The sequence below is a fragment of the Neofelis nebulosa genome, chromosome 9, assembly GCF_028018385.1.
Source record: "Neofelis nebulosa isolate mNeoNeb1 chromosome 9, mNeoNeb1.pri, whole genome shotgun sequence".
NCBI classification, from domain to species: Eukaryota; Metazoa; Chordata; class Mammalia; order Carnivora; family Felidae; genus Neofelis; species Neofelis nebulosa.
This window is the reverse complement of record NC_080790.1, coordinates 132879281-132950578: the sequence shown is the minus strand read 5'-3', so window position 1 is coordinate 132950578 and position 71298 is coordinate 132879281. Positions and strand designations below refer to the sequence as shown.

Sequence of the window (71298 nt, the reverse complement as noted above, 5' to 3'; positions counted from 1 at the left end):
CAGAGCCCCACGCGGGGCTTGAACCCACGAACTACAAGATCATGACCTGAGCCGAAGTCGGACGCTTAACCGACGGAGCCACCCAGGCGCCCCTCTGCCTGTTTCTATTCATTCCGCGTGTGTTTGTTTGCCAAGTGCTTCGCGCTGGTGCTGGGCGCGGGGGGAATCTGTGTCCCATGAACCAAAGTTGGTCTTCTACCTTCCTAGAGCTAACGTCCTCCAGGCGGGTGCCGAAGACGGGCTGAAAACCGGTAAACCCAATTGTGACCAGTTGCAATAATGGAAGGAAACCAGCAGGAGACAGAAGAATGTGGAGCACAGAACTGGGGGTGAGGCCAGCTTCTGAACAGATAACTAAAGGATAAAGGCTGCTGGCCTTTTATTCTTTGTTGCGGCTCTTCTGTGCCACCCACGGAGGGTGCTTGGCCATCGCTCTGGCCCCCGCCCACCGGGGGGCCAGTAGCACCCCTCCCCGCTGTGGTTTTGTAACCACCCAAAGTGTCTTCAGGCAATCCAAAATGTCCCTGGGGTGCCCAGTGTTCCCACTGGAGCACCGTGGCTCCTGGGACGAATTTGGAGTTCGGGCAAGAGTCCGAGGTATTGAATCTCGAGGATTTGGGGCCATGATGGAAGTGCAGGGAAGGCCTTTGAAGGTATCCGGGCCCATGGTGGCATCAGATTTACGTTTTAGGATAACTCTGGAAAAAACCAGAGAAGCAGGATGACAAGATGTCCACTCTTCACGTTTGTACAAAGTCTTACCAAAGAAGAAAAAAAAAAAGTCACAACTTTTTTCCTGCCCTTTTTACCCTTAGTCACCCAGGGAGATTTCATCATCACTTTGGCCCACACATCAGACTCCCGAATTCCTGTGGCTGTTCCGGCCTCCGCCTCAGAATCCCACTCCCAAGCCCTGACCTCCCCCGGATCCTGACCGACACACCAGGGATTCTTTACTGTAGAGTGAGAAGTTACCTAAACTTCCTAGATTTTCCGGCATCTGTAATCTCATTAGAACGATAATTAAAATGTCCTCGAGCTAAGTGCCTGACAGGCATCATCTTTGTTGGTCTAGGGACTGATTGCCACCCTCAACCCCGGGGGATTTTCCCTTTAACCCCCAGCAGCCCTGGGTTGGGATTTTAGGAACAGATGAATCCTTTCCAGTCCTCACCTCTGACGACACAGGACCCTGGGGTTCAGAGGTCTGAGCGCATCTGTCTGCATCGGGACCGCCTCCGGCCCTGCCCCTGAGGCCGGCTGTGTCCCTCGCGGCCGCTGCCTCCACGCAGCCACCCAGGCCTCACTGGCATCTGAACTCGACATGCGGACGATTAAAGCACCAGCCACAGCTTTCCCCCAGCTCCACGGAAGGCTCCAGACCCTTCAGCCGCCTGGGAGAACTCATTTCCTCATCCAAGCGGAGAGCAAGCCTGCAGCCTCTTTTCCTGCAAAACCTCTGGGCACACACACAGATTGCCTCCTGTCTCCTCCGTTGCTATCAACCTCGGCCAAGCCACTCTTTCCCCGGAGGGCAGCCATCGCCTCCCGTCCCCCTTCCTCCCTGTTCAACCTCCTCTCCCCCTGCCGAATCTCTACGTGGGTGTTGGAACTCTTTTTTAATATATAGATAATTTTACCCAAGTCCCTGTTCAAACCCTCCACGGACTTTCAGTCGTAGGATAAAACCCCAAATCCTTGGCCTGACCCCTGGCCTTGCTTAGCCTTCTTCCCTCATTTATTACGGCAGCGACAGAGGCCTTGGTTCTCCTTCTGGAAACTTCTGGGCACCTTCCTCTTTCAGCAGTGGTATCCTTGCTATTTCGAGGCCTGGCAACACTTTTATCTCGGGTAGCCTGCCCCGCTCCCTGACTTCACCCGATTGTGCTCGTAAGTCACCTGCCCCGAAGCCTTTCCAGCCTCCTTACGTCTGTATCTGGTGTTATTTTTCCTCGTAGCACTGACTTGACTACCACCCGCCGTTAGGGTGTGCACTTGAAAGTGGGCTCCCCAGGGGAAGGAATGTATTGATGTTTCCCCTGGGCATAGCACAAAGCTCCTCTCTCCTTCAATATGTGCGGGGAGGATGGAGGGATGGATGGATGATGCATGGATGAATACGATTTGTTCCAGCCCAGCAATCCTTTAATGGCAGAGAGGTGGTCTCCTAGAATTATCTCCGAATAACCTCCTACCTGTGAGATTATCCGCTGAGTCACTGCAGGTAAGCATTTCCATCTACCTGTGGCAAAAACGTAAAGCACACTCAAGGCTTGTTAGTTTCTTATCCCTTATACATCATCGTACCAAGTGGAAGGAGTTTCACAGGCTATGCATGGGTGGGGAGGTACTTAAGAAGACTAAAAGGTAATTGGGATCAGGAGAGTTTTGGTCTGGAGTATTTGAAAGGCTTTTTTTGAGGGCGTGGGTGGGTAGAGGGAGCGGTGAAGACGGCTGGTGGGCAGAATTTGATAATCGCATCAGGGGACATTGGAGACACTGCCCGGAGACAAGTGTTCCTCACATCTGAGACGTTTACACTTTGACAGGTAATCTAAACAGAGAAAAGCTTCTCGTGGTCCACGCCAATGCAAGCACCGTTCATCATAAGAAAGGTTAACATCGTGTGACCATTCTTTTTTTTTTTTTTTTTCAATGTTTATTTATTTTTGAGAGACAGAGACAGAGTGTGAGCGGGGGAGGGGCAGACAGAGAGGGAGACACAGAATCAGAAGCAGGCTCCAGGCTCCGAGCTGTCAGCCCAGAGCCCTGATGCAGGGTTTGAACTCACAGACCGTGAGATCACGACCTGAGCGGAAGTTGGACCCTGAACCTACTAAGCCACCCAGGTGCCCCTCTTTTAGTTTTTAAAATGTTTGTTTCTTTATTTTGAGAGAGAGAGCTTGAGCAAGCATGACTAGGAGAGGGGCAGAGAGAGGGAGAGAGAGAATCTTGCACAGTCAATGCAGAGTCTGACACGAGGCTCCATCCCACGAACCGTGAGATCATGACTTGAGCTGAAATCAAGAGTCAGATGCTTAACTGACTGAGCCACCCAGGTGCCCCAATGTGGCCATTCTTAGAACTTCTGGCTTCAGAATCATTTGTAAAACGATACAAATTATTCAGGGTCCTCAAAAGTTTTTGTTTACGTGGGTTATGCCTATTGATATTTGCCATAGTAGAGTTTAAAACAATTAAGACATCTATTAATTCAAGAGGAAAAATAATTAACCCCCTCCATGTTAATATGAATAACATATTTTTTTCATGGTAAATAAAATTCCCAAAGCGAAAGAAATTTTCCAAGAAGTGTGGCAATGTTTCACTTCTTTGTTAACTCTTTAGCGCCTTAGTAAAAGAGTGGGATGGTCGTCTTTGCCACTCTTCCTGTCTTTCTTGACGTCCCACTTCACGTGGCCCATGGAAAGCAAGTAACTTCATAATACGTCTTTCTGACCTGTGGACCCCCTGAGGGGCTTGGGACCCGGTGCTTCTGGAATAGGACCGTGATCAAGGGCTTTGCACGGGACAGAGATAGTGCTTTAACCTCTATTTTCTCCATTAAGAACCCACATTTTGGGTGCCTGGGTGGCTCAGTCGGTTAAGCATCTGACTTTTGGCTCAGGTCATAATCTCCCGGTTCAAGAGTTCAAGCCCCACGTTGGGCTGCCTGCTGTCAGCACGGAGTCTGCTGCTTCAGATCCTCTGTTCCCCTCTCTCTCTGCTCCTCCCCTGCTTACGTGAGCTCTCTCTCTCTCTCAAAAATAAATAAACATTAAAAAAAACCAAACAGATTTTGGGGGTGCCCAGGTGGCTTAGTGGGTTAAACATCCGACTTCGGCTCAGGTCATGATCTCGTGGTTCGTGAGTTTGAGCCCTGCGTCAGGCTCTGTGCTGACAGCTCAGAGCCTGGGGCCTGTTTCAGATTCTGTGTCCCCCTCTCTCTCTGACCCTCCCCTGCTCACGCTCTGTCTCTCGGTCTCTCTCAAAAAGTAAACATTATAAAATAAACGCATTAAAAAATCTCCCACAGTTTGCACAAAAGCACAGGTAGCATATGATTCCACTTATGTGAGGTTCCCAGAATAGTCCAATCTACAGAGACAGAAATTGGAATGGCTGTTGCCTGGAGTGGGGGTGGGGGTAGGGAGGAGGATGGAGAGTTTGATGGGGACAGAATTTCAGTTTGGGAAGATAAAAACATTCTGGTGATGGCTTCATAGCAAAGTGAATGTATTTAACGCCACTGAGCTGCACACTTAAAAATGGTTAAAATGGGAAATTTTATGTTACGCGTATCTTACCAGAATATAAAAAAACCTCCTGATTTTAAAATTACAAGCACAATACGTCTTTACAAAAAGGCAAGCCTTGTGTAAATCTAGAGTAAAGAGAGTGAAACTCCATCCTCTAAAGGGAAACACCTTTAATAATTCAGAATCTGTGTCTTCTGATTTTCCTCTATGCCCATACTGTTACTTATTACTGTTATCAGAAATGGGATTATTCTATAGCTTTCCTTTTGTTTTTTTTAAAGTTCACTTATTTATTTTGAGAGAGAGAGAGAGAGAGAGCATGAGGAGGGGAGGGGCAGAGGGATAGAGAGAGAGAGAGAGAGAGAGGGAGAGAGAGAGAATTCCAAGCAGGCTCTGTGCTGTCAGCACAGAGCCCGGTGCTGGGCTTGATCCCACAAACTGAGATCGTGATCCAGGCCAAAATCAAGAGTCACTTAACCGACTGAGCCCCCCAGATCCCTCCCTGTAGCCTTCTGAATATTGTTCCTTTCCCCCCTCAACTTAATATATAAATACTGAGCATTTACTATGTGCCAAAGACAGCACTAAGGGACTTCACGAGAATTATCTTAGGTGGCCAGTTTATCCTCCCCATTTGACAGATAAGGAAACTGAGGCCCAAAGAAGTTGAGTAAGTTGCCTGTGGCTGGTAAAGGGGTTGAACTATGTCTGTGCTTTTAATGGATAAGTAGCTGGCTACAGTTTATACATGAGTTTTGAAATAATTTTTATTTTATTTTATGTTTTATTTTATGTATGTATGTATTTATGTATTTATTTTTGAGAGAGAGAGAGAGAGAGAGAGAGAGAGAGAGTAAGCGGGGGAGGGGTAGAGAGGAGGGAGAGAGAATCCCAAGCAGGCTTCGTGCCATAAGCACAGAGTCCAATGTGGGGCTTGAACTCACAAACCAGGGGATCATGACCTGAGCCGAAGTTAAGAGTCAGATGCTCAGCCGACTGAGCCACCCAGGCGCCCCACATGAGTTTTGTAAAAGGTGGATATTTCTGTGAATTTAGCTGAAGCCATCACTGGGATTTGATTACATTTGGAACCAGGTACATTTGGAACCTGGTCTCCAATTATGATGAAGGTGATGAGCACAATATCCTCCTGCCAAGTTGTATGTGAGAAGTGCGTTCTTAAAGGCGATCAATACTGGAAAAGTTTGAATAAATCAAGACTATTTTTTCCGTAGAACTAACTAAAGGGAGGACCCCAGGCATTTTAGCTCACGCTGGAACGTGTTCAATAAACTGCACCACCAGGTGGCGCTGTTGCAAACAAACTTCCTCTCCCGGTCCCACCGGCTTTGACATTCAACTATTTGGGACAATTTTTCAAAGACAGAATATCTGTGATATTTTATTATTTTATTTTATTTTATTTTATTTTATTTTATTTTATCTCATTTTATTTTATTTTATTTTATCTGTGTTATTTTAAATGTTGCAGGGCGGGGGGTGGGTGGAACCTGGATGGCTCAGTCAGCTAAGACTACTCTCGGTTTCAGCTCAGGTCATGTTCCCAGGGTTGTGGGATTGAGCCCCACATCAGACCCTGCTGAGTGTGGAGCCTGCTTGGGATTGTCTTTCTCTCTCCTTCTGCCTCTCTCCCCTCCTCGCTTTCTCTCTCTCTCTGAAATTAAAAAAAAAAAAAATTAAAATTAAATGCTGCAGGAAATATGAGACTCTATCGTGGTTTTATTGAAATATTTATAATTTTTATAGTTCAACATTCCATGAGCTAGCCTTTACCTTCATTAACCAGTTTATTCCTCGTACATAGTGATTGTAACCCTGAAGCAGAACGACAACATTCCTGTTTGGGTATTCGATTTCCAGTAATGTCCAAAATTCAGTTTAACTATTTTATTTTATTTTTTTAAAGAAAGAAACTCTGGGGGCGCCTGGGTGGCTCAGTCGGTTAAGCGACCGACTTCAGCTCAGGTCATGATCTCATGGTCCGTGAGTTCGAGCCCCACGTTGTGCTCTGTGCTGACAGCTCAGAGCCTGGAGCCTGTTTCAGATTCTGTGTCTCCCTCTCTCTGACCCTCCCCCATTCATGCTCTCTCTCTGTCTCAAAAATAAATAAACATTAAAAAAAATTAAAAAAAAAAAAAAAAGAAACTCTGGTTGTCATTGTCATCCTCACTGTGTCCTCAGATGCCGGCTTCTCAGAGAGAGCCCAGGCAGGAAGGAGGCATCTGTGGCTTTTGGCTTGCAGGGAGGATGTAAGGCGAATAGGTGCCTGACGAGGGGTGGAGTCCTAAAAGAAAAGGAAATCTGGAGGGGCGCCTGGGTGGCTCAGTCGGTTAAGCACCTGACTTCGGCCCAGGTCATGATCTCATAGCTTGCGGGTTCGAGCCCCACGTCGGGCTCTGTGCTGACAGCTCAGAACCTGGAGCCTGCTTGGGATTCTGTGTCTCCCTTTTTCTCTGCCCCCTCCCTGCTTGGACTCTCTCTCTCTCTCAAAAATAAATAAAACATTAAAAAAAATTAAAAAACAAAAGACTATGAGGTCCATGGGGGCAGGTCAGGCTCAGCCATGCACTCATTATTTATTTATTGAGGGCCTATCATGTGACAAGACAAAACTCTTTGGCGTTATGGAGTAATCAATAAGTATATTATATAGTATGTCAGAGCTTCTAAGAACTAGTAGAAAATTAATTGGTAAAGAGGGGTCAGAACTCAGGTTGGGTTTGGGGATTTAATTTCAAATAGGATAGCAGAAAAGTCCTCACCCAGGAAATGAGATTTAGACAAAGACTTGAAGGAGGTGAGGGTGTGAGCCACGTGGTTATGTGGAGAGAAACACTGCAGGCAAAGGAAACAGCAGGTGCAAAGGCCCTGCATTAGTCAAGGACAGTGAGAAGGTGCAGGTGGCTGGCTCGCCCAGTGGCTGAGGAGAGGTGAGAGGAGGGGAGGGGAGGAGAGGAGAGGGGAGGGGAGGGGAGGATAGTGGAGCAGAGGGGAGGGGAGGGGAGGGGAAGAGAGGAGAAGGGAGGGGAGGATAGGGGAGGGGAGGGGAGGAGAGGAGAAGGGAGGGGAGGGGAGGAGAAGGGAGGAGAGGATAGGAGAGGGGAGGAGAAGGGAGGAGAGGATAGGGGAGGGGAGGGGAGGGGAGGGGAGGAGAAGGGAGGGGAGGATCGGGGAGGGGAGGGGAGGAGAGGAGAAGGGAGGGGAGGGGAGGAGAAGGGAGGAGAGGATAGGGGAGGGGAGGGGAGGGGAGGGGAGGGAGTCTTGCTGACCGGATGGAAGAATTTTGGCTCTTACTCCCAGCCACTAGGGGGCTTGCGCAGAGGATTAACATGATTAATCACATTAGTGTGAGTCGCAGCGGCATCCCCAGCAACTAGCCCAGGGTCTCCCCGTGATGGGACACGGTCACTGAATCATTGATCCAATGAGCCCACCTTCGAATGGGGTTGGACGTCCGTGCCGCAGAGACAGGTGACAGGCTGCTCACGTCAAACTTGATTTCCATTTCTGGAAGACCCCATCTGTTGGTGAACCTGACCCCCACGGGGAGGGTCTGGAGGGCTTCCTCCAGAGGGCATCTGGAGGGCATCTAATCTGACACCCGCACGAGGAGCGGTTTGCACCTGCCGCTCCCTCTGAACCTCCCCCCTGGGAGCCTGAGGGGAGCGAGGCTCACTTCAGGGATCGTCGGCAGGTGGAAACCACTTGAGCAGAGAGTTTTCTGCCAGGGAAGGATTAGGGGTGCCAGCCGGGGAGGCTCCCGTCATCTTGTGGCCAGTGGGAGGGACCACGCGGGGGCTGCAACACTGCAGAACAAGATCCATGGTTCTATCGACCAGAAGCGGCAAGGCGATGTCAAAGAATCGACAGCAGTACTTGAACTTTTGGTTGAACTTGTATTAACTCTCCCTCATTATTATCGATTCGGTTTTGAAGGTGAGCAGGCAAGTGTAGCGAATTGGAAAATGGAATCCTCTAATGACTCCTTTTACTGCTTTTTGTTGATCCTTAATATAAAACAAATAACCATAGATCACAGCCAGCCCGACTTCCACTCAGGTCATGATCTCGCAGTCTGAGTCCGAGCCCCGCGTCGGGCTCTGTGCTGACGGCTCAGAGCCTGGAGCCTGCTTCAAATTCTGTGTCTCCCTCTCTCTGACCCTCCCCTGTTCATGCTCTGTCTCTCTCTGTCTCAAAGATAAATAAAAGTTAAAAAAAATTAAAAAAAAAAAGAATAGTAATGAATGCTTTTTGAGCTCTTACTCATGCCAAGGAACACAGCCTGTGTTTTGTTTTCAATCTGTCTGTCTTGATTTCACAAATCACGTGTGGGGCCCACCATTCCATTTTATTGATTAGGAAACTGAGGCCTGAGGGAGCGTTCTCTCCGAAGTACAGCCTGGATTCACACTCCCATCCTAAAGCAGTCTCTATTTAACTGGGTTACGTTCTCCCTCTGGAAGACTCTAGAACCCTCAGAACCCAGACTCACGCAGAGACCCAACTGTAGTTTTATTCAAATCGCCTGTCATCACCTCCTTAAACCGTGGGCCGAAGGAAAGGTTTTCCCCCAGGCCATGGTAACGCAGCCTCTGTCCACACGGGGGCAGTCTTAGCTAAGAATAGCAATTACTGTGCTTTGGGAACAAAGGCCGGCCGCCCCAACGGAGAAGCTGGCTGCCGCGTTTCTAGGCCAACTTTAGGAAATTAATCAGCAACTGTAGAACTCTGGGTAAACAAATATAAAACAGATCAGGCACCAGCTCAGAAAATCACGGCAAGGATTCGCACCTATTTAAGGGGAGGGAAAGGTCTCCTGGCACGGTCTTCCGATCTTGCCCGGAGGTGACCCGGGGTTTACTCCCCCTGGGCTTATGTTGTCACAGACGGATGGTGACCCCCCCAGGAAAGGGCATCACTTAGCCGCGGAAGAACGTTCTCAGTCTTCCTTTCTGAGAGGGCAGGCAATTGCCTGGCACCCTTATTCCAAAAGCAGATAAAAGCAAGTGTACAGGATGACCTTTAATTTTGGTGGGGGGCAGAGGTTCTCAGATTTTCGGAATTCATTAACCAATAACAGTGAAAAAAAAAAACTGGTGTCATCAGAGGGATGGATATCAAGGCTCGATCTTGACAGTTAAGGGTATTCAGAAAAATACGGTTGGCATTTCCTATTGCCATCATTTTTATAGGCAAGACAGTTGGAAAAATGGAACCGAACATCTAAAGGAGGACAGTCCTTTAAATTGACCAAAAAAAAAAAAAAAAAATCCTCTTGAAAAACAAATGAAGATTGGAACAAAGATGGGGCGCCCAGGTGGCTCAGTCAGTTAAGCGTCTGACTTTGGCTCGGGTCATGATATCACGGTTTGTGGGTTCGAGGCCAGCATCAGGCAGGCTCTGTGCTGATGGTTCGGAGCCTGTTTCAGATTCTAGGTCTCCCTCTTCTCCCTGTCCCTCCTCGGTGCGTGTTCTCTCTCTCTCTCTCTGAAAACTAAATAAACATTAAAAAAAAAAAGACTGAAACACAGATCCACCTTGGGAGGCATTATTCTAGAGGTGTGAATTCCTTTGGTTGGAGAGAAATTTCAAGAAAACACAGGACAAGGAAGGTGTGACAATTTCCCTAGAGGCATTGGGCACTCCCACCAGATGGAAGAGCTCACCTTTCCTGGGCATATTCAATGGGCCCTGTTCCCCACCCTTCCTTCCCCCCATTGTCTCATTTGATTCTTAGAGCTCCCCTCTGAGATAGGAACTTTGCAAACTTCCCATTTGGAAACCAGTCCTGCAAGAGTTGATGTAACCTGCAGGCAGCTAGGGAGGCTTTGGCCCTGAGATTTGAACCCAGAACTTGGCAATATACCCTTCTGGGCACTCCCCACCCCCGACCATTGGGCTACACTGCTTTGCTCTTTGGTTGTTCAAGTTGCTTTAGAAAGAAAAGCTGTGGGTTTCCTGCTCATTAAAAAACAGCTGGCCGTCAACAAACAGAATCACTCATCATCTTTCAGTTCCAAGGTAACTAATGTGTGAGCATGTTCTTACTGTTATTAAAAACAAAAATGGGGGGAGGGCACCTGGGTGGCTCAGTCAGTTGAGTGTCTGACTTCGGCTCAGGTCATGATCGCACGACTCGTGGGTTCGAGCCCCGCGTCGGGCTCTGTGCGGACAGCTCGGAGCCTGGAGCCTGCTTCGGATTCTGGGTCTCCCTTTCTCTGCCCCTCCCCCACTCACGTTCTGTCTCTCTCTCTCTCTCTCTCAAAAATAAATAAACATTAAAAAAATTATAAAAAAACAACAAAATGGGGGAGGATTTGAGGTTGAACTCTGTAAGTAAACTTGTATCTTCCTTAGCTGGCTTAACAGAATGCGATAAAGCATTTTTCCCAGCTACTAATATCCTCCATAGCCATCATTTAAAAAAAAGGTTTTTTTCATTTCTGAAAGAGAAAGAGAGAGAAAGTGCACGAGCGGGGGAAGGGCAGAGAGAGAGGGGGACAGAGGCTCTGAAGCGGGCTCTGTGCCAGCAGCAGAGAGCCCCATGTGGGGGTCAAACCCGTGAACTGTGCGATCATGACCTGAGCCAAAGTGAGATGCTCAACTGACTGAGCCATCCGGGTGGACGCCCGGTAGACATGATTTTTGAAAGTTGTAACATTTTCCACTGATGAATGAAACATGTAGTTTGACAGTGCGATCCTCTGCTTCGTTTTCTTAGTCTGTAACCAAATGCCACAGATGCAGTGGCTTATAAACAAAAGAAAGTTATTCCTCACAGTTCTGGAAGCTGGAGGTCGGAGATCAGGCAGTGTTAGCACGGTAGGGTGGTCTTCCCTTTCCTGGGCAACAGACCTCACGTGGTGGCAGGGCAGGGGAGGGCTGAGGGCTTATGAGGCCGGTTCCTATGCAGAAAGGTACCCCCTCCTCCCCTAATCACCCCCAGAGGCCCCGCCTCCTAACGCTATCGCACTGGGCATTAGGTTCCAATCCAGGAATTTGGGGAACACACACACACACACACACACACACAGACCGCAGCACTTACCTTACGTTTCTAAGAGTTCGTCGTTTCTAGAAAATACTGCGTTGGGCACCTTATCCTTGTGCATTTAGTGTTTCTCACATTTCAAATTTCTTTATGGTTAGATTTTTCAGGGGTGGGGCTAATGGGTCAAAGGCTAGAATATTTAGCGACCCCTCAGAAAATATGCACAATGGACGCACGTTTTGATTTCATGGTGGCCCAGCAGAGACAGCCGTACTCGTTGGATGTATCACACCGTGGCCAAAGCACCAAATTTGTCCAAATCCGGTTAAAAGATCGCGTTTACTGTTTCCGCCAAAAAATGCGGCTCACATTCTGCTAGACTTTAGAGCGCCAGTTCTCAGATGTGGGCAATTTTGTCCCCCCAGGAGACATCTGGTAATGTCTGGAGACTTTGGGTAGTCGCAGGTGAGGGGAAGGAGTGCTGTCCCCAGCGAGTGGATGGAGGCCGGCAGGCTGTTACGCACCCCACATTGCACAGGCCAGCTGCCGGCAAGGAAGTATCTAGACCCCAGGCTCAAGCCCGCACCGGAATCCAGAGTTGTAGTTCTACACAGGGTAGCTCGGCTGCTTTTGCGTTATAACAGCCGAGCGTTTCTGCTGGTGATGTGGATGGTATAACCCACAGAGCCTAAAATATTTACTCTCTGGCCCTTCACAGAAAAGGTTTGCTGATCCCTGATCTAGCATCGTTTTATTTTATTATTATTTTTTCATGTTTATTTATTTATTTTTTCTTTTTTTTTTAAATTTTTTTTAACGTTTTATTTATTTTTGAGACAGGGAGAGACAGAGCATGAACAGGGGAGGGTCAGAGAGAGGGAGACACAGAATCTGAAACAGGCTCCAGACTCTGAGCTGGCAGCACAGAGCCCGACGCGGGGCTCGAACTCACGGACCGCGAGATCGTGACCTGAGCCGAAGTCGGCCGCTTAACCGACTGAGCCACCCAGGCGCCCCTATTTATTTTTGAAAAAGAGAGAGAGCATGACCGGGGGAGGGGCAGAGAGAGAGGGAGACACAGAATCCGAAGCAGGGTCCAGGCTCCGAGCTGTCGGCACAGAGCCCGACGCGGGGCCCGAACCCACAATCCGTGAGATCATGACCTGAGCCGAAATCAAGAGTCGGACGCTTAACCTACTGAGTCACCCAGGCACCGCAATCTAGCATCTCTTTAGAATGTCTGTGTGTTCCCCTGAAAATATAATTCTTGAAGAAACTCCTGGAATACTACGGTAACCAAGCATAGTCTCAGTTAAAATAGTCATTTCCATAAAATATGTTCAAATTTCTGTTTTAAGTCCTTTGTGAAATGAGGCAGGACATATATTTTAAAATGTCAAAATAAAAGGCCATATGACTTAATCTAATATATACGGAAATATCTATAGATTTTCTTATGGGAAAAGAAAAGTATCTCATTCTATTTGGTCATTTCTGGGACCGGTCTAATCAAGACATCTTGAAAAAATTACATTTTACTTTTGGGGAAAATAATCTGAACGTAGAGAGAAGGGGGCATGTTCCTCAAGGTCCTGCCATTCCAAGACCGGGATTAATTTAGTCAGCTCTGGCTGCTGTAAGAAATATACTGGGGACAGGAACTCAAACCACAAATGGATTTCTCACAGTTCCAGAGACTGGAGGTCCAAGATCAAGGTGCTGGCCGGTTGCGCATCTGCTGAGAATGGGCTTTCTGGCTTGTGTATGGCCATTTCCTTGCTGTGTCCTCGCAGGGTAGAGAACCGAGGGAGGAAACAAGTCCTCGTCTTTCTCTCTCTCTCCGTCTTTTAATATTTATTTATTTTTGAGAGAGCACGAGTGGGGGAGGGACAGAGAGAGGGGGACAGAGGAGCTGAAGTGGGCTCTGGGCTGACAGCAGAGAGCCCAACGTGGGGCTTGAACTCAGAAACCTCGAGATCGTGACCTGGGCTGAAGTCAGATGCTCAACCGACCGGGCCGCCCAGGCGCCCCTCGTGTCTCTTCTCACAAGGGAACTGGTTGCATTATGAAGGCTTCACTCTCGTGACCTAGTTACCTCCCTCCGAAAATCCTGTTGGGGAGCAGGGTTTCAACCTAAGAATCTTAGGGGGCCATATACACACACGCAGTCCATAATGGATTATTGCCGTTGTCTTCCAGATGGTCATTATTAGTATTTTTTTAATGAGCATCCTTTTAATACAATCCAGATCATTCCGAATATACAGTGCTGGGTCTTCTGTCTTCGTTTCCCACCCGTTGCCATCGGAAGCATTTTTGTCATGGGTTCTCCCAGTGGGGCTGAGCAAGGCTGAGAGTGCAGTGATAGGGCAAAGGAAAGAGGGAAATGAAACACTGGATAGGGGTAGGGGTGGGGGCAAGGGTTCAGGAGAGAGCAGGAAGGGAGGACGCACGGAGGGTCCTGATGTTAACAAGCTTGCTTAACTCTCAGAGCCAACCGAGCCCATGGTCTTTTTCCCCCCTCTTTAACCTCCTTTATCATTTTTTCCGGCTTAATTGAGATATAACTGACACACAACACTGTGTGAAGTTCCAGGTGTGTAACCGTGTTGAGTTGATACACTTAGGTATTGCAAACTGATTACCACCCTAGCCTCGGCTAATGCCTCCACCGTGTCACCTTGTAACCATTTCCTTTTTGGTGAGAACAGTGAAGATCTACTCTCTTGGCAACTTTCAGGCACATAATACAGTATTGTTGACGGTAACCATCATGGTGGACATCAGGTCTCCAGACCTTACTTGTCTTTGAGCCTCTGCTCTTGACCTCGACCTTTTCTCTGTTCCTCCACCCTAGACACACCTCGCGATCGGCAATTCACTTGATGTGGGTTCACTCTCACCCTGCCTCTCTGCCTGCAGCCTGGACGTGCCGGGCACCGATCTTCGTTGAATAGAATGAAGGAACACCTCTAGGCTTTCCTTTCTCGCCGACGCTCCAATGACGTGTGGTTTCTTCTAGTGGCTTCTTGCCGGTAATTAGGGTGTGTGGGACGTCCCTGCTTGCCACAGCCCCCTGGGGAGTTCCCTGGGGTGGTTCTCAATGGGGCTCAGGAGCAAAGCTGGCACATCCTGCTGGTTGTAGCATCTGATGCCTGCCCGCTGCAACGGTGCCCTTGAAGAAGTCACTCTCTGTGGCAGGTTCTGCCTCTCGAAGTTCCAATGGTTGCCCATCCTGAGGGGCCAGGGCGGTGCAGCTTCCCTGAAGAAGCTTCCAGAAGGTTTCTCTCCCCAGCTCATTTATCCATGTTGTGTCTCAGCTTCTGATCCTGTCCTTAATTCAAAATGTTGGCATTATCTTCACCATGGCTTTATTTCGGGCCATGAATTAAAAAAAAATTTTTTTTTTTTTACTTAAAAGTTTTTTTCTTCAAAAGCTGAAGTGTCTGATTTATTTATTTTTATTTTTAATTTAGAGACAGAGAGAGAGAGAGAGGAAGCACTGGTGGAAGAGAGGGACAGAGGAAAAGAGAGAGAATCTCAAACAGGTTCTATGCTCGGTGCAGGGCCCATCATGGGGCTCGATCCCACGACCCTGAGATCATGACCTGAGCCCAAATCAAGAGGAGGATGCTTAACCGACTGAGTCACCCAGGCCATCCCTAATTTTGATTTTTTAAAATGTCTTATTTTATTTTTGAAAGCGAATGCAAACAGGGGAGGGGCAGAGAGAGAGGGAGAGAGAGAGAGAATCCCAAGCAAGTTCTGTGCTGTCAGCACAGAGCCTGATGCTGGATTCGGACTCACAAACGGGGAGACCATGACCTGCACTGAACTTGGATGCTTAACTGGCCGAGCCACCCAGGTGCCCCCTTGATTCTGATCTTTTAAAAAATGCCTTAGAGGGGCGCCTGGGTGGCTCAGTCGGTTAAGCGTCCGACTTCGGCTCAGGTCACGATCTCGAGGTCCGTGAGTTCGAGCCCCGCGTCGGGCTCTGGGCTGACGGCTCAGAGCCTGGAGCCTGCTTCTGATTCTGTGTCTCCCTCTCTCTCTGCCCCTCCCCCGTTCATGCTCTGTCTCTCTCGGTCTCAAAAATAAATAAACGTTAAAAAAAATTTTTAAAAAATGCATTAGAATATCATTCCCCCTGATTACTGAGGTTTTAGGTGACCTTTTACATTTCATCCTCAACATGGATGCCTAACATTTCTTTCCAGCCTCAGCTCTGCCCAAGCAGTGATGCTTATGCTTAGAGTCTCGTAGAAGCTTCTCACGAATCAGGTCCTCTGGTTGGTGTCCCCTCTCTTGAAGCTGGTCCCAAAGATGACCGCTATGCCACCCTCCTCGATTGCCCTCTTCCCTCCAACTCACGCCCAGGGGTGATGTTCCACCGAAGCAAATGCATCAAACACACGTCCACGTGCGGACACGCAAACAGAGCCCCACTGATGAAATGCTGCAATCTCCTCCTTCATCCAAATCAAAGGCTTGTGCCATTAACACGTGCAAGGGGACTTCTCCTGGAGGCCACCGGACTGCTAGTTAGCTCGGCAAACAGCTGAGCTCTGAATCAGTTTGGGCTTGCCGGGCTCTCCCTGCTGAAGAGGGTCGATTTTTCTTCCTTAAAGAGAAGACAGTTCAACTTCGCAGTGTCTCCGCACTTCAAAGAGAGAACGTGAATCTCTGGAAGACTGTTAGCACCCTTACCAAAACACTCATTTACACCGAGGTGTTAGCCACTGATGATAATTCAAGGCATCCCCAAAATGTGCTGGCAGAGATGGAAATGTTACGCTAAGGAGAAGAATGATCGGGATGGGATTTTAGGCATCTGAATAGTATTGGGTTTCACTCCTTTAGGCCCTGAGACCCAAATATTAGGTTGTTGAAAGAGCAAAGAAGAGGGGTTTTAGAAGAGGGCTCAACCAAGTCTATGCCACTCTACCCTGACCTCTGTCCTCAGCGTTTCACTGTGGTGTGGGGACTGTGGGCTCTGCTTTCAACTTCCAACCCCGTGCTTTGAGTACATGGTCTGAGCCACGGTCTCCTCATCTGTGAGATTTTCGTTTTCTGCAAAAAGCTTTCTTGTTTCTGTTTGTTCCGTGGCTTGGGAGAGGGCGAAGGGGTGGTTGAAAAGCTGTCTACTGGCTGCGGGAGACACTCGGGCACCAGGGGGATGCCAGAGGGGCACCGGGGAGGCTGCTGGGCTCTAGAGGCTCCTGGCTGTGCTCAAGGGTGAGCCTTTCAAAGAGGTCCTGGCCCAGCCCCGCCTGGAGGCGGCCAGACCGCGGAAGTAAGTCAGGCAGTTGCCCATCTTCTTGATGAGTTGCACCTGCTCACCTAGGACGTGGTCCCCCAGGAGAGATGGGGTATCGATGGTACCAATTTCACACCGTTGGAAGGATTTCATGAGTGCATTAGCTCCAGTTGATGGGGGCCTGGCACATAGTAAACACTCAGTTAAGGCACGCTCTTCTGAAGTAATTTTGTTTTGGTTATTCGTGGAGGTGGAAAAACATGAGAGATTGACTCTTGCTTTTCCAGAAGGTTCTTCCGGTTTTTAAAAAATTTTTAAAAAATATATTTTGAGGGGCGCCTGGGTGGCGCAGTCGGTTAAGCGTCCGACTTCAGCCAGGTCACGATCTCGCGGTCTGTGAGTTCGAGCCCCGAGTCAGGCTCTGGGCTGATGGCTCGGAGCCTGGAACCTGTTTCCGATTCTGTGTCTCCCTCTCTCTCTGCCCCTCCCCCGTTCATGCTCTGTCTCTCTCTGTCCCAAAAATAAATAAAAAACGTTGGAAAAAAAAATATATTTTGAGAGAGAGAGAGCGAGGGAGAGAGCGAGTGAGCCGGGGAGGAGCAGAGAGAGAGAGGGAGAGAGAGAATGCCGAGCGGGCTCTGAGCTGTCAGCACGGAGCCCGACGTGGGGCATGATGTACATGACATCATGACATCGTGACATCATGACCTGAGCTGCAATCAAGAGGCAGAGGCTTAACCAACTGAACCACCCAGGTGTCCCTCCCTTACGATTTTCTTGATAACATTTTCTCTTCTGTAGCTTGCTTACTCGGCTTTTCGACCGCCCGGGGGGTCGGCACCCCGACGTCTGCATTGTACAAGATGCACCGTGTGTCCTGTCTGGGGCTTGGGGGGGAAGGTGCATTGCTTCTCTCCGCCTGTCATCTGAGGTCAGCTTCTGCCCCTTGATGAGGGATCATCACAAGTCTGCGGACATGCTATCAACACGGGGCGGTGCCCCTCTGTGCATGGCTCGCCGGACCTCAGCCCTCCGTTACAGGTGCCATCACCTCCCATCCCTTCCTCTGGGAGGGGTTCTCAGCCTGGGCGTTGCAGGGATACAATTTAGCAGATCTGAGAACTTGCAAAGGAAAAAGTCTCACACATTTACATTCACCAAGCTGACTTCTTTTTAAAAATTTTTTTGGGGCGCCTGGGTGGCTCAGCCGGTTAAGCGTCTGACTTCGGCTCAGGTCATGATCCCACCGTTGGTGGGTTCGAGTCCCACATCGGGCTCTGTGCTGACAGCTCAGAGCCTGGAGCCTGCTTTGGGTTCTGTGTCTCTCTCTCTGTCCCTCCTCCACTCAAGCTGTCTGTCACTCTCTCAAAAGAAATAAATAAACATGGAAAAAATTAAAAAAAATTTTTTTTAATGTATATTATTTAGTTTTGAGAGGGAGAGAGAGAGAGAGAGAGAGGAGAGAGAGAGAGAGAGAGAGAGAGCACGAGCGGGGAGGGGCAGAGAGAGAGAGAGAGAGGGAGACACAGAATCTGAAGCGGGCTCCAGGCTCTGAGCTGTCAGCACAGAGCCCGACACGGAGCTCGAACCGACGAACCGTGAGATCATGACCTGAGCCGAAGTCGGACGCTTCACCGACTGAGCCACCCGGGCAACCCCCAAATTTACTTCTAATGTAGCAATTTCTTGATTACCACATAGTAGTAGCAATACCCAAAGTTTTGCCAGCCGTGGAAGCCACAGATACTTTGCTATCACATCCCGGCAGTTGTGGATATCCGGAAATATTATTCACTCATCATTGATGTTGGGATTACGTCCAGAAGCACCTGTGTTCCGGCATCTCAAATTTGTTTTTTATAGACGTTTCAGTGATTTTATTTTAAAAGCAATTGACTTTGCTTGTAATCCTATGGATTTTATTTTATGTGGTTTTCGATGTTCTTCTGAGCAGGGTTTTGCGGGATTCACCAGACTGCCCCGGGGGGTCTCTGCCACACACAAACAATTCCAGAACCCCTCCTTTGGACCAACTTCCATCATTTGGAAACAGCCGGCCTGAGCGTGAGACCAGAAGAGAAGGCTGCCACATTCTCTTCCATTTCTGTCATCCGACGGCGACGAGCGAGGCCATCCCACATTTGCAAATATCTCAGTGGCAACAAGGAAGCTGGCAGCCAGGAGGCCGGGGCTCCAGTTCCACTGTGGCAAGCTGGGTGGCCCCGGCTATGCCACACAACCCATCTGGCATCAGCTGCCTCCGGGGAGGTGAGGGGACGGCAAGCTCCAATGCTGTCAGGGCCGGGGGGCCACAGGGTGGCTCAGGAGCGCGAGAGGATGTGTGCACCTGTGAACCCGGGAGGGGGCCCTGGGGCCCTGGACACATTTAAAGAGAACAGTGGCTACTTACCCACAGCCAACGGGTGCCAGGTGGGGATGCGACCCCAGAGTTGCCAAGTGTCCGGAGTTTTTTTTTTAGAAAAGCCCGAAATCTTGGGGCGCCCGGGGGGCTCAGTCGGTGAAGCGTCCGACTTCGGCTCAGGTCACGATCTCGCGGTTCGTGTGTTCGAGCCCCGCATTGGGCTCTGTGCCTACAGCGGGGACCCTGCTTGGGATTCTGTCTTCCTCTCTCTCTGCCCCTCCCGGCTCCCTCTCTCTCTCTCTCTCTCTCTCTCTCAAAATAAATAAATAAACATGAAAACAATTTTAAAAAATTGTCACAAAAAAGCTTGAAATCGGGATTTTTATGGGAACTCTCCCTTATGAAAATATTGGTTCAAAATTTAAAAGAGACCTCGGATAAAAGCAATACCTTTGCAAGCTTCCGGCAGATGCGCCCTGGCCCCCGTGGCTCCGATAATAACGAGGATGAGGACAATGATACACGCAGGCACGGAGCACCTGTTCTGTGCCAGGCACTCGGGGCTCACGAAAATTCTGTGAGGCAGCGCTGTTATTTCTGTATCTTAGACGAGGAAACTGGGTGCAGAGAGGTTAAGTACGTACCCAAAGTTGCCCAGCTAGGAAGTGCGCGAGCGGGGTCTTGAATCTAAGGGACCTGCCCGCCGACGCAGCCCTGAAGGACCCCTGACCACGGAGGTTGATGCCCCTGAAGGCGTGTGATGTGCTGTTCCAGTAAGCACGTCCCTCTGTGGCATAGTGATGGTGGAGGCCCTGTACAGACAAGGGCCTTTTTCTGGGTTGACTGATGGCTGAGGACCGATGCTCTACCCTCACCCCACACCTGTGCCGAAGGCCCCAGGCTCTTCGAACCTTGAGATGGGCAGGAGCCCCAGGAGGGCCGAGGTGACCTCTTCCAGGGGCCCAGGGGCCTTCAGGATCAAGGTCTGATATTTGAGGACGTGTGGCTTGCATTGTATCCTCCCAAAAGACTTGTCCGTCTGGAACCCCAGAATGTGACCTTTTTTTTGGAATAAGAGTCTTTGCAGATGTAGTTAAGGTGAGGACCCCAAGATGAGATCATCCTGGCTCAGGGTGGGCCCCGAGGCCAGTGAGACAGAAAGAGGAACCCAGCAGACACAGGGTGATGGCCAAGTGCACCCAGAGGCCAAGATTGCAAGGACAAGGCCATGAGCCAAGGGGCACGGAGCAGCCAGAAGCTGGGAGAGGCAGGAAGAATCCTTCCCTGAGGCCCCAGGAGGGAGCTCGGCCCTGCTGACACCCGCCGTTGGGACTCACAGCCTCCGGGCACGGGGGAGGAGGAGTCTGCCGTTTTAAGCCGCTTAGTTTGTGGTAATTCGTAGTCACAGCCCTCCGAAGCTCAAACAAACAAATAAGTAAAAATAAAAAGAGGGAAAAACAAAGCTCCTCTTCATTCAGTCTCCGGACGGAGACCAGAGCTGCTGGGGTGTTTGTGGGAGGGACACGCAGGTGCCTCACCTGCTCGGGAATGTGGCTCTGAATTCTAAGCATCTTTCATGCAGGCGCGCTCGTGCATGAGAGCGCAAACACACGCACACACACACACACACACACACACGCCTGTGACACGCAGACTTGTCTCCTGGCCGTGATCCGTGGCTTTGCTCTCGCCCTTCTCTGCACGCATCAGGGGCCGAGCAGGCTGGAACCCTGGCCTCCACACTGACAAGGGCGGTTTGAGCGGCCTCTGTTTGCCCGAGTGCAGGGCGAGGGCCAAGCTTTTCCATCGAAGAAGGAGTTTCAGGCTTTGATAAATGACCGTTTAATGCTGGCAGCACAGCTGGCTAATCACTGGGCAACACCAATCATCATAATTAGTGATGGACTAGAAGGGCGAGGTCCCAGCCTGGCCGTCCTTCTCGGCCTGACTCCTTGCACTAACCCCTCCTGGGCCCCAGGGACGGCAGGAAGCAAAGGGGATCGTCAGAAAGAGGGATGTTCTCTGGAAGGCTGGACGGGGCCTTCTGAGGAGCCCCAAACCTGAGTGGGCTCGGGGAGGGTGGCGGGCCTGGAGGAGAACCACAGACTCGTCAGATCATCCAACTTTTCAAGAGAATCCAAAACTCCAGGTTATTTTGTTGTTTACTGTGATTAAACAGACACAGTGTAAAACTGACTGTCTTTGCCATTTCAACTCTGTGACATTAAGTCCATTCCCAGCATTCTGCCCCCATCACCACCCTCCGAGTCTAGAACGTCTTGTCTTCCCAAACTGAAACCCCATCCTCACTAAATCTACTCTCCCCTCCCTGTCCCCCCAGCCCCGGGCAACCACTGGTTTACTTTCTGTTTCTATGAATTCGAGCAGGTTATTTTTTAAAGAGTGAAATCTCTTCCTTCGAGAAAGCGGACTCCTTCGCCACGGGCCACCAGAATGCACCCGGGATTTCCGGCGTTCCAAATTATCACAGCCCAAACCCAACCCTTGACTTTGCCATAGGATCGTGCTCCCTGTTCGACCTCTGTCCTCTCTTACCCCAAATGCAGCCATCAGCCAACCCCGTCAGGATGACTGTCCACAGCCGTCTTGAACCTGATCGCTCCTTACGATCTCTTCCACTTCGGTCCTAGGTGTTTCAGGCAAAACACCTTGGCCTGGACCTGAGTGGTCAGCATTGCCCCGAGGGTATCTCGTTTCTCCTTGGGGGCCCCACAGTCTGTTCTTCTCCCTAACATCTCTGGTGGCTTCGGAACCAGACAGCTTGGGTTCAAATTCTGACTGTGACTTCTTGTTCACATGATTTTGGATGCATCTCGCAGTGTCTGTGTGCTTCAAGTGGTTCATCAGATGAGTAGAAATAGGAGTGGAACCCATCTCAGGGGATGGAATGAGTTTATCCACATAAAGCCAATTAATGCAAAGGATTTTATTATTACCATCATACAACAACCATGGTTTCTATATCTATGATTTCAAAAGATAATTATTTGTGTGTCTATCCATCTCCTACTTGGAATCCCTGGAGAATAGGGACCTTAGCTAACTGATCTGTGTTTCCCGAGTCTGGACCATGATTTGAACCAATTTAGGAAGTGCTCAATTAAAATTTGGGGAAAGAGGGAAGGAAGGAAGGAAGAAGGAAGGAAAAGAAGGAAGGAAGGAGGAGGGAAAGAAGGGAGGGAGGGAGGGAGGGAGGGAGGAAGGAAGGAGGAAGAAGGAAGGAAGGAAGAGGGAAGGGAGGGAGGGAGGGAGGGAGGAAGGAAGGAAGGAAGGAAGGAAGGAAGCGTGGAAGTTTCTCCAATGAAAGGTTAGGACACACTTAATGTACCACGTCTGAAGAGAGAACCTCTTCCAGGGTCCTGGGATGAGTGGGATCCCCACCTTCACCCCAGGTCACAGGAGCGCATTCCCTTCTTGTTCTAATTATTGACAAGTAACAAACTATCCCCAAGCTCAGTAGCTTAAAGCCACGACCAGTATATATTTGTTGATTTTGTGGGTCAGGAGTTTAGCCAGGGCTCACCATTGCTCTTCATGGTGTCAACCAAGATCACCCGAAGGCTGGTGGATGGGCTGGTCTTCAAGGTACAGCGTGGTTTCACTCAATGTCTGGTGCCTTGGCAAGGAAGGCTGTGCCACTGGGCTCAACTGGGATTGTCTACGACACATGGCCTCTGCGGTATGGTGACGTCAGGGAGTCAGAGTCCTTCCGTGGAGGCTGGATTCCCCTGGAGGAGGGTCTCAAGGGGCTCGGGTAGAGCTGCAGGCGGGGCCTTTTATGACTAGCCCCCAAAGTCCCAGACACCCCTTCTGTTGCATTCTACTGGCCAAGCAAATCACTAAGGCCGGCTCAGATTCCGGGGGAGTGGGTTCAGATCCTACCTCGCCGTGGGAGGAGTGGCCAAGGACTTGTGGCACCGTTGATCTACCACACTCCGTCTCTCCTTTGCAAGTGTTTTAAGCCAGGGGTCACTAGGTCTCGTGGACAGTTTCTAGTTTCTGTGGGTGCCCTGAACGTGGTTTTGTACAGATGTGCAAAATGCGCATTTTTTTCAGGGAGATGGGCTGTCAGGAAGACCATGAATCATCCCTGCACGGTGGTCTTTCTTTTTACTGAGCTGTATCTCATCTCATGGCTTACACAATTTTTCCAAGAAAACATCAACAGGGTCATGGAAGCTATTCAAATCATGCAGAATGGCAGGCCACCCTTTCATCCCCTGCCCTCCTCCTCTCTCCTCGGAGAGAATCCTTAACGTATCTTTCAAGATGTTTCCCATGCTTTACATAGAGGTGCGAAGTTTTTGCAGATGTAAACAGCCTCATTCCCTGCATCTATATATTTGCACATTTTTTTAACGTTTATTTATTTTTGAGACAGAGAGAGACAGAGCATGAACAGGGGAGGGGCAGAGAGAGAGAGGGAGACCCAGAATCCGAAACAGGCTCCAGGCTCTGAGCTGTCCGCACAGAGCCCGACGCCGGGCTCGAACTCACGGACCGCGAGATCATGACCTGAGCTGAAGTCGGACGCTCAACGGACTGAGCCACCCAGGCGCCCCAATATTTGCATATTTTTAACTTCAACATGCTTACAGGAGTTTGGCTCATGTCAGTACCCTTAGACTTATCCCATGTTTGAAAACTGCCTCTTTGAACCCGGCCCATCGGTGTATCCATTACACGTATCTCTGTAACACCGACGTACCTGGGGTTGCCTCCGGTTTCCCACTCTTGCACGTAAGCAGCTTTGCCTGCCCTCTTGCGCGCCAGTGAGGGTATTTCTCCGAGGCAGGTGCAGAGCGGTGAAACAGGCGGGTTACTCGGGGTGTGCATATCCCATCTGAATTTTTATCCCTAAATTCGCATCCAACATACACGCGCACAGTTATATGCCCAGTAACGGGGTCTCACAACGCCACGCTCTCCGCACTCTTGCCTCAGTTGAATATTCTCACTCTTCAGAACTTCTTTCCAATCTGGTAGCTGAGCATCTCACCATTTTATACAGCACTGCTATCCTGCTGACCGTTAAGAACATGGCCTTTGGGGTGGGGGTGGGAGGCGCCTGGGTAGCTCAGTTGTTAAGCAGCCGACTTCCATTCAGGTCATGATTTCATGGTTCCTGCGCTGGAGCCCTGCTTCTCTCTCTTTCTCTCTCTCTCTCTCTCCCCCTCTGCCCCCTTGGGATTCTCTTTCTCTCTGCCTCTCGATCACTTGTGCTCTCTCTCTCTCTCTCTGTCTCAAAAATAAAAAAAAAAAAAAGGACATGTCCTTTGGGCTCAGGGAGAACTGACATCCTGGTTCTGTCATTACCTTTAAAGAAGTGATTAAATCACGTGACTTGAATGAGCTCAGTTGCCTTCTCTTTAAATGGGCACCATAATGACCCCCCCCCCCCCACCGCCGACTTAACACTGTAATGGTGCTTCTATGAGATTGCATGGAAGGTTCTCTTAGCAGCATCCTGACCACACTAACGTTCCAAATTATTGGCAACAATTTCTATTATTATTATTATTATTATTATCCTCGAAGTGTTTCCAGTGTAGCAGTTGTAAGGGGACGGCTGCTGAATAAGTCAGTCTTGCCAATCCAAGCTACTATCCCATCCTTTAGACCCTTCCTGTAGAAGCTCAAATAGCTAAGGTTAAGTCTTACTCTTCAGTGGAATAATCTTTTTTTTTTTTAATGTTTATTTATTTTTGAGACAGAGAGAGACAGAGCATGAATGGGGGAGGGGCAGAGAGAGAGGGAGACACAGAATCTGAAGCAGGCTCCAGGCTCCGATGTGTCCGCACAGAGCCCGACGCAGGGGTCGAACTCACGGACCGCAAGATCATGACCCGAGCTGAAGTCGGACGCTCAACCGACGGAGCCACCCAGGCGCCCCTTCAGTGGAATAATCTTTTTTTTTTTTTTCAACGTTTTTAATTTATTTTTGGGACAGAGAGAGACAGAGCATGAACGGGGGAGGGGCAGAGAGAGAGGGAGACACAGAATCGGAAACAGGCTCCAGGCTCCGAGCCATCGGCCCAGAGCCTGACGCGGGGCTCGAACTCACGGACCGCGAGATCGTGACCTGGCTGAAGTCGGATGCTTAACCGACTGAGCCACCCAGGCGCCCCTGGAATAATCTTAAAAGGCTCACAGCCATGACTCATTTCACTGCGTCTGCCAACTGGCCGATGCCCCCGTTTTAGCCTCCCAACCCTATGAGAAAGGGCCTCTGATCTGACCCATTTGACAGAGAAGGAAGCCGAGGCACTGAGAGGTCGAGAAACTGTCCTGAGGTCCCATCTGTAGTCATCTGGAAGAGCTGGCACCCGAATCTGTCGGGCCCAGGGCTCATGCTGTTCCCCATTAGTTTACAGAATTCTCTAGACTCAAGCGGGGGTGATTTGCCAAGGACGAGGGAGAGATGCAGACACGGGTTCCTTAAAGAGGCGCCTGCTGAATGCTCTACCTTTCAGTGAGACCGGCACCTGTTGGCGTTCATTCTGTAAGGAATGAGCCGTGAAAACAGAGGCTACCCCGGTGTCTGGCATTGGGAGCCCAGGATAGCGACAGGGGGGCAGCAGGGGAGGGGGGAGGGTGAAATTACATCTCATGCAGGGGTGGTCACAAGCTTGGAGCCACTCTCTCTGGGTGGTGTCCTCGCCTGCCGCTTCCTACACATGTGATTTCAAGCGGATTACTCCACTTCTCCTGCCTTGGTTTTCTTTTCTGTTACTTGAAAATGAAATTGTTTACGTTGCGTGACAAGGGACACCTGGTGATAATGTATGTGGCAGTGATGTGGACAGCGTATAATGTATGTGGTTACACGTGATGCCTGGCACACTGTAGGTTTTCAAGAAAATCTAGTTCCCCTCTAGGGTCTCGCTGTTCCTGGCCAAGAAGGAGGAGTTGTACATTAGGAGGTGTATTTTGATGGTCAGGCTATCATTTCTCTTTTTGGGAATAATCCCTTGATTTTTTCCTTCCGAGGGCTTCCCCCCCCATCTACCTCCGTGGGCTCTGGGTGGAATTCACTCTACCCCTGAATCTGGGAATGAGCCTGGAACTCAGGGCTTGGCCACTGGTACCCTCTATCCCTCTGGCCATCTGGTTTGGGGATAAGCATGTGACACAGTGGGCACATTGGCCAGGGTAATGTCATGCACTGAAAGCTGGTCTTCCCTGGTCACCTAGGCCATGCAGGAGAGAGATGAACACAGAAACAAAGTCTGTTAGTGGGGAAGAAAGGGACACGGTGCCGGGTAAGGACCCAGCAGTGCCCAACACAACCGTTTTCTCATTTTTAGAGCCGAAGGAGCAGAGAGATACAGAAACTTGCCTGAGAACAGCCACCTGATTCCAGACTCCATGTTCTTAATCATAATTCCATAATTTGCATTTTTGCTTGCACCAGGGCACGTTGGTTTTCTATATAACTTTGAACAGATAGTAATTTCCTTGAGGGCATGGGCCATATAGGGAACCCCCTCCAGTGTATCCTCAGGACCCAGCCTGGTGCTCGGCAGAGTTGGGGGTTAACAAACGTTTGGTGAATTAATGATTGAAGAAGAAGGCCATGGAGCGGGGCTGGGGGTGGGGGGTGGTCCTAGATCTTTCGGTCTCCAAGAACTACCCGAGCCACCTTTTAGACTCGGATGGGTGTAGAAATCACCTGGGATCTACCAAGCTTTGGGAAACAAAGTCTGGATGACCATGTTTCCCCGTGGCAGTGACTAGCTGCGTAAAGCTCTCAAGCATTTGAAACATGGCTCATCTGCACCGAGATGTGCTGTATGCGTCAGGCACACAGCAGATTTGGACGATTTATTTAAAAAAAAAAAAGACTCTGTGGAATATATTTTATAATGTTTCTATTATAGGTTAAAATCATTTTTTTGGATACATTGAATTAAACAAAATATATTATTAAAACCTGGCTCTTGTTTCTTTCAGTGAGGCTACTAGAAATTTCAAAGTACATGTGTGGCTCACGTTATATTTCTCTTGGACAATGCTGGTCCCATGAGTGAGAAAATGTGTCTTCAATTGTTGAGTGTCTATCCCTACCCGACCCTGAGTCAACAGGGCCGAACACCACAGAGAAATCAAGAGGGAGGAAGACTGAGGAGAGCTGTGGATGCCAGAATTTTCTAGAAAGAGCAGGGTGTCAATGGTGCCAAGAAAGGAAGACATTCTTGACTGCGGGAGAGGATGGGGAGACTGCGGGGATTAGGTGTCTCTGGTCAAAAATTTGATGACATTTTGTTCCGTGTATGAAAAAACCCCTCGGGTAAAGGGGGTTTTCATGGGCACGCTCCATGACTCTGCTGTTCTTTCCCCAGGCGGATCCCTAGAAAAACTTACACCCATGGACCAGGAGTCAACTTCAAGAGTATCTTTGCCAAACACTGTAACAAACAGAAGGTCTGAATCAATGGATGAGGAGCAGAGTGAATCAATCGATCAGGAGAACTTTTGCCCCAAACGGAAGAAGCTGGGATTGTGCTTTGCAGCACGGACACAGCTCAAAAACTAACATCGAGTGAAAAGCGAGTTGCAGAGAGATAAGTACAGAATGATACCGTTGGTATGAAGTTTAAGGAACATGGAAAACAACACTATATATCATACAGGGATAAAAATATAAAGATATTCACAGGCACACATCACATTTGGGATAGTGGTTATCTTGGGAAAGAAGGAGCAAAATATGATCAGAGAGGGGAGGGCTCACAGGGGTCTCCTGTAAAAGCACTTTGGATGTAATTATTTCTTCATTAAAGAAAAACAGCTGCTCAAAGCCATAGTTCGTTATGAGCACAGAAGATATAGCCACTGTAATCTTACTGTTAAAATTCCTTCTATGGCTCGGTCTGCAATTAGTTTTAGTTTTTAATCCCTGCTTTCATTTTTTTTTGTGTTTATCACAGACATGCATACCCATGGTTAAAAGACCCAAATCACTCTACAAGTATTGTTAACTAAGTAAAGTTCCCCCCCCCCCCCGCCCTTTTTTTTAAACCGGGTGGTAAGGACACAGGTGTTTACTTTGTTATTCTCCAATACCTTTTTATAGATCTGAAGGATTTCATCAAAAATGCTCAGACATTCGTAAAATCATTATAAAAATGAATAAGCTTCCTTCAGAGTAGCTCTCTGTGTACAAATGTAGTGATCTTAAGCTTTTCTAAAACTGGGGTTCGTCCACCTCTCATCCCCTTAGCTTCTTTGTTTTCTTGGAGTCGATGATCGCTCTCACTGTCTCTTCCGTTTCCCACTTGCCATTGGAAGTTTGGAAGTTTGGGGGGGGGGGGTTCATAATTCAGGTGAGTTTTTCTAAACTCTGTTGGGTGTGGTCTGGATACAGTTTAAAAAGTATGATCAGCTAGAGAACCTCTTGCCCTTTGATATCTAGGTGAAGAATGCCTTGAAATCCTCATTCCTTGAACCAGAGCAGTTCCAAAGCTTTTCCAAAGATTTCCTCTAATTCCTGTGGGGATTTAGGGAATTTAGGGGATACTTTCTCTTGGTCTCTTGTTTCTGTCTCTTGTACTGTCTCTTTCTCCTCCTTGCCTCCCTGAAACTCTGCTCTGCCTTCATTTTCCACTACAGAAACCCAGGGCGCTTGGGTGGCTCAGTTGATTAAGCTTCCGACTTCTGCTCAGGTCATGATCTCGTGGTGCGTGGGTTTGAGCCCTGCATTGGACTCTGTGCTGACAGCTTGGAACCTGGAGCCTGCTTTGGATTCTGTCTCTCTCTCTGCCCCTGCCCTGCTCATGCTCTGTCTCTCTCTCTCAAAAATAAATAAACATTAAAAACAATTTAAACGACAGAAATCCACTCACACCAATCATTTAATAGGTATTGAGGACCTTATCGACCATTTCTTGGAACAGAGAAGGGTTTTACATATCAACATCTGAACATATTTTCTGGGGATCAGTTGGCATTGGTCTTCCTAAAAGGTCTGTAGGGGCCTTTGTTGGTTTTGCGTGTCTAGTCTCCTTCCTCTTTCTGCTGGTACCACAATTTGTATTTTCTTTGGGAAACCAACCTACCTAGCTTTGGGGTTTCTGGGTGAACCAAAGCTCCGTGGGGGTAAGACTAGGTAATTGTTATTATCCCCATTTTATAAAGAAAAAACAAGTGGGACCTCATGAGGTTTGTATGTGATAACGAAGATCAAAGGGCTAGTGAGTGTATGACTTGGAATTTGAATTCACATTTAATACTAAAGCTTGTGTTCATACCCACTATGGCATAAGAATATCATAATGCCGGTGATGGCCATATGGTATCCACTCCTGGGCTCTATCTCCCTTGCAGATTCTCCATTGAGCTCCAAATCTGTATATTCAACTAATATGTAATAACTCCAATGGAATGTCTGATAGGCATGTGGAGGGTTTAAAAAAAAGGTTCACAAGCTCTTTGACACAACATCCTTCAAGGAGTGAAGCTTACTTTCCCTCTCCTTGAGTGTGGGTTGAATTAATGACTTGCTTCTAATAGAATATTATGGGAACGACAGTGTTTGAGTTCCATGACTAGGTCATAAAAGGCATTGTGACTTCTGCCTGCCTCTTTCAGATCACTTGCTGTGGGGAAAGCTGGCTGCCGTGATGTGAGAACACTCATCAAGTCCTATGGGGAGACCCACATGGTGAGGAACTGAGGCCACCTGCCAATGGCAGTGTGAGGGCATCATCTTGAAAGTGGACCCTCCAGCCCCAGGCAAGCCTTCACATAAGACTGCAGCCCCAGCTGATATCTTGACTGCCACCTCATGAAAGACCATGAACCACAGCCATCCAGCTATGCTGCTCCAAGTTCCTGACTCACGGAAACTGTAAGATAATAAATATTTGTTGTTTTAAGATACAAAGTTTTGGGGAAATTGATTATGCAGCATTGGACCGTTGACATATGCAGCATATGCACCATTGACATGTCCAGAGCTGAGCTCCGAATCTTCATTCTGCAAATGTAATTCTCCCCCTGTCTTCTTTATTCGGAAAATGATAATGTCATGATTCTTGTCCCTCATGATAAAACATTTAAGTCATCCTTAAAGCCTGTCTTAATTTCATAATCCAAATCAAATGGAAGAGCAATCTTATTGTCCTAACTTTAAAATGTATTAAAAAATTCAATCATCTCGTCCTACATCCTCAGTTACTACCCTGGTGCACCCCCATCACCTCTCACTAGGTTCGCTGCAATTACTATCTACCTAATATTCCCCTTTCCCTGGTACACCCAGTGTCAATTCTAAATACAGCCAGAAGGATCCTTTAAAAATATGAGACAGATGGTCAATTCCTCTGCTCCAAACCCCTCCTGGTTATTTTTTCTCCAGATCTATGAGCTACTCCCTTCTTTCACTTCCTTCAGATATTTGCCCCACTATCACCTTCGTGAGGACTTTTCTGACTCCTGAGCATTCTTCATAGTGTATATTTTGCTTGTTTATTTTCTCTCTCCCTTCCAAGATGCCATCTACTCAAAGAGAGGGACCTTATTGTCTAGTTTGCTTACTGCCGTGTCCCCAGAACCCAGAATGATTCTTGCACATAGTAGGTACCCTATAAATATTTACTGAATAAATGCATGTTGTTTCCTAAGAGCTCTTGTCTTTGGTGTATATCAGACCTACCTGGGAAGCCAGTTACAAATAAGAATGCCCAAACACAATCTTAGGTACCCAGTTAGAGTCTGATGAAAAGTAGGGGATTGTAGGATGCATCCCTGGGAATCTTTATTGCATTAGTCCTTCTGCTCTTTCAGCAGAATTTGTTATTTCTGCTTTAACAGAGGCAAGGAAAATAGTAAAATATATTGAAATTGGTTTGTATTAAAAGAACTCTTTTGTAGTTAGGGCAGTAAATTATAGACATAGGATTCAATATAGGCCATAAATTGAATATTTCAGTGTGAGTAGAGTTGTATCGACTGTTCCTTTGGGGATTAGAGTTTATTTCCTAAGCTTTTGTTCACTACATCATGAGTCTTTTCAATAAAACGATCTCATTGCCTGACAGCCAGACAAGACTTTCAGTGATGCAAGGGGATTTTATCGGGTGTGGTTAACTCAGAAAATTGTTCTCTGAAGATACTTTATGACCAAATATTTACTAGTGTCCCTTAGCAGGCCTGGTTAATTTTCAGAATACCTAAGAAAGCCAATAAATGTGAACGAAGACACACATGCGCATGTGCGTGCGCGCACACACACACACACACACACTTTCACAAATACACATCCACTATTTTTGCTATTCTGCTTTAAGTAAAGAAAAACCAAGAAGTGTTACTGAAAAAGAAAGCTTAATGATATCATGACCTTGATATCAAGAGTTCTTGGGCAGATGAAAAAGGTTAGGATTGGTGGGCGTGTCACACAGAAAGTTAAATCCATCCATCCACCCATCCATTGAGCAGGTGGGCATTTGCTTTATAATACTTGGGTTCAAGGGTTATAATTTATTACTTTTCTAACAAAGAAAATTTGTCCTACCCTTTATCAGAGTTTGATGGAAGCAAGAAACAAAATCGACTCTTCAGTTTTGAAATACACAGGGTAATTGACAAACCACCAGGGGAAGCACTGGGCTGGGGGAGGACAGGAAATGGGTCAGCTCTGGGGACGTAGGGGTGAATCAAGTCTCTCTTGGATGAGAAAGAGTGTGAGCAGCCCTCACCCCTGCCTACCCCTTGGCGAAGTCTGAAATGGTGTGGCAGGCAGCCTCTGAGATGGCCCCTTTTTCCCAGTGTTCATGTCTTTGTGTGATCCCTTCCCCCTGAGTGTGGCTGGACCTAATGGCTCATTTCTGATGAAGAGAATGAGGCAAACGTGAGGGGAAATCACTTTCGTATTTGTTGTAGAAGACTGGCTTCCGTCTTGTGGCACTCTCTTGTTTTCTTGTCTGCTGGCTGCATCGAAACAACGATTGTGTGTGAGCTACCCCAAAGAGAATCACACGTGGTGATGAACTGACAGAGGCCTCCAGCCAATAGCCAATGAGGAACTGAGGCCCTCAGTGCCACAGCCCATGAGGAACCGATCCTGCCCCCACCACTGATTTCACTTAGAAGTGGATCCTGCCCCGTTGGAACCTTCAGATGAGCCCACAGCTGTGGCCGACACCTTGGTTGCAGTCTGTGAGAGGCCGTCAGCCAGAGGACCTGGCTCAGCCACGCCTGGATTCCTGCCCCACTGAAACTGTGAGATCATACATGTTTGCTGTTTCAAGTTGCTAAATTTTGGGACCATTTGTTATGTGGGATGTTAGTTTTGTAGGGCGGCCATAACAAAGTCCTACAGACTGGGTGGTTCAGAGTGTCAGGAAGTTATTTTCTCAGGGCGCCAGAGGCCAGAAGTCCAAAATCAAGATGTCAGCACATCCATGCTTGCCCTGAAGCCTCTAGGGAAAGATCTGGTCCTGGCCCATCTCTTAGCTTCTGGTAGCCTCAGGCATTCCTTGCCTTATAGATGGCCATCTCCCCCGTGTCTCTTTACATCATCTTTCCTTTGTGCCTCCATGTCTGTGTCTGTGTCCAAATTACCCTTTTTAAAAAATAAGGGTAGGGGCGCCTGGGTGGCGCAGTCGGTTAAGCATCCGACTTCAGCCAGGTCACGATCTCGCGGTCCGTGAGTTCGAGCCCCGCGTCAGGCTCTGGGCTGATGGCTCGGAGCCTGGAGCCTGCTTCCCATTCTGTGTCTCCCTCTCTCTCTGCCCCTGCCCCGTTCATGCTCTGTCTCTCTCTGTCCCAAAAATAAATAAAAAAAAAAAACGTTGAAAAAAAAAATTTATAAAAAAAAAAAAAAATAAGGGTATAAGTCACGTTGGATTAGGGCCCACCCTCATCTTAAATTGATTACATCTGCAAAGACCCGATTTCCAAGTAAGATTGCATTCACAAGTACTGGGGCTTAGGGCTCCAACAAATCTTTTTTTTTTTTTTTTTTTAATTTTTTTTTTTTTCAACATTTTTTATTTATTTTTGGGACAGAGAGAGACAGAGCATGAACGGGGGAGGGGCAGAGAGAGAGGGAGACACAGAATCGGAAACAGGCTCCAGGCTCCGAGCCATCAGCCCAGAGCCTGACGCGGGGCTCGAACTCACGGACCGCGAGATCGTGACCTGGCTGAAGTCGGACGCTTAACCGACTGCGCCACCCAGGCGCCCCGGAATCTTTTTTTGGGGGGTTGGGGGACACAATTCGACCTAACAACCAGCAATAGATAACTAATTTGAAGAGTTAGCCACCTCCCCCCCGAAATTTGGGCACAATTACTAGTAGAAAAGGGAAAATGGATGCTACCTCATATGAAATAAAGACCCCAAGGTATATTACAAATTCCCATCCAATAGAACTGAGCTGTCAGATTCAGGAGTCACCAGCCACAGGTGGTTGCTGAGCACTTGAAGTGTAGCTCGTCCAAACCGAGATGTGCTGGGAGTACACAACACTTATTGGACTTTGTAGACCTAGAATGAGGAGAAAAGAATGGAAAATACTTTTCAACGCATTTTTAATACTGATTCCATGTTGAAATGGTATTTTGGATATATTGGGTTAAGTGGAATATATTATTCAATTTAATTTCACCTGTTTACTTGTTAAACGTGGCTACTAGAAAATTTAACCTTATGCGCATGTGGCTTGCATTATATTTCTGTTGGATGTTGTTGCTTTCTCACTTGGGATGTTTCTACTCTGTCTTACTTGGAGGGGATTTTTTTTTCCCCACCTTCGACTTAAGCAAAGCTTCAAGGTTCTAGAAACCATGGAAATGGGCCTCTGGTCTTGATTGCATTGTGATCAAAACCAAGATACTTGCTGGCCAAAGGCTCTTTATTCCCTCAAAGCCAGGTGGCTCGCCTTTTCCAAGTTTGAACATAGGATCTTTTTGCTAAAGTGGCCAAGCCACAGCACCCTTCATCCAGCTGTAGAAAACTAGAAGTTTCCACATCAGCGCTTTCACTAGATGAAAAGCCCCTTCGGGAAGGTTGGGGGAGATGCCAGATTGATGCAGTTCTCCATCGGCTTTCCATCCCTTGGTTCCTAGGGCTAAATGGGTCAGGGACACTAAGGAATCTACTCCCGGTGCTGTTTCGAAGGGCCATTGGTACCTTGCTTTCCTCCCCCACCCCTTGAAGGTTCTCTCTCTGGACAATCAAGATCCTTCTAGCATCTTCTATTTGAAAACAAGGGCTTATTCATTCTTCTCTGGGGAAAAGAGACACTGAGGCCCAGGCTGCTTTCAGAGGATGTGGGCAGGGAAGATATCTTCTCCTATTTCTATATCTCGAGCTGAACAAATTAATATTTTAATGACTAATCCACAAATTCATTTGTAGAATGGATATATTTATTGCCATATTTCAAAGCTCTTTTCCCTAAATTATCTTCATTTATTCAATAAACGTAGGGAGTGGTTACTCTGCCAGGCACTTTGGGGATTAATTGGTGACCAGGCAGACACAGCTCTCTTACTGAATTTATAGTTGAGTGAAGGAGGCAGCATGGGGCAGACAACCAAACAAATAATTATCACCTTCTGGATCAATGCTGCTAAGGAAAGAAGAAGAGCTGTCAGAGGCGTGTCCAGGAGAAGCTCACTGTGGTGTGTGTGTGTGCGTGTGCATGGGAGTGAATCAAAGAAGGCTCATAAAAACTGAGATCTGAAGGATGGATAGAAGTTGGAGGTGAGGAGGTGAGGGATAAGTTATTACTTTTTTGAGCTCTTAGACTGAGCTGCTGTTCATTTATCCATTCATCCATCCATCCATCCATCCATCCCATCCCATCCACTCACCCACTCACTCATTCATACAACAAATATGTCCTGAGCATCTACTGCATGGCAAGCACTGTCTTTAACAACATGTAGACAGTCAACATGTAAACTGTGGTCCTTAGCCTCAGCACTGTTGACATTTGAAGCTGGGTCATTCTCTGTTGTAGGGCCGTCCTGTGCACTGTGGGACATTTAGCAACATCCCTGGCCTCTACTCATCAGATGCCAGTAGGGACCCCCCCAGTCCTGACGATAACAACATCTCACGGTGTCTCCTGGGGGTCAAAATTGCCCAGTAACAGACCACTGATGTAAACAAATAACTATATAAAATCATAGCAGGTGGTGATGTGTCCTGTGAAGGAAAATTTAAGGGGGGTTAGGAGAATAGAGGGGGAGGAGTTAAGCAGGACGCTACTGGGTGGCTCAGTCGGTTAAGTGTCTGACTTCAGCTCAGGTCATGATATCTCTCAGTTAGTGGGTTCAAGCCCTGCGTCGGGCTCTGGGCTGACAGCTCGGAGCCTGGAACCTGCTTTGGATTCTGTGTCTTCCTCTGCCCCTCCGCTGCTTGCTCTCTGTCACTCTCTCTCTGTCTCTCTCTTGAAAATAATAAACATTAGGGGCGCCTGGGTGGCGCAGTCGGTTAAGCGTCCGACTTCAGCCAGGTCACGATCTCGCGGTCTGTGAGTTCGAGCCCCGCGTCGGGTTCCGGGCTGATGGCTCGGAGCCTGGAGCCTGTTTCCGATTCTGTGTCTCCCTCTCTCTCTGCCCCTCCCCCATTCACGCTCTGTCTCTCTCTGTCCCAAAAATAAATTAAAAAAAAAAAAAAAAAAAAAAAAGAAAATAATAAACATTAAAAATAAAAAAAAAAGCAGAGACATAAATAAAGTGTGGAAACAAGTCACACCTGGGGAAAGAGTGTTCTGGGCAGAAGGAATCGTCAGTGCAAAGGCCCCGTGATGGGATGACTTGGGTGTGAGGAAAGGGGGGCAAGGAGCCAGGAGTGGTTAGAGAACAGAGGTGGGAGGTGATATATATACTGAGCATGGGCTCGAGTAGCCTGTGGTGAGATCTTGGGATTTTACTTTCAGTGAAGAGGGAGACACTGGAGGGTTTTGAGCACAAGCGACGTGATCTGATCCTTTGTTTTCAAAGGATCCCCCTGGCTGCTTGGTCACCAGAAGGTGATAAGAGGAGAAATGATGCAACCACTCGGGAGTCAAAGTGAGAGAAGGAGGTGGCAGTCATGATGGAGAAAGCAGAGGGACACACGAGGCTCCTCATTGCCCCTGCTCTCGACTGGCACACCCCACATACCCGGCTTAGTACTTAAAGCACATTATGTGATGATGATATCGAAATGGCCTATTTATATGTAGATGAAATCCTCAAGGGCAGAGATCAAGCCTCAATGGTCTTTGTGCCCCTAAAAATTGTCACAGGACCGAGGATTTAGTAGGAGCAGCAGTGAGAGCCTCAGAGCCCCGACTGACTGGACCTTCATCTTGGGAGGTCCCTTGTGTGGAACCCCTGTATGTGGAGACCCCAGGCTGATAGGGTCGCGGGGAAGGGCTCCGACAACCCAGTCAGACATAACGCTGCAAGACTGACGCAGCCACCGGCCAGTCTGGTGACTGCGGGCTGCTTTCTTCCCCATTCTGGACCTCAGCTTTCTCATCTGTAAAATGGGAGAATGATTCCAACCGTGTAGGTTGTTGTAAAGATTAAATGAAGGGGTTTAAGCAAAGTGATTGAGTCTCCCTGGGAACATTCAGCTGTGGCTTCCAATGGTCTCCAGTGAGGGGTGGGCAAGAGCTTAATGGCGGTGTGGAAATGCGAGCTGTGCAGCCGCTCTGGAAAACAGTATGGAGGTTCCTCAAAGATTAAAAATAGAACTACCCTACGACCCAGTAACTGCACTACTAGGCATTTATCCACGGGTTACAGGGGTGCTGTTTCGAAGGGACACACGCATCCCCATGTTTATAGCAGCATTATCAATAATAGTCAAAGTATGGAAAGAGCCCAAATGTCCATCGATGGATGAATGGATAAAGAAGGTGTGGTATATATATACGATGGAGTGTTAATCGGCAATCAAAAAACATGACATTTTGCCATTTTCAACTACGTGGATGGAACTGGAGGGTATTATGCTAAGTGAAATTAGTCAGAGAGAGACAAAAATCATATGACTTCATCATATGGGGACTTTAAGAGACAAAACAGATGAACATAAGGGAAGGGAAACAAAAATAATCTAAAAACAGGGAGGGAGACGAAACAGAAGAGACTCATAAATACGGAGAACAAACTGAGGGTTATGGGAGGGATTGTGGGAGGGGGGATGGGCTAAATGGGTCAGGGACACTAAGGAATCTACTCCCGAAATCATTGTTGCACTAGATGCTAACTAATTTGGATGTAAGTTTAAAAAAATTAAAAATAAAATAAAAAAAAAGAGCTTTATGGCAGTGGGTAGAAACATACTGATATTACATATAAGTAAATATATAGGTATATATGTGTATGTATATATATGTATGTGTATATGTATATATAAAATTCTTTAAGTATTTTGTGATGCTTTGTAATGTCATAATGAATTAGCATAATAAGATGTGTATTGTTTCTACGTAGCTAAATGATGGCATTGGGTTGATAGGCATGTGTTGCATCACCCCAATAGTTTAGAGAGTGCTGGTTAGACCAGTCGTGCTGACTTCCTGAGCTTTCTCCTGAGTCCTTCCTTAAAAATACTATTTCCTTGGGGCGCCTGGGTGGCTCAGTCTGACTTCGGCTCCGGTCACGATCTCGCGATTTGTGGGTTCGAGCCCCGCATCGGGCCCTCTGCTGTCAGCCTGGAGCCTGCTTTGGATCCTCTGTCCCCCTCTCTCTCTGCCCCTCCCCCGTTCATGCTCTGTCTCTCTCTGTCTCAAAAATAAATAAACGTTAAAAAAATTAAAAACAAAAACCAAAAAACATTATTTCCTTGCTCACACCCCTCAAATATTCTGATTCTTTAGGCCCAGAGCTGGCCCTAAGAATCTGCATTTAATGGCTGCTCCAGAGGATTCTGATGTGTAATTGGGTCCAGACCAGCGTCTCCCCACAGTGAAAGTGTGTCATTACTCACCACAGATCTTGCTGAAACGTGGATTCTGTTCAGTGGCTGGGGTTCCACCGTTCTGCATTTTAAGCAAGCTTCTGGGTGATGCCAGAGCTGCTGGCACAAGGCTCACACAAAAGGTAGCAGAAGCTCAGACCCGGTTCTCGGAGTGCGGGCCTGAGAACAGCCGTACCCCCCAGCAGTTGGGAGGATGCTCTGGGTCGGGCCCCGCTGAACCCCGGAAACCGCTGGACCCCGGGGCAGGGCCAGCCGCCTGTGGTTCGACAAGCCCTTGCAGGTGGTTCTGATGCGCGCTCGGGTTTTTGAAACGCGGTCGATGAGGGAGCTCTGGTCCCCTGGGCCCTGAAGGCTTCTCTCCCACCTTCTGTCTGCAACCTCACCGAACGGACAGCCTCGAGCTGTCCCGTTCCCCAAAGGTGGGTCCCGTGCGACCCTGGAGCCCCTCCTTCCACGGGCCTGCCTTCAGAACTCTCGCTCTCCCTGTGTCCCCAGCATTGCAGGCGTGCATCGTTGAGCCGACGTGACAGGTAGCGTCTGTTGAGAAGGGCTGACGGGCCCTCTCGTCCGGGCGTGATTGACGGTGCCCTGATCAGCGGGCAGAGAATGGAACGCCTCCAGAAGGATGTGTGCTCTGTAAATAGTTGACATCATCTACCCCGAAAACCTGAAAGAGAACTTCATTTTTCTTTCTTTTTCGGGGAACCCAGCAAGTCACGGGACACCCTGAAGTGTAATTAGTCTGGCAAGGGAGTTTCTGACTGGGCCCCGGGGACCCGCGATGAGGGACAATTGTAGGTGCCTTTGTCTCTTTGTGATTCGAGGTAGGTGAGGGTCATTCACCGGTGACCACGGGAATCCCAACTCCTTTAACATGGGAGCATGCAGACTGTCGCCTGGGCACGCGGCGGGTCCTCACGCAGCCGACCTGGGGAAGGGCCTGAGATTCTGTATTTCTGGCAAGCCCCCACGTGCCGCTGTGGCCAGCAGTCGGAGGACCACACTTCCCGCAACCTTCCTGCCGCCACCGCGGACCTGGTGTCCGGAGATGGCTTTCAAAGGTCAATTGGGGGGCTTGGCTTTCGGCATTAGACTTGGGTTTGCATTTTTGCTCCACAAATTGCTAGCTGTGTGACTTTGGGGGAGTGGGCTCACTTCTCTGGGGCTGCACTCGGAGGGGGGGTTAACGTGGACATTTACAGTTTAGGGCGGTGTTTTTTTTTAAATTGCCCCCTTGAAGAAGTTTCTTTGGACTTTTTCCTCCCGAATCATCTCCCTCCCCGTGAAATTCTAATGCCACAGATGCGCAGGATATCTCTTTATTATATACTGTGGTGCTTTGGAGGAGCACAAGGCGTTGTAACAGCTAAGATTTTTCACTCCCCGCGAATCCATGTTGGCCCGCTCAGGAGCGGTATCACCCTGTGGAGAATGCTGACTTTAGGGCAACGGTAAAGATTAAGAAAGGTGATTTCTGTCAGCTACCTGATATGGAGTAAGTGCTCAGAAATGGTTAAGTATTAATGTGTGTTGTAGAGACCACACGTTAGAGATAATATAGGATTATTAATACAGCATATGCTATATATTATCACATATCATATATCAATATACTATTATGCATATCATATATCATATCATACGTCTTCTCTCTCCACCTAATGCCTGCAGGTTGGGTGTGGACGGAAGAACAAAGGTGCAGAAGGAGGCAGGAAAAGACACAGATGTAAGCTGAGGCGGCCGTGTGAAATACCACAGGAGTTCAGGGTATGAAATCAGGCTAGGGTCTCAGGTTCCCTTCACCCCGCCGTGTGGCCTCGAAGATGGTGTTCAGCCCTGCTGGGTCCCTGTGTCTCCGTCTCTACCCTAGGCACGGCACACTTTTCCTCTCTATCATGCAGCGAAGAGTAAATCCAAAAGCACATGGAAGGAGACCACCACAGGGCCTTTGTTATTTGTGCCAAACGCACCTTCACCGGGTGCCCCCCTCGCCATGGCCACGGGCCACGGCGCTGCGCACGAGCCCTACCCTCCGGCATGGTGGCAGGCCAGCAGGCAGTATACGTTGTCGCAGGTGCACACATCGTAGGTGTAACCAGAGAGCAGGACTTTTCCTAGACTGGAGGTCAGAGAAGAAGGTAGGGTGAGAGCATGTGCAGAGATGCTGAGGCCAGACAGTGCCTGGAGGGTGCTGAAATTGAAGGGCCCCCCGTTTGAACGTGCCAGAGGAAGCGAGTGTCCCGGAATGGCAGGAGCCAGCCTAGGCAGGCAGGGTCTCAGGCCAGCTGAGGCCAATGGACTGATACCAGGGCCATAGGGAGTCATTAAAGGCAATCAATCAAGGGATGGGGGCGGGCAGGCGTAGCTGAGGGCGCAAGAAACATCTTAGAACATCTTGTGTTTTCTCAAATTCTTTCCATTTCCTTCGGGGCAGGAGGAGCTTAGTTCTGGAAACTGGGAAGCAGACCAAAGGGGGGACTGGATAACTCAGGGGCAGATGAGACATCAGTTCATATTTCAAAGATTTTTGCCTGTCACACTTGCTTTGGTGGAGAAGTGTCTCTTCTCTGTTACTCATCCCACAGTTCTCCAGACTTCACTGCTGGCTCTTGGAAGTCCTGGGACACTTTCTGCTCACATCACAGAACTTAGGCCCAATGATTACTTTATGGTAACAAACCATCATTTTATAGGGCCTGCCATTTGCCACAGCTCATGCTAGGAGCTTACAAGAGTGTGGCCTTCCCATATCACAAACTTGGATGTGAATTCCAGGTCCACCTTGTCAAGGGGTCTGTGCTTGGGGCAACTTGGGTCTTCTCAGCTGTAAAATGGGGTATGAGTCGGTACCTCCCGGGGTTGTTGGAGGATTGGGACGCTTCTCAGCGTTACCTTTTACTCACTAGGTCAGCATCAATACATAGTATATGTTAGGGTATTAGCTAGGACTCATTCATGCATTCATTGATTCTCTCCGCAAATATCATCCCGGACAGCTGTGATGTGTAAGCCATGATAGGCTGTCTTAGAAGTTGGGGATACAATGGTGAATCTGCCTTCAGGAATCTACAATCTAGTGACAGTGTGATGAGGGTCAACAAATGCTTTTTGGGAAAGGCCAGATAGTAAATATTTTTGCTTTTGGGGGGCTCAAGAGACAAAATGGAGTGAAACCCATGTCGCCAACTTGAAAGGGTGCCTGTAGCCTTTTCAAATTAGCTCCTTTCACTTAGTAATATGCATTTAAGATTCCTCCATACCCTTTCGTGGCTTGCTAGCTTGTTTCTTTCTCGTGCTGAGTAATATTCAATTGTCCGGATGGACCAGAGTTTCCACTTGCTTACTGAAGGACATCTTGGTTGCCTTCATGTTTTGGTAACCATGAATAAAGCTGTTGTAAACATCCATGTAGAGGTTTTTGTGTGGACAAAAGTGTTCAACTCTTTTGGGTAAATACCAAGAAGCATGACTGCTCGATTGTATGGTGTGGAGTATGTTTAGTTTTGTAAGAAACTGTCACACTGTCTTCCAAGATGGCTCTACGGTTTTGCATTCCCACCAGCAAAGTAGGAGAGTTTCTGTTGCCCCACACCCTCGCCAACATCGTTGTTGTCAATGTTCCAGAACATTCTATAGTGTTGTCAATGTTCTGGCTATTCTAATAGTGTGTAGTGATGTCTCATTGTTGTTTAAATTTGCAATTCCCTGATAACTTGCCATCGGTATACCGTCTTTGGTTAAGTGTATGTTAAGGTCTTTGGCCCATTTTTAAAAATTGGGTTATTTGCTTTCTTATTGCTGAATTTTAAGAGTTCTTGTATATTCTGAGCAACAATCCTTTGCAAATACTTTCTCCCAGATTGTGACTCGTCTTCTAGTTCTCTTGATATTGTCTTCTGTAGAGTAGTTTTTAATTTTAGTGAAGTCCAGTTTGTAACTGTAGCGAAGTCCAGCTTATCAATTATTTCTATCATGGATCATGTCTTTGATGTTGTCTCTGAAAAGTCACCACCATATCCAAGGTCATTTAGATTTTTCCCCTACAATGCTTTCTAGGAGTTTTATAATTTTGCATTTTACATGTAGGCATATGATCCATGTTGGTTAGTTTTTAGGAAGCGTGTACCTTCTGTCTAGATTCACTTTTTTGCATGTGGACTTTTGGTGGTTCTCTTATTGAAGAGACTGTCTTTGTTCATTGCATTGCCTTTTCTTCATTGTCAAAGATCAGTTCACTATATGTACAGGGCTGTATTTCTGGGCTCCCTCTTCTGTTCTATTAATATACTTGTCTGTTCTTTCACACCGTCTTGATTACTGTGGCTTTAGAGCAAGTCTTGAAATTACATAGCCTCAGTCCTCCAACTTTGTTCTCCCTTAGTATTGTGTTGACTGTTCTGGGTCTTTTGCCCTCGACAGAAACTTTAGAATCGGTTTGTCAGTATCTATAAACTAACTTGGTGGGATTTTGACTGGGATTGCCTTGATTCTACAGACCAAGTTGGGAAGAAGTGACATCTTAAAATATTGAGTTTTCCCATCCATAAATATGGAACATCTCTCCATTTATTTAGTTTTTCTTTGATTTCATTTTATTTATTTATTTGTGTATTTATTTATTTAATTTAAATTTTAGTTAACCTACAGTGAAATATTTGTTTCAGGATAATGAGCATTTCATAGCTTTCCTCAAGTCAATCTTGTATGTATTTTGTTTTATGCACCTAAGTATTTCATTTTTGGGGGGTGCTAATGTAGGTGGTATTGTGTTTCTAATTTCAAATTCCCCTTGTTTGGTGTTGGTGCATGGGAAAGTCATTAACTTTTGCTTGTTAACCTTGGATCCTCCCACCTTGCTACAGTCACTTAGTCCAGGAGTTTTTTTTTTTGTCAGTTCTTTCAGGTTTTCTACATAGACAATCACGTCATCTGTAAACAATTATAGTTTGATGTCTTCCTTCACAATCTGTATACATTTTTTATTTCCGTTTCTTGTCTTATTGTATTAGCAAGGACTTTCAGAATGACGTTGACAAGAGGTCATGAGAGGGGACATCCTTGCTTTGTACCTGCTCTTAGAGGGAAAGGTTCAAGTTTGTCACCACTAAGTCTGATGTCAGCTGCAAATTTTTGTAGATAGTCTTTATCAAATTGAGAAAATTCCCTTCTGTTCCTAGTTTACTGAGAGTATTTATCATGAGTGGGTGTTAGATTTTGTCAAGAGCTTTCTCTGCATCCGTTGGTATGAACACGTGATTTTTCTTTTTTAGCTTGTTGACATTAATTAATTTTTGAATGTTGAACCAGCCTCCCATACCCAGGATAAATCCAATTTGGTCATGGTGTCCAATTCATTTTACGTATTTTTGAACTTGATTTGCTAATATTTTACTGAGGATTTTTACATATATGTTTGTGAGAGATATTGATCTATAGTTTTCTTTTCTTGTAATGTCTCTGTCTAGTATCAGTGTTAGGGTAATGTGGCCTCATAGAATGATAATGTTGGATTTTCTCTGCTTCTATTCTTTGAAAGAGATTGTAGAGAATTGGTATGATTTCTTCCTTAAATATTTGGTAGAATTCACCAGTCAATCCATCTGGGCCTCATACTTTCTGTTTTGGCAGGTTATTAATTATTGATTCAATTTCTGTAATAAATAGAGGTCTATTTAGATAATCTATTCTTGTGTGAGTCTTGGCAGATTGTGTCTTTCAAAAAATTGGTCCATTTCACTTAGGTTATCAAATTTGTGGGCATATAGTTGTTCATTGTATTACTTTATTATCCTTTTTATGTCCATGGGATCTGTAGTGATGTTTTCCCTTTTATTATGATATAAGTAATTTGTGTCTTTTTTTTTCCTTGGTAAGCTAGAGGCTTATCAATTTTATTGATCTTTTCAGCTTTTGGTTTCATTGATTTTCTCTGTTGATTTTCTGCTTTTAATTTCACTCATTTCTGCTTTAATTCTTATTACTTCTTCTGCTTACTTCATATTTAATTTATTTTTTTCCAGTTTTCTAAATTGGTAACTTAGGTTATTGATTTTAGATTTTTCTTCTTTTCTAAATTATCCATTCAATGCTATAAATTCCCTCTAAGCACTGTTTTCACTGCATCCCACAAATTTTGATAAGTTGTGTTTTCATTTTTATTTAGTCCAAAGTGTTTTAAAATTTCTCTTGAGATTTGTTTTTTGACCTATGTGTTATTTAGAAGTGTGTCGTTTAATCTGCACATATTTTGGGATTTTCTAGCAGTCTTTCTGTTACTGATTTCTTGCTTAATTCTATTTAATTTCTAGAGCAGGCATTGCATGATTTCTATGCTTTTAAATTTGGTAAAATATGTTTTGTCTCCCAGAATGTGTCTATCTTGGCTAATGTTCCGTGTGAGTTTGAGAAAAATATATATTCTGCTATTGTTGGATGAAGTAGTCTATAAAGGTCAACTGTGCTCAGTTGATTGATGGTGTTGTTGAGTTTGCCTATAGCAAATTCTTACTAATTTTCTGTCTGCTTTATCTTTCCATTTCTAAGAGAGAGAGAGTGTTGAAGTTTCCAGCTATAAAGGTGGATTGATCTATTAATCTATTTCTCCTTGCATTTCTATCAGTTTTATCTCATGAAGTTTGATGCTCTGTTGTGTGGTGCATATATGTTAAGAATTGTTGTGTTTTTAGAGATTTTAATCCTTTTATCATTATCCCTTCTTTATCCTTTATAACTTTCTTTACTTTACAGTCTGCTCTGTTTGAAATTATTACAGCTACTCTCGATTTCTTTTGATTAATGTTAGCATGGTATATTTTTCTCCATCCACTTCTTTTTCTTTTTTAATTTTTATTTTTGAGAGAGAGAGAGAGAGACAACAGAGGGAGAGACAGAAAGAATCTTAAGCAGACTCCATGCTCAGCACAGAGTCTGACTTGAGCTGAAATCAAGAGTCAGACGCTCGATGGACTGAGCCACCCAGGAGCCCCTCCATCCACTTCTTTTTAATCTATAGATGTCTTTATATTTAAAGTGGGTTTCTTACAAACAACATAGAGCTGGGTCATGTTTTTTAATTCACTCTGACAATGTCTTTTAATTGGTGTGTTTAGACCATTGTCATGCAAAATGATTGTTGATAATGTTGGATTAATAGTCACCATATTTGTTACTGTTTTCTATTGGTTTTATTTTCCCAATTTTCATATTTTACTCTTTTCTGTAAAAGAGTGGGCTTAACTGAGTATTTCGTATGACTTCATTTTCTCCACTTTCTCAGCACATCAGTCATTATTCTTTACTTTTCAAAATGATTGCCCTAGAGTTTGCAATATATATTTGCAAATAATCCAAATCCACTTTCAAGTAACACTATCCCACTTCATGAGTGGTGTGAATGTCTTATAATAATGAGATAGCTATGATTCCTCCCTTTCATCCCTTGATCATTGCTATCATTCATTTTTCTCATATACAAACACACACGTGTGTGTGTGTGTGTGATATGCACATAAGCATACAGAACCAAATATATTTTGAGTATTATCATTTTGAATAAACTTATCTGCTAAATCATTAAGAATAGGAAAAATAAATTTTTAATTTTACCTTCACTTATTCTCTCTTTGATATTCTTCCCTTCTTTATGTGGGTCTGAGTTTCTGACCTAGATTATTTTCCTTTTCTCTAAAGAACTTCTTTCAACATTTCTTGCAAAGAATTCCTTCAAGTTTTGTTTGTCCAAGGAAATCTTTATTCCTCCTTCACTCTGAAGGATAATTTATCATGGTACAGAATTCTAAGTTGGTGGTGTTTTGTTTTTTGTTTTTTTCTCTCAACACTTTAAATATTCCACTCTTCTCGACTGCATGGTTTTTGAAGGGAAGTTGGAAGCAATTCTTTGCTCACTTTGAGGTAAAGTGTTTTTTTTCCTCCAGCTTCTTTCATTATTATTTTTTTTTTATATTTGCTTTTCTGTAGTTTGAAGATAATATACCTAGTTTTTGTTTGTTCTGTTTTTGTTTTTTGGCATTTATCCTGTTTCGTAGACTTCCTGGATCTGTAATTTGGTGGCTGACATTAATTAGAGGAAATTCTCAGTCATGAGAGTTTCAAATATTTTCTCTCTTTCTTCTTCTTCTCGTATTCCCATTACATGTGTGTTGTGCCTTTTGTGGTTGTCTCACAGACCATAGATACTCTGTTTTGTTTTCCTTTTTTGAGTCTTTGTCTCTTTGCTTTTCAGTTTTTGAGGATTCTATTGGTATGTTCTCCAGCTCAGAGATTCTGTCCTCAGCCATGTTGAGTCTACTAATATGCCCATCAAAGACACTATTCATTTCCATTACAGTGTTTTGCCTTTTTTTTTAATCTGTAACATAGTTCTTTCTTAGAATTCCCATCTCTCTTCTCGTATCGGCCATGTATTCCTGCACGGTGTCTAGGTGTCTATATCCCTTAGCATATTAATCATGGTCTGGTAATTTTGATATCCTTGCTATATCTGGTTCTGATGGTCTATTCAAACTGCATTTTTTTTTTTTTTGCCTTTTGAGATGCTTATCATTTTTCCTTAATAGCCAGACATGATGTACTGGGTGAAAGGACCTACTGTAAATAGGGCCTTAGTAATGTGGTGGCGAGGTGTGGGGAGAGGGGACTGGTCTACAGTCCTACTATTAGGTGTCAGTGTTTTGGTGAGCCTGTGCTTCTGGGCTGTGAACTTCACAAGAATTTCTCAGTCTTCCCCCACTCCCCCACCTCAGGTGGGGTAGGAAGGCTTGGGCAGCTTGGGGTTGGGTGTTTCTCTTCCTCAGGTCAGTTAGGTTCTGAGAATAACCCAGCAGGTTAAACTCTGGTTAACTAGTCTGTCTTGAGGGCAGGAGTTGTTAAGAAGAACAGAGTGCTCTGGTGTATTTTTATTTTTTATTATTTTAATTATTTTTGTAAATGTTTATTTATTTTTCAGAGAGAGAGAGCACAAGTGGGGGTGGGTCCGAGAGAGGGGGACAGAGGATCTGAAGCGGGCTCTGCACTGACAGCTGCAGGCCTGACATGGGGCTTGAATTCACCAACCCTGAGATCATGACCTGAGCCGAAGTCCAACACTCAACCAACTGAGCCACCCAGGCGTCACGTGGTGTATTTTTAAATGGTTCTTTTTGCTCCTTTCCTCTGCAGAAAGCTCAAGACTTTTCTCTGATACTTACTGTGGGAATCTGGTCGAGCTCCTGGAGGTAAATCTCACAACACTGTGAGGGCCCCTCCATGGCTGGGTCCTCCTAGGGTTTTTAAGTGTCAGAGTTGTCTGCACTGAGCCTCCAGAAACTTCTTATTACAGTTTAGTTGTCCTGTCCCCAGAGTGGTTCCCATGGTGGTTTCTGACCCGAGTCTCCTCTCTGTTAGACCTCTACTCCCTGTATTTGTGTCTGTTCCTTCAATCTTGGGGGTAGAGGTTTGCCCTGTGTCTTCTATTCTCTTATGGATCCAAGCAGAATTGTTGATGTTTTCAGTCTATTTAGCTTTTTGCTTGTTGGTGGGACAGAGTGCTGACTTCTGAGCTTTACATCCTGAATCAGCCTGTGGCTGCTTTTTTAAAACAAATTTTTGTGATTGTGTATTTTTCTACCATATAGGTGTACCATAATTCATTTAATTCCACCTAAGAACACTTAGGTTCTTTCCAATTTTTCACAATTATAACCAGTGTTATGATTGGACATTTGTATTAAATAAATCTCTGTATATCTTCACTTATTTTCAGAGGAAAACTCTCTAGAAGAGTAATTAACCCAAGGGCATGCACATTTTTAGAGAAATTGACAAATACTGCTGAATCATTTTCCAGAAAGTTCTTATTCATTTTGCTCCCAGCAGCAATATGTGTGGATGTCTTTTCCTTGAGCTCTCTCCAATAATGGAGACATTATGTTTTATTTTTGTCAGCTGACTAAATGCAAATGATTTCTCCTTGTTTTAATATATGTCTCTTTGGTTATTACTGTTACTTGATATTGTATTAAGTGTTCATTGAAAATTTATATTTCTTTATTTGCATCCTATTGGCTCATGAATTTTGCCAAAATTTTTCTATATGGATATTTATTTATTTTCTTAGAGACATATAAACACTCTTTACATCATTAATTATGCTAAAACAATTAACCATGTATTAATTCAAATAATTCCCCCCCACTTGTGACTTTTCATTGTATATATGGTGTTTTTTTTTCTTACTCCTTGAATTTTAGTTTCTATAATTTCTAAATTTTTTTTCTTTAATGTTTATTTCTTTTTGAGAGACAGAGACAGAGCGCGAGCAGGGGAGGGGCAGAGAGAGAGGGAGACACAGAATCTGAAGAAAGCTCCAGGCTCTGAGCTGTCAGCACAGAGCCTGACACGGGGCTCGAACTCACGAACTGTGAGATCATGACCTGAGCTGAACTCGGATGCTCATCCGACTGAGCCACCCAGGCACCCTTATAATTTCTTATTTAGCATTTGTACCTGGAAATAACTTCCCTGCCTGATATCAGGTAAGTATTGACCTATATTTTCCTCTGGTTTTGGGATTTCACTTCTAAAATTTTTTTTTTTTTTTCAACGTTTTTTATTTATTTTTGGGACAGAGAGAGACAAAGCATGAACGGGGCAGGGGCAGAGAGAGAGGGAGACACAGAATCGGAAACAGGCTCCAGGCTCCGAGCCATCAGCCCAGAGCCTGACGCGGGGCTCGAACTCACGGACCGCGAGATCGTGACCTGGCTGAAGTCGGACACTTAACCGACTGCGCCACCCAGGCGCCCCTGGGATTTCACTTCTAGATTTAATTCTTTAATTCATCGGAAATATAATTTAATAAATATGAGATATTTAACTTAGTTGTTTTCCTGAGAAATTTGCCAATTGTACACCATTTTATTTGTTGTTAATGCACTTTTTAAAAATATTTATTTATTTTTGAGAGAGAGAGAGAGAAAGAGAGAGACAGAGCATGAGCAGGGGAGGGGCAGAGAGAGAGGGGGAGACACAGAATCCGAAGCAGGCTCCAGGCCCTGAGCTGTCAGCACAGAGCCTGATGTGGGGCTCGAACCTATGAACCAGAGATCATGACCTGAGCCAAAGTTGGGTGCCCAATCGACTGAACCACCCACGCGCCCCTAAAGCACTTTTTTTCTTTACAAATTAAAAATTCTACTCTTATAATATGCTGAATTCTTATTTAAATGTTTAATATATTCCTGGGAATTATTTTGTTTTTCACTGAGTTGTTTGTTCACCGTTGTGCCAGTAGGCATTTAAAAATTATTACAGCTTTACAGTATATTTTCATGCCTAATAGGTACATTCCTTCATCTTTTAGTTTTCCTACTCTATTATCTTCATTTGTTCTTTAATTTTGAAAAGGCAGTACACGCACTTAATAAAATCAATGGGGCTATATTGTTTTCATTTTGTCAAAATTTTCATTATTTTATCTTATTATTTAAGATTTTATTTTTAAATAATCTCTACACCCAACATGGGGTTTGACCTCACAGCCCCTAGGTCAAGAATCACATGCTCTACTGACTGAGCCAGCCAGGCGCCCCGGGACCGTGGTGGTTTCAAATGGCCAGTTTGTTGAATATGCATTCAGATATGCACTGAGCAAGATGTATGACACATTGGATACATTTGGGACTGTCGAAGGACCTCAGTTCGTCCAGCCTGACCCCTCTTACCTTGGGAGCTGTGTCTTGCCTTCTTCAGGACTTGCCTGTGTCTGGCTTTCTGCACTTGGACTAGTGAGGTTCTGCCTTGAGTCCACTGGCTTTAGAGCAAGCACACTCACTTGCACTCCTGACTTCCTCCTTTCCTTGCTCCTCATGGAGACCGTTCCAGATAAGTCAGGTGAAACTCATTGAGGCCCCTGGCACTCCAGCAGGGTGGGATAGCTCAATAGCATGTTCCAAGATCTAGCAGATGACAGTCTTTGAGGCCAAAATGTCCTTAAGAAATGCTTTGCTGCCCTGGGGGTAGAATGAAAGGGGTAGATGTTGGAAGGTTCAGGCAATGAGTGGACAGGGGCAAGGGAGGCAGCATTTCAGAGATAGTGGCTGGGGCGTCCCCAGATCTCCAGGAAAACAGCATTTATTTATTTAAGAAATATTTTTTGGACACCCACTGTGTGTGGGACTGGGCCACACCCGGGACTGGTAATATGTGAACAAGACACACGCTGATTTCTGCCCTCACGTGTGTGGCCTGTGGGGGAAACAGACATCATGCAAATGAACACAACAGGAGTACGGGATTGGGGCTCCGGAGTAAAAAGAGAGTGTTCCCGATGGGGGCTCAGGGAGCACCTTTCAGAGGACTCAGTATCAATGCTGATACACTGGGGATGTAAGGACACGGCGTGGTGTCTTTTAGGCACTGTTGGAAGGTAGTGTAGCGGGAGCTGGGCGCACAAGGGGGAAGATGGGGTCGGGGAGCCGGCAGGAGACGGATCGGGTGGGTCTGGGGAGGAGTTTGGATTTTATTCTGAGTGAGATGGGCTGTGACAGGAGCCTGGCCGTGTCCCTTGGCATCGGTCCTTCCCTGCCTGCCATTCATCTCTATTTCCAACTCCACCCACGTGACTCTGTGCCTTGGGGTGGTCTTTGGCCACTGAAGCCTACCTTTTCCAACCTTTGGGCTGGTTGGAAGTTCTGGGGAGTTGAGGCCCCCTGCCCCCTCCCCTTACCCAGCAGCGGCCCTGCACTAATAACTGAGCTAAGGTGGTGCATAAATACCCCAGTTCCCATCTCCGTAGGCAGAGTCACTGAGGAGATGTTCTGCCCTGGCTCCCAGAGTTCCCAGCGGGATTCGTGCCATTGCACAGGGGGGTCATTGTTTTTAAGGCCCCTTTATCTTATTGACATCTTTGCATCTCCCGTTTCCCTTCCCCACTCCCCTCTTGGCGTTTCTTGGATTCATCTCCCATGTAAACTCTCTTCGCGTTTCGTCTTGAGGCCTGTTTCCGTAAGAAATCCTGGGTGTTGGAGGGTCTTGGGCGGGGGTCAGCAAACTGTAGCCCATGGGCCAAATCCAGCCTGTTGCCTGTTTTTGTAAATAAAGTTTTATGGGAACACAGCTATGCCCATTTGGCTAACTATTGTCTATGGCTGTGTTTCACCATGGTAACTGAGTTGGGTTGTCGGGTCAGGGGCCACAGGGCTCACCAAGCCAAACCTATTCACTATCTGACTCTGCAAAGAAAAGGCGTGCCCGTCTTTGGTCTTGAGGAGTAGAATGGCGGGGTCCGTTTTACTTTATTAAGAGATCACTCCAGCTGCAGGGTAGAGTGCAGATTTGAGGACAGAGGGCTTAAGGACCAGTTAGAAGGCCAACACAGAAATCTAGGATGATTGCAAAGTGAATAAGACTTGAGTTATATTTTGAAGTTAGAAACAGTAGGACCCGTGCATGGATTGGATGGAGGAAGGGAGAAGTTCAGGGATGTATCCTTGTGTACTTTTGGTTCTTCTAATGCTCCTTGAGAAATTACCTTTATGTTCAGTGTCACTTCTTCAGGAACCCTCCATGACTTCTCAGCTTGGCTGGGGGCCACCCCTGAGCCCCTGGCGTCCCCACCCGCATCCTGTCATAATGTTCTGTTCTTCTGTTGATCTGGCCTTAGATCACAGAGATAACACATAGATAACAGAGCCCGGATTCCTAACACCATTTGACTCTAGACTCTGCTCTCCTGACCATCATCACGACTATCGGTGTAACCCTCGGATGTAGCACCTAATAGGTGCCCAGTAAACAGTCACTGAGTGAAGGAAGACCAAGAACCCTTTGGTTTGCTCCAGACTGCTTATCCTGACACCCTGCCTTCGCTGCTTCCCCTCTCCCCACCTGTCTTGCTTCTCTCGCTGGGCTCTCATAGTTTACGGCTCAGACATGGGGCCATGGCAATGAAGTGGAGCTAACAGGTGATAGGATAGTCATCATAATTTAATGAGCACGCGTCTCATGTAGCCACACGATACGGAGGCCGCGAGCTGGCTGTGCACAGGCAGCAAATCATTTCTGGTGGGGCATCAGCATCTGCTTGGGCAGCTCGTGTGTGAAACATGTTCCAATTCTCCCAGGACATTAAAAGAAATGGAGGGAGGACATAGGGAAACTGAGTGTTAAGCAGGGCTATCGCTCTGAGGTAGAGAAGGCCAGGCCATCTCAATCATGTCTGCCTTCTGCCTTCATCCTTGAATTTGTGAGACAGCCACCCACTGCCTCCGTTGAGATTACATCATAAATTACACAGGCACAAGCTGACCGGATTTGAGAGCATGCGAAGGCAGCCGAGAAACCAAGCAAGGGTGCTGGCATTTGTGAAAAACAACAACAAAAAATCTGTTGGGGATGAGGGTAGATACTGGAAGCAGGTCAGTATGTGTAAGCAAGAAGGAGGCCCAATAATTTCCTCGCTTGGCCTCCCCGGGGGTCAGTGCCGTTCCTCCACTGCCTCCTTTCCCTCTCCCTTGCCTCTCTCCTCTCTTGCCATCTTTAAAAAACACACATAGGCAGAAATCAATCCATCAAATGTCATTACAGATTTATTAAGCCTGATGTAGAAAGACATTTAACAGTAACATCTTCACAAAGCATAAAAAGAGCACTTCTATTCAGTCTTGTGCTTTGAAAATCTAAATATATTTTTATCATATAAATAATTCTTTTCATGTTTTAAGTGCATCTGTGTGGTTTTTTTTTTTTTTCTTTCTTTCTCTTCTTCTCTCTTTTACTTTTCATGTCTCACTTGGCCAAAGCGGAAGTCGGCATTGATGGAAATGGAGCCATTTGCCAAAAGCTAATGGTGGTGAGAGGGATGTCTGTGTGTTCTACCGTATCAGCTGGGTGTCACAAAGGTGGTTCAATATCTGCAGCATTAGAATGAGGGACAGCCTCCAGCAAAATCATAATGGAACACACCCAAGTACTCAATGTTGGCCATTGGGTTTCCTGATGCAAATTACGGTAAGGTTTCAGATGGGAAACAGTCTATTTTCCACTGCTGAGTGGGGAAAAAAAAAAAAAAAAGACATCCTTTTTCTCCCAAAGGAAAGAGTTATCATGTGTAAAAATGTAAATAATACGCTTATAGAAACCTTTCTGATGGAAATGAGGGGCTCCATATAGCCTTGGCGAGGGCGTCATTATTTTTTTCAGAATAGCTAAAAAAAGTAGCATCTATTATTTAGGGCTTTAATTACAGTTCTCAAAGTCGAATGATTTTCTTAAAAAAAAACCCCCAACTCTTGAGATGTAAAAAATAATGGCTTTTGCGACATAATTTAAGGGTTTTCTTCATCTCCACCATCAGAATTTATTTCTAGTGGTAAAACTGTATTAAAAAAATCTCTCCTCGTAGAGATAATTTCAATGCCGCAGCATCGTACACAGACATACATCTTAAGTGCACCCGAACGAAGTCATTTTTATTCAGCGAGGGGCTGATCTGAATGTTCCTTTTGACCTGGTTTAAGTTATATGTGATATCAAGACCAGATTGTTTATAATTAGGAGAGATGACAGGAGGGTGGCACCAAGGGACAAAGGCAGGAGCACCTTTTCTGAAAATCCCTGCATTGTTTTTTTTTTTGTTTTTTTTTTTCCCAAGCTGGAAAGCCATCATTTCCAGCTGGGTTGTTTGTCTTTGGGCAGTGACAACTTGGCCAAGCCTTTGGAAATTTGCAAATAGTGACTGCATTGAGTCCTAGCATTCAGGATGATGGGGAGTAGTCAGCCAAGGGCCAGCCAAGGGAAGCATTTTCGAAATCCTGGAGAAGTGGGCACGGATTCCTGCCTATCTGTGATGAATCTGTTTGGCCACAGGGTGGTATAATTTTCCTAGCAGAAAACTTTTTTTTTTTTTTTCATTGCAAGGACAATTTATAATCATCAAAAACAAGTGAAACATGGTTTTGATTAAAACAGCCTGTTGGCTCAATAATCTCTGTAATTTTAAAAACATCCTTAATGCAGAAGAAGAACACGCCGATGTCAGGAACGGCCTGGGGCCCCGTTACAACAACAACCGGATAAGTAAGGAGAAAAATTGCGAGGTCATAAAAACAAAATTAAGCTAATGTTTCAGATTTCGACAATTATGAATTCTTCCTCTAAGAAGACATTAAAAAATTTTTCAGGCACTATTAGATCAAATACAAAGAGGATAATTCTACATGGATGAGTTTGCAGTTTTCCCAAGGGGTAAAGCATGCCTTTAAAGGAAAACTCTGAGTTAGGACGCGGGTTCCTCCCTAGATCCAGCAGTTGGACGGGACTCATGCAGACAGACAAACTTGGGTCTTAGAATTTCTTTGTAAAGTCAAATCTCATTCTTTCATTAGCTATTGAAAGAGAATGACCAGGAAAAAAATTACAAGCATATTTTTTTTTTTTTTCTGTACAAAAGAATCCCCATTGTGGGCCAGTTTGGTAGGAAACAGAAACAGGCAAATATAACAAAATCTGTGTTCATACATGGAGATATAGTTAGTATATACAAATATGTACAGTATAAAAAATGTACGGAAGGCTTATGTTCCCAGCCATCCAAGCTGCATTGTACATGGGGAAAACAGCCTGGTTTTTCCTCCTAATATACAGGCAAATGTATTATATACAGCATGCAGGCATTAGAAAATTAGTGCATTTGCACAGAAACATTCTACAGGTATGGTTGTAGTCATTTTTCTTTGAAAATGACTAGTCTGCTTTCCTAATATAAAAACGTGTTTGCCTTTCCTCGCTGGCAAATAAACACTTTCCTTCAGAGCAAGGATGAATGTGATTCTCCCAACTCACTCTGCCTTAGAGTCCCACTGCCTTTTCTAAAAAACAAAAACAAAAACAAAAACAAAAACAACAAAACCCCCCAAACCCCCCAAAAAAACCCCAAAACAAAAACACAAAAACAAAACAAAACAAAACAAAACAAAACAAAACAAAAACAACCTAGAATTCACACAACAGGACAAATGTGTTGGAATCACGGTTGATACCAAATTCCTTAAAAAGTGATCTGGGTTCCGCAGTGTAAGAGCTGGTTGACCATTAAAAAGACCGTACGGATCCACTGCCTTCTGGAGCTTTAAGGGGGTTGGAAGTTTATGATTCATGCTGATGGTGCCTGGCTTTTAGGAATCAAAGTCAGGAGACATCAGGCGGATATGAGTATATTAGAGACCAAAAAGGATAGCGGGTCTCGAGATATCGTGACATTTAAGAACCCCGAGCCCAATGAGAATTGTTTCGTGTGTCAGCTTTTCTGGACTTACACTGCGTTCTGAATCTGCTGTGCTCGAAGCCAAAATATTGTATTGCAAAACCGGAATGTTCCTGTCATATTTAGCCCCAGTACAGGACGGGAACAATTTTTCCTTCTTCTCCGCAAACCGGTTGAACTTTGTGTATTTAAAAAATATACGAACACATTTATAATTCCTGAATGTTATATGGGTCATTTAAAAAGTGAAAATGTCACTGTACAAAGTCTCCACGTTTGCAACATAATCGTATGATTGTGCAAGTTCTGTAACTATAAGCCTCTGCCTGGGGACGGATACCCAAACACAGGTTTCAGGTTCAAGATAATTCAGCAAACACACTGAAATTCATTTTCTGGAGGGGTTGAAGGGAGTGGTAGGTTTTTTTCTTTTTTTAAGTAATGCATTTGTTCGAGTTTTTCAACTTCTCTTGGGGGTTTTCACAAAAGAGTTATTATTTGTACTTCCAGAAGCGCTTTTAAGCAAATAAACATTGTAGAAAGGGCTGTGAGGATTTCATCTGTCTTTTTCAAACAGATCGTTTGTTAAAAGGCCTTAATGATTATCATATGGCTATTGGTAAACTCATTTGTGTGCTGAAAGGTTGCAGATCAAGGTGCCTTTCCTTGGAAGAGCCATTTTACTTGGAATATATTTTTCCAAAGGAAATGGACAGAGCCCTGTTGCAGAAATAGCATTCCACCTGGTACTAGCATTTTAAAACAGTCCTATTCTAATCCATAAAACATTTCTAGTTTTCCCTGAAGCCTTGGGCTGCCTTGCGCATGAATAATTTTTGGAGAAACACCCACGCCCGTTAGCCCATTGTTCGTAACTATTGGAAGAAGATTAACCAGAGCCTGGAAATTGTATATCTGCGTATGCCTCTGAATCTGTCACAGGAAACCAAAGGAGATAAGTGGCTTTTACTTTGGATGAAGAGGTAAAATTCCCCTGTAGAAATTCTAAAGATGATTCACAAGTTTCAAAATGTTTAATCCTTCCCTACAATGGAAACATGTATCTCTGTCTGGGGGGATGGAAATTTGTATCTCGTTCTCCTGCTCAATCTTTGTCTAAAAGCATTTCATGGATATTTTGAGAAAGTGCCACATATAGGAAGGGAGAAAATGAAATTAGCATTTTAACATCTCACCGGGGAAAAAAATAAACCGAAAGTTCAGTTGTGATTTTTTTTTTTCTTCCTGGCCTAATGCTTGTTCCAAATAGATATCACTTTATTACTCTTTAGAATGGCATATGTGTATGTGTGTGTTTAAAGCCTTCGAGATTTCTTATTTATTTATTTATTTATTTATTTTATATTTATTTAAAAAATTTTTTTAATGTTTATTTTTTTTTGAGAGAGAGAAAGACAGAGCCCAAACAGGGAAGGGGCAGAGAGAGAGGGAGACACAGAATCTGAAGCAGGCTCCAGGCTCCCAGCTGTCGGCACAGAGCCCGACACGAGGCTCGAACTCATGAACTGTGAGATCATGACCTGAGCCGAAGTCGGACGCTTAACCGACTGAGCCACCCGGGCGCCCCTATTTATTTATTTTTTTAATTGAAATTCAAGTTAACATATAGTGTGGTATTGGTTTCGGGGGTAGAATTTAGTGATTTCATCACGATTATTATCACTATAGCATTCATCCACAAACTTTTATGCCTGTCGAGAGTAGAGGATAATGTGAAAATGACACTTTTAAGTTTTTTTTTAGACAAAAACATTTAACAAGGTTAAAAAATGAAACCCAGTGAAAAAGATTGGAACACAGTCAGATAACCGGTGAGGTGACAGATGGAAAAACAACAGAATGCATGCCCCTTTGAAGGCCTTGTAATCTTTGGATTTAGTGTGAAAAGTTTCAGAAAATCATAGACTTTTACTGTGTCACTGTCTGTAGACCCTGGAAAAATAACAGTAAATTCATGTATATGTACATCTCCTCACTGCTTACCCAGAGTTACATAAATCCTTCCCAAATTTGTCATTTCATTAGTTTGTTTTCTGCATTTCAACTAAGTTCAGCAGCTTGTGCCTGGGACATTAATGATGCAAAACTCAACCAAGCAGGCACATTGTGGTGGGGCAGGGCAGGGGTGGGGTGGGGGCGGGGGCGGGTGGTGAGTTTTCAGAAATCTACTTGTGACCTTAGAGAAATTCTGTGGGGACTGTCTGGGCTATCCAATATACTCTGTGATTATATTCTACATTTAGGCCTTGACCTATTTTTAAGCTATTTCCTTTCTGTATGCTTTTCAGAAGGAGAATGCCCCCTTCTGAAATATTGTTGTTTTGAAAACCAGGAATAAAACACAAATGACAGAGGGGTTGGACCCTCTCCGAGCTCCTCTTCGAGGCGTCTGGTATCAGCTCCCCCCGTCAGAAGCCGTGATAAGCACAGGAGGACTAGGACGTTGTGTGCGTTGTTAACTGCCGTATTCCGTGGCACGTTGAATAGTGTCGTGCACACGGCAGGTGCTCCCTAAAATTTGTGGAATGAATTTGCCGAAAAAACTGTGCTTCCCAATCTGCCTTGTGCCCCCGGTGCTTTGTAACATGGTGTAGATTTGGTGAATTTGCTGAACTACAAAATGGGGCCAAATACATAAAACTCAAGGATTTATACACACTCTTTTCCAATGGACATTTCAGTTTGCAGCTGGTTGGTGGTCTTAGCTAGAAGGAGGGATGGGGAAGGAAAGGCAGGTTCTCACCCTCACTGATCCCCAGGGTTGGTGTCGGAATGGGGATACTCGAGTGTAATTCGCATGATATTTGCACGTCATGTGCCTTTCCATTTCTAAAGTTCCATTATATCAGCACTGCGTTTATTCAGAGAGAGAGGAAGAGAGTGGTCTGAAAACAGATACAAACATCCTTCTGAGCTCATGTTAATGTTTCCCTCCAGAAAGAAGTTTCTAGAAGCCTCACAGGGCTTGCCAAATGAAAGACAGGCCTGGTCTCTAGAAATATTCTGAGAGCTGTGTTTATCTCACATCGGGAGCCCAGATCTTGTTTCCTAAGGAGAACGTTGGCAGCTGTCCCTCAGCAGTGACATTTACAGTTACCAAGTGACAATTCATGAATCTTACCAAATTTATCAATATTTTTGTCTCTCGCCTCCCCACCACTGCCCCCCCCCCCCCGAGAAATTGCGCTAACGAAACCATATAAATTAGATGTCGAAGCAGATGATTTATTTTTTCTTTCTTAGAAGGGAAACAATTTCCACGGAGTTGAGAATTGTACTGTCCCCCCCCCCACCCGTTGGAACAAGAGCTCAGGAATCTGCTTCTGAAGGGGTAGCAGCAGCGGGATCTGGATTACGTAACTTGATCCAATAACCCTGGGTTGGAGCAGGCGATTTTTAACAGCTTCAGGAGCCCCAATGCTAATGCACTGATTTTCCTTTGATAGAATTTTGTTGTCGAAGGACAGTGCTCAGTAGAGCCCACCCTTCGATCTTAACCCATGTGAAGACTGTTCCTTTCCAGTTGAGCTCCATTCATTTCTGGTTGAATAGGTCGAGCAAAGACAGACCTCGCTGTTCTCAATTCACTTTATGATCCTCCCATCATAAAAAATAATATCAGCACCTTGCTTTTCATGTCAGAACTACATTTGAGCCGCTATTCCCTATGCCCATGAGTAAATCCCATAAAAGCCGCCCCGTTTGCTATTTTTTCTTGTGGGTGATTGATTGATGGATGAGTACTGACACTCCAATGAAGCTATTTCGACTGCCATCTCAATCCGATGATGTGAGGGGTATATTTTCTGTCCATGCCTCATTACTTCAGAATGACATTCCTGGAACTTCATTTACTTTTTCCCTCCTTCCCCGAAGCGCCATATTTTTTCCCATCTAGGTTATGCATGCCATAAAAAAAGCAATTTGCTATTATATGTGGCATAAGGGCAACACTTTCCCTAGGAGGTAAATAAGAAGTTTTTTTTTTTTTTTTTTTTTTTTTTAAATCCCAATGTTGAATTTAGGGATCATGTCAAAATTTCCAAAGCAATTTCAACAGGCGGCTTCCAGGAGAAATGGTGAAGAAGACATTTGGTTTCGTTTTGTTGGTGTTGAGCTTTTTTTGTGTGCGATAACCTTGGTAATTAAAGCAACAACAACAAGAAGGAAATTGGTTTTTGTTTGTTTGTTTCAGAATCATCTAGTTCCTAGTGTTGTACCTAGAATAGCTTAAATATTTCGCCTATAGCTGAGTAGCAGTTTATAACACAATCCAGACTTCATTTGTCCTTTGAGAATAAGGAGATTCATTGTTTAAATGCAGTGATAGATTTTTCTATTTATAGATTGCTTTCAGTTGTATAGAAAATGCTCAACTGGAGTAAACAGATCTACCCCTGAATTTCCAAACTGTGCACTAGGTATGCAAGACTTTTAATATTAAAACATGCTCTTAGCTTTTCCAAGTTGACTTAGGACCTGATTTTAATCTGTGTAATACAGTATTCCCGTTAATAATAATGTATAATTAAGACATCCGTTAAAAATCCATAACGTTAATTTAATGGAGAAAATCTAATACAGCTCTATTGGAATTTTTACGTTAAATTAACTTTAACGGGCTTTTAATGGATGTCTTAATTAGATCTCATTATTAACGGGAATATTCCGCAAATTAAAACTGGGCCCTCAAAGTTTTAATGAAAAAAGTTGCAGGAACACATTTAAAATGGACACCTTATTTCATGCTTTCTGTTGCCGTTCGGGCTCAGCGGTGTTTCCAAGTCCATAAACAACAGGTTCTGCGGAAAGAGATCACCAGGAAGGATGAGCTGCTGCACTTTCCACCCTGCAGCCATCTCACCTTCTTGCTTTCGTCCAGATCCTGCATTTCACCAACTTCCCCAGCGCTGCCAGCTTGCAGGTCTCGCGCGCGCACTTAAAACCGTGTTTTTGTAACCGACGAGGACACGAGAAAAGGATGCCCGCCTCTGCTTGGGAAAGAGTCTTTGGCAGCAACACGGTTAAGCCCAACTGTTGGAACAACTTTCACAGAAGATGAACATAGTTCGGAGGTTTTCTTGGCTCCAAGTCTGGTCTAACTTAATAATTCTTCCACTTGGCGGTGATTCATGGCTCCCCGGTGCAGGGGCAGGACTGGGCAATCCAGGTGCAACCGTAATTGTTGCTCTGAACAGAAACATTTCCTTTAGACAAACGTTCCCAGAGGGGTTATAAATAGGAAATGGACATTACGGTGAAAAGTAAGCGTCCAAGGGTCTGCATCTCGTGCAGCTCGCTTGGACGTTGAACTATGAAGACTGCTACCCCCCTCCCCCTCCCCGCCCTTTCCTGCCAAGTGTTTCAGACCGACGAAATAAGCACATCAGTGTTCTCAGTCATTATTTTTCTTCAGTGGCACTTGGTTTTCTCGTGACAGTGGAAAGGGGACCGTGGAGAGGAGACTGCCTCATTGCAGTTTATCAATGAAAATCTAATATCGTCCATAAGCAGAGAAGTGGAAATCAATACTTCATTACCAAATTGTTAGTAAGAATGAAGAGGGATGGCTGGGGTGATATATATATAGATATATATATATAGATATATATATATATATTTTTTGGCGGTCTTCTCAGAGCAGGGTGTCAGGAGGAGTTCAATGTCAGAAGCAGGTGGTAGACGGATTCAGTGTGAGGCGATCCAGGCTGGAAAGTTGAAACTAAGGCATTTGTCCTGTAACGGGAGTCAGAACAACAGAAAAAGATACATTATTTTCTGAGGAATAGCTCAGTGGTGGCAGTTTAGGGGGAAACACCTCTAACGTATAACGTATGGAAGAGATATTTATACATTCATGTTCATAACAGCATTATTCACAACAGCCAGAAGGAGGAAGCCACCCAAATATCCGCTGACGGACGAATGATAAACAAAATGTGGTCCGTATACGTACAATGGGACATTATTCGGTCTTAAAAGGGAAGGAAATTTTGATGCGTTCTGACAGCATGGATGAACCTTGAGGACATTGTGTTAAGAGAAAATAAGGCAGTCGTAAGACACTGTATGACTTTTCTTCCAGGAGGTACCTAGAATAGTCCAACTTAAAGAAACACAAAACAGAACTGGTCGCGGCCAGGGGCTGGGGGCTGGGCAATCATTGTCTAATGTGTAGAGTTTCAACCTTGCAAGACGAAACCAGTTCTGGAGGTGAACAGGAGTGCACAACAATGTGAATGTGCGTAATGCCACTGAACTGTGTGCCTGAAAATGGTCAGGATGGTGAATTTTATGCTTAGCGTGTCTTTCCAAAATTGAAACCTATAGTGTATGACTTTCCCGCTATAAAGCATTCTGAAAAAGAAAAAAAAAATTCACCTATGGCTCCACCATCCAGACAAGGCTCCTGTTCACATTTGGCTGTATTTCCTTCTAGTTTTCTTTCTCCATGCATTTTTGTTAAGTGTTCACAGTCGTAAGTACCCGCTATGTAATGTTCTTCTCTGATTTCCATCAGCCTCCACAACTTGGAGGCCTCGTTGTAAATAGCTACACGAGTTCTGTCACCTATATTATCAGAATTTACTAACACATTCTCATGAGGTTGGACGTTGCATTTGCTTCCAGTTGGTATTCAATAGTAGGTAACGCTGTGATAAACATCTTTGTGTTTAAAGCCTTGCAGTCTGCTGGGATATATTCATAGGTTTAAATTGCCAAAGGTGAAATTCCCGAGTCAAGAGATAGGAACATTGTTGTGGTTGGGGAAGTGTGACTTAAAAGTGTGCTTTGCTACAGGAGATTAACTGGGAGAATTTTTTTTTTTTCTTCAGATATGTGCTATTTGGAGTACTGTAAGAATGCACATAATTTCCATTAGCCCAATGTGGATGGCACTCCTTGTGTACATCTTAGGATTTAGTGGTTTTGCCCATTTCAGTGAGGAAAAACACCTTGGACTTAGATACAAGTATTTTTTTGGAAAAGAAAAGCCTCCAAGTTTCTAGAAGAATAAAGACAAGTTGAAAATTGTTGGCATTTGATGTGTGTAGAGAAATTATCCACAAAATAACCACAACGGGCGTTATAAGCGATTCCTTTGGTATATATACTTAAAGTACATATAGTTACTATATACCTACCAAATGCCGGATACTTTACCCATATTACCACTAACACTTGAAATCATCCCATTTTAAAAACCAGAGAGAAAAGTCTCAAGGAGGCTCGTGACTTGTCCAAAGTCAAGCCAAGTCAATAAAAGCAGAGGATGGCTTTAAATTTGGGTCTTTCATTTGGAAGCTTCTATGGTCAGTTCACCCCCCCCCCCCCCCCCCGTGCCCCCATCTAGATTACAAATGGTCACGGTCCGTGGAGGGAGTCCTTTCCCTTTGACACTTTGTTTGCATTTCAGAGACCAAGTAGTCTTCCTTCTGACGTGGTTGGAACCCCCTGGCAGATCCGGAGACTTGAGGAGGAGAGTGATGATGGATCAAAGAAAGAGGAAGAGACAGCCGATCTTAAGGGGTGAAAGTGCCTTCCACTGTGAGGCAGGATGAGGCCTCGGGTGGAGGGTTCACACGCACTCTATTCGAGGCCCCCGTCTCTCCTCCCTGACATGACATGAACGTGACACTGGTTTTAGAGAGCCTTGTTTCACTTGGCACTTCCTCGAACCTGTTTGAGATTTGATCAACACCCCGACTTCTCTGGCTGGGTTTCTCTTAGGTCAGAGTTTGCTCTGGGAAGGGGAGCAAGGAGAAGGAAAAAGTACTTATATTATATTATAGACCCCCTTCTTGGAAATTCATAATACACATTAGCACCTTAAAGGTTCTGAGAAGTCCTGCCACCAAAAACCAACCCAACGAAACACAATGTGTCTTTAGTTAACCCAGTGCCGCCTAGATTTGTTTGATGACTCTTTTCTTCCCCACAAAACTCTCACAGATAGGCTTGAGTGTTAATTTCCTGGAAAATAGCTTCATGACATAGCTTGTGTAAAAGCAAAGAAGTCGCTCAGCTCCTAGGATCTCAGTCCTGACCTCATTATTGACTTTCTGTGGTTCTTTGCTCAGGTTCCTTGGCTCTTTGGGGCCCTCAGCATCAAAGGAGCCTGTTGTACTGATAACTTGACATTCCCTGCGTTCCTTCTATGCTACCCACGCTAAGCCCATGCCTCCCCACACGTCAGCGTCATGATGCTGCAATGCGGGAGGGAATACGTGTCTACACTTAACAGCCTGTGAGATGGAAATTTAGAGAGGTGAAACTGTTCAGCCTGCGGTCACCTGGCTGGTAGGTGGGAGAAAAGATACTCAGGTTCAGGGTTGTCTGGGCTTTTAAACCATACGGTCTGGGGTGATGTGGTAATGCCGTAAAGTGTTAAACACTAACATTATTAATAATTCAGAGGCATTTCTCCAAGAGTTTATCTGTACAGTTAGTTACTGAGTTGAATTCTAGATACGAGCGTCTTCTATTTAAACAGGACACTGATGTTATTTCTACCCGACAGATCTCCTTCCATTCCACCACGATGGACTGAAGTGATGGATTCTTCTGGAAGGTCAGTGTTCCTGTCCTAAAAGAGAATGGTAAAGAAGAGAACTGAATCTTGGTCCACTTTGGGACGATGTATCTTTTCTTACGATTTCTTATCTTAGAAGAAGGAGAAGCACTTTAGCTTTCTGTAGGTCTAAAGACGAGACCCGGCCAGAAAATCAGCACTAGAAAATGCAGGGATGAGAGCTACTGGTTTTACTTCTCACTGTTCAGAATGAGGTGTGTAAAATAATTTCGCTTGCGTTTCCGCTGGTTGTCGAGGGCACGCTTTGTGGCTGCGTGGGTTTTTCCCCCCCTCTCTAATACGTGAAGTTACTACTATAAAAATAAAACAGAAATAAATAAAATTTTTAATTACATATCTAAAAAGTCATTGGCAGTGTTCATTAAGGAGAGTTTGTGAGGGAGAGCCAGGCGAAGAGATGTAATTATTTTTGTATTAATTACACAGCCACCAACAGATGGGTAGAATTATATCTACTTTAATTTGGCCATGCTACGATTTTTAATCCCTCTGGCAAATCATTTTGGTTGGCCTTCCTTTCCACGCCCTCGCTCAGGCCTGCCTCTCTCTTTCTCTAGTTTGTCCCGTTCTTCTCCGAGCGGCACTGTTGTCCCTGGGGTGACTCTTGTGGTTGCAACAACGCTGGGCACAGCACCAGCGTTTCATGGTTAGGGGCTGGGAATGCTGGACACCTTGCGATGTGTGGGACAGCTTCTGTCAAGGTGATGGACTCCCTCATCCTGCACCATTTTTGAAAATCGCTCTGTAGAGTGAGGTTTCTCAACCTTGGCACTGTTGATATTTTGGGCTAGAAAATCCTTTCTTTTCAATATTTATTTATTTACTTGAAATATTTATTTTAGAGAGAGAGAGAGACAGAGAGACCGAGAGAAAGAGAGAGAGAGGACAAGCGGGGGAGGAGCAGAGAAAGAGGGGGACACAGAATCCGAAGCAGGTTCCAGGCTCTGAGCTGTCAGTGCAGAACCTGATGCTGGGCTCGAACTCAAGAACCACGAGATCATGACCCGAGCTGAAGTCGAACGCTCAACCGACTGAGCCACCCAGGTGCCTCTGGGCTGGATAATTCTTTGTTGTGGAGGACTGTCCCTTGCTTTGTAGGGTTTTTAGCATTATCTCTGACCGTTACCCACCAGATTCCAGGAGCAGTCCCCTCACCTTTGAGCTGTGACAGCCCAAAATATCCCCGGACGTTGCCAAATGTCCCCAAGGCAGAGAGCAACGTTATTAACACAGCGGTTCAGAACCACTGACATAGTGGCAAACGTTTTGTAATTCTTTGAGCCTGGAACCGAATTCCATTTCACATATAAGCCCAAAGTCTTTTGTGCACAGTTTCATAGACTCTGCGTTGTCCAGAAATAAAGCTGGCTTGCAAACAGAGAGAAACTGGTTTGTTTTCTTTGGAATTTTCATGGGAGTTATTTGCCGTTGAAAAAAATTAAGTCACCTCTGGCGTTGCCACTGGGGTATTTTTTTTTTTTTAATTTTTTTTTTCAACATTTTAATTAATTTATTTTTGAGACAGAGAGAGACAGAGCATGAACGGGGGAGGGGCAGAGAGAGAGGGAGACACAGAATCGGAAACAGGCTCCAGGCTCCGAGCCGTCAGCCCAGAGCCCGACGCGGGGCTCGAACTCACGGACCGCGAGATCGTGACCTGGCTGAAGTCGGACGCTCAACCGACTGTGCCACCCAGGCGCCCCTCCACTGTGGTATTCGAGACGCCCATTCCACAGCCCCGAACTGACCTTGCACTCGTTACTGCCATGTTCACAGGGAGTCTGCACTTAGGAGCACGCAGTGGACTATCTCATCACCCTTTGAGGACCTCGTCCCTGAGGATGGCCCACAGAACAGCAGCCCTGACTTACCTGGGAGTTTGTTAGAAACGCAGAACACTGGGGGGCCCGGGGGGTTCAGTCGGCCAAGCGACTTGGCTCAAGCCATGATCTCGCAGTTCGTGGGTTCGAGCCCCGCGCTGGGCTCTGTGCTGACAGCTCGGAGCCTGGAGCCTGCTTAGAGTCTGTGTCTCCCTCTCTCTCTGCCCCTCCCCCGCTCTCACAAATAAATAAACAGTAATAAAAAAAAAGAAATGCAGAACACAGGTCCCCAGCCCTGCTGAACTCAGAATCTGCATTTAACAGGATACCGAGTGAACCTATTCCCACTCGAGAAGACCTGATCCGGTCAACTTTAGGGCCCCAACGTTTTCCTTTTGTTTCTCATCGTATGGTCACTGCATCAGACGAATCCTTGTCAAAATTATGTGTCTAGGCTGGTCATCTGACCTATGAATTTCCTTTCTGGATAGTAAAGGGGAAATCCTAAAAAGTTTACTGGGAAATGTCCACGCTGGGTGTGCGAAGGGTGAGGCCCCCCCTACTCTACATGAGCCCCGTGTAGACAGCAGCATCCGGTTTGTAACATGGAGTATCTGTGTTCCAGATGCACACATCCAACTGGCTCCTTGACGCGTCTCTGGGCACATCTCACAAGTTACGTCCGAGGCAACTTTCGCAAAAGCAGGGAGCTCGAGTTCCCCGGCCCCCGCCCGGTCCTCCTCCTGGGTTTCTTTTCACGGGAAATGGAAGTTCAAACTGCTCAGTTGCTCGGGCCAGAAAGTCGGCTGATTCCAGGCACCTCGTCCTACGATTCCTCGCCAGGATCTATTTCCATGCCTTTCTCCAACGCCCCAGTTCCAGCCCGTGCGCCTCGTCTCCAGGGGACCGTAGTGTCCTGTCACTGGGCCGCCTTGCCCTTCTCTGGGTCCTGCCGATCATTTTCCGTATGGCAAACAAAGTCAGCTTAGGAAAACCTTAAATAGATCGAAGCAGTCCCTCCCTGTTTGCTCCCAGCTGAGAGTCTTTGGGTGATCTCCCCTGCACTTAGGAAAAACCCTGTTTTCCTTTTCTTTCTTTTTTTTTTTTTAAAGTTTATTTATTTATTTATTAGCTTTTTAAAATGTTCATTTCTTTTTGAGAGAGAGACAGAGAGCGTGAGCAGGGGAGGGGCAGAGAGAGAGGGAGACACAGAATCTGAAGCAGGTTCCAGGCTCCAAGCTGTCAGCGCAGAGCCCAACGTGGGGCTTGAACTCACAGATTGTGAGATGATGACCTGAGCCAAAGTCGGATGCTTAACCACCTGAGCCACTCAGGTGCCCCTGGACTGTGTTTTAGATCATAATAGTTTCCCAAGCAGATAGGCCAATGTCTGACACAAAGGAGGTAATTGATAAATACTTGCTGAGCGAATGAAGTCCTAAAGACCCCATGAAAGAAGAATTTTAAAGTATTTAAGACTAAGATAATACAAAAGAGAACAATAGGTTCACCTGGAATCCTATCTCTACTTCTATGAAAGAGACAACTTAGAGCATGTAAAGAAAAAAAGAGAAGAGATTAGAACAATTAGTCCAAGGAAACAAATGGACAGGAGGAGACTTTGCCATCTACTTGGTACTTTTAAGTTCAAACAATAAATTATTTTGCCATTTTGAAACAATTTACATCTTTTCAAATTCTACATAATGTATCTTATATACATTGTATCTATCTATCTATATCTATCTATCTACACTTTTCTGAAATATATTGGATAAATAGTAGTAGCCCCAAAGATAAAAATATTGAGGCCGTGGGAGTTTAAATAATTTGCTCCTATAATGATTAGTGATGGAATTAGAATATCTGACTCTGAATTCAGGGCTTCTTAAAACCGTTTGGTTAAAAATGAAAAAAAAAAGTGAACTATAAAAGCTGAAAATATATAAAGTCTATTATTAAAAAAAAAGGCTGTGATAAGAAAGGAAAGTGGTTATGGAAACGTGTGATTCCCAACCATGTCATCCTGGGAGAAACCTGCAGTTAATATTTTTTCAAATTGATTTCACAACTTGAAAATCCAAATTGGCTCACCTACATTGCTGAATTTCATCATTAGTGCTTCACCTAATTTTTCCTAAGAGAAATCTCTGTGTGCAGAAACCCTTAAACTTTGGCGGACCAATTTCAGTTTTTAGAACCAAAAAAGTAATTGCTTATATGTATTGAATGCTTTTCATGTGCCAGACACAGCCCCGTGTAAGCAGGTGGGTGATATTTTAAAGTATTATCTGATGTGTTTGTGCCTTTTCTTGATTTCTTTCTTCCAGGTAGTTTTCCCGCCATTGAAAGCAGACACTGAGGTGAATTGCTCTTGAAAAGAGGAGGCCACAGAATAAGCCAGACAGAATGAGGTGGCTGACTTTCTGAGTGATGAGAGGGACCTTATCTTATCTTTCTTCTTTTTTTAATGTGTATTTATTTACTTATTTATTTATTTTGAGAGAGACAGAGAGAGAGAGAGAGAGAGAGAGAGAGAGCATGGAGGAGGGGCAGGGGGGAGAGGGGCAGAGAAAGAGGGAGACAGAGAATCCCAAGCAGGCTCCGCGCTGTCAGGATGGAGCCTGGCTCAGAGCTCGAACTCACGGGTTGTGAGATCATGACCTGAGCCACAAGTAAGCGTCAGACGCTTACCCAACTGAGCCACCCAGGCCCTCTGGGACTTTATCTTTCTTATAACAAATCTCAAAGAGGTTGAGTCAATAAGAAAATTAAAAGTTCTATAAAAGTAACACGTGGGGAATGACTATTGATCTTGGGCCCGCCACTTATGCATTATTTCCGTTAATCACGTCAGTAGTCCGGGGAGGGGGTGTCCAAAATCATAGGGGAAAAAGTTAATGTTTAGGTGACTGAAGTGACTTACCCAAGGTGACCTGACAATAAATGGGAATGGATATTAGGATATTCAACTGGAATATGTCTTCTCTGGATTTCAGAGCTTTTACTCTTAACCGCCAAACAAATTATTCCTGACATCGGACCCGAGACCACAGATTCTTTGTCAAGGGGGTGTTTGATTAGACCCTTGAAGAATAGGACTCAGAAGTATTATTGATCTTGGCTCTTGGTTGTCCTCTCCTTGGAAGGTCTAAATCCGGATGACACATAGGTCACATTCGACACACTGGAAAATCTCAACTTTTGAACTTCCTCTTCTAAAGCAGAACTTGTGATAAATCAACCATGAGTCTCAAATGTATGATATATGCTCCATGACACAAACCAGTCAGCCAACTGCCCACAGCTCCTAAAGGCGAGTTTTTCTGTGGGTTCTTTTTAAATGTTTATTTATTTTTGAGAAAGAGAGAGAGAGCGAGAGCATGCACAAGTGAGGGAGGGGCAGACACACACACACACACACACACACACACACACACAGAATCTGAAACAGGTTCCTGGCTCTCAGCTGTCCGCGCAGAGCCTGATGTGGAGCTCGAACCCATGAACTGTGAGATCATGACCTGAGCTGAAGTCGGACCCCTAACTGACTGAGCCACCCAGGCGCCCATTTTTTTTTTTAAGTTTATTTATTTATTTTGAGAGAGAGAGAGAGAGAGAGGGAGCAGGGGAGGGGCAGACAGAGAGGGAGAGAGAGAGAGAGAATCCCACGCAGCCTCCACATTCTCAGCACGGAGCCTGATGCGGGGCTTGAGCTCAGGAACCATGAGATCATGACCTGAGCCAAAATCAAGAGTCAGATGCTTAACCGATTGAGCCACCCAGGCACCCCTCTTCCCCCCGCACCCCCCCCTTTTTTTTTATCAGTGCCAGAGCGAACACTTTCTAAGCTGACCTCCACCCTATACTATCGACTTCTGAGTGTCTTACCGAGTGGATGTATTGGAAATAATTTTACAAACAATTTCCCCTTTGGTCTACTTCATGGGCATCCCTAGAAATGGTTTCAAATCTCTTCACCACTGCATTTGGAATGGCTGCGGACTGAAACTGGCAGACACAGGGTGACATCTTGGACCACAACAACAGCAACAACAAAAATGTCAGGCAAGAAGACGCGGGGCCTCCAGAGAGTGGCGCGGACGCTGTCACTAGGTATCATTTGTGTCCTTCCTTACGTGCCAGAAGATTTCAGTGACAGAAGAAAATCTTCTCCTTAAAGCTCACTCTTCAACTTCAAGACCACCCAAGTAGTTAAGAGACAGAAATGAATGGAACGGCATGGGGGTTTGCCCTGTGAAAATCTCCTGACAACTAATAATGGGATTATGGAATCTTAACTGCTGTACAGTTATCCCTAATTATTACCAAAGGTACGTCAATCTAAATAAAAATGATAAGGCAGAGAAAAGCATCCTCCGCTCCCTTCCCCAACTAGCATTTTAACACGTATCTTTTCTCAGTATGATGCTTTGACAAAGCTCAGATCGGATAATTATCGACGAAAGACATGGAACCCTGTGTTAAGTAAAACATATTTTTGCAGGAAGGAATGGTTTCAGTTTTAAATATTTGGTTTTTTACCGTGGGAACCTCCTACTATCTCTGTTGCATTCTATCACAGAAGTTATGCATGAGATTTCTGCCGGACATTCAGCATCAGGAAAGATTTTGCTTATTCTTAAATCCTGGTATATACATTTTCTTTATGGAAAAGATGAATCTTGGGATGGGTCATGTTTCCATTTTTGCTTTCACTACTAGGAAGCTCAGTGTCCATTTGGTAGCCCCACTTTAACAACTATGTAGCCTCTTAGGGCTCCAGTCTATACTCATTAACTTCTTTTTGTATTCACTCTCCATTTTCCTTTGGTGTATTTGTTAATAGCTTGGCTCTGTCATTCATTAGCTGTGTGATGTTGGGGGAAATGACCCATCGTCTCTGAATCTAAATTTCCACATCTGCAAAATGAGGTTAATAACAGTACCTTCCACACATGGTGCCTGGTACACAATAAGAATGTAGATTTAAAACAGCAATTTTTGGGGGGCACCTGGGTGACTCAGTTGGCTAAGTGTCTGATTTCGGCTCAGGTCATGATTGCATGGTCTGTGAGTTTGGGCCCCGAGTCAGACTCTGTACTGGCAGCTTGGAGCCTGGAGCCTGCTTCAGATTCTGTATCTCCCTCTATCTCTGACTCTCCCCCACATGTGCTCTCTCTCTCTCTCTCTCTCTCAAAATAATAATAAACTTTTTAAAAAAAGTATAAAAAAGTGATTTTCTGAGACACCTGGGAGGCTCAGTCAGTTGAGTGTCTAACTCTTGATTTTAGCTCAGGTCATGATCCCAGGGTCATGGGATCGATCCCCGTGTAGTTGGGCTCTGCGCTGAACAGGGAGCCTGCTTAGGATTCTCTCTCTCTCTCACTCCTTCTGCCTCTCACCCCTGCTCGCACTCTCTCTAAAAAAAAAAAAATAAAATGAAAAGTGATTTTCTTATCCCAGACTTGAGCCTCTTCTACAAAGCTGTAATCATCAAGACAGCATGGTATTGGCACAAAAACAGACACATAGACCAGTGGAATAGAATAGAGACTCCAGAATTGGACCCACAAAAGTACGGCCAACTAATCTTTGACAAAGCAGGAAAGAGTATCCAGTGGAAAAAGACAGTCTCTTTAACAAATGGTGCTGGGAGAACTGGACAGCAACATGCAGAAGAATGAAACTAGACCATTTTCTTACACCATTCATAAAAATAAACTCAAAATGGATAAAGGACCTGAATGTGAGACAGGA

The 71298-nt window shown here is 45.5% G+C and overlaps 1 protein-coding gene and 2 long non-coding RNA genes across 4 annotated transcripts in view; 2 read left to right on the top strand and 1 right to left on the bottom strand.

The window, feature by feature from the left end:
• Positions 1–29501: 29501 nt before the first annotated feature.
• Positions 29502–57134, top strand: LOC131485953 (uncharacterized). The gene is made up of 8 exons (XR_009249101.1): positions 29502–29760; positions 31439–31491; positions 31797–32135; positions 39516–39611; positions 47022–47077; positions 52643–52850; positions 55900–56087; positions 56869–57134. It is a non-coding gene; the product is annotated as an uncharacterized LOC131485953 (long non-coding RNA).
• Positions 57135–58329: 1195 nt separating this feature from the next.
• TSHZ2 (teashirt zinc finger homeobox 2) overlaps positions 58330–71298 on the bottom strand; it is a 455675-nt gene continuing 442706 nt past the window's right edge. For both annotated transcript variants that reach the window (XM_058685993.1, XM_058685998.1), the window contains exon 3: positions 58330–60861. Coding sequence is in view for 1 of the 2 variants with exons in the window: in XM_058685998.1 (XP_058541981.1) it covers positions 60860–60861 (2 nt within the window). In the remaining variant the exon portion in view is untranslated. The remainder of the gene's footprint in view (positions 60862–71298) is intronic.
• Positions 60584–64019, top strand: LOC131485954 (uncharacterized). The gene is made up of 3 exons (XR_009249102.1): positions 60584–60671; positions 62543–63426; positions 63647–64019. It is a non-coding gene; the product is annotated as an uncharacterized LOC131485954 (long non-coding RNA).